The sequence below is a fragment of the Parasteatoda tepidariorum genome, chromosome 5, assembly GCF_982258835.1.
Source record: "Parasteatoda tepidariorum strain Cologne lab strain chromosome 5, Ptep-v5.0, whole genome shotgun sequence".
Lineage (NCBI taxonomy): Eukaryota > Metazoa > Arthropoda > Arachnida > Araneae > Theridiidae > Parasteatoda > Parasteatoda tepidariorum.
Genome location: NC_141759.1, coordinates 120,697,829 through 120,758,776, shown reverse-complemented (window position 1 = coordinate 120,758,776; position 60,948 = coordinate 120,697,829). Strand labels below are relative to the sequence as shown.

General features: G+C 29.7%; 1 protein-coding gene across 1 annotated transcript; it reads left to right on the top strand.

Annotated features, from left to right (window-relative positions):
• The first annotated feature begins 590 nt into the window (after window positions 1-590).
• On the top strand, window positions 591-55,677 carry LOC107456787 (liprin-beta-1). Its single transcript, XM_087165024.1, has 22 exons — window positions 591-1,180; window positions 8,457-8,540; window positions 8,620-8,733; window positions 16,271-16,402; window positions 18,200-18,311; window positions 19,580-19,641; window positions 23,043-23,127; window positions 23,441-23,496; window positions 25,960-26,139; window positions 27,599-27,707; window positions 29,565-29,711; window positions 30,298-30,418; window positions 32,001-32,129; window positions 35,381-35,525; window positions 38,406-38,615; window positions 41,368-41,493; window positions 42,298-42,417; window positions 44,126-44,314; window positions 50,712-50,855; window positions 51,870-53,441; window positions 54,105-54,954; window positions 55,260-55,677. Exons 1-20 carry the CDS (start codon window positions 695-697, stop codon window positions 51,921-51,923), a joined length of 2,805 nt encoding a protein of 934 aa, XP_087021150.1. The 5' UTR covers window positions 591-694; the 3' UTR covers window positions 51,924-53,441; window positions 54,105-54,954; window positions 55,260-55,677.
• The last annotated feature ends 5,271 nt before the right edge of the window (window positions 55,678-60,948 follow it).

The window sequence follows — 60,948 nt, the reverse complement described above, 5'->3', positions numbered from 1 at the left end:
AAAATAAAATAGTCAATTCGTGTCATTTTCTCCAAGAAACAGTCATTGTAAAATACGTATAGAACCCGATTTAAATAAGTTTATTTTAAAATGTATCGTTTTAAGGTAAAATTACTTTATAATAAAGAAAATCTTTAATTTTGAATTCTTAATTTATAAAACAACGTAATAATAGTTCAGTATATGAAAAAATAAAAGTAAATACTGCAAATCAAATACCCTTCCATTGGAAATGCAAACTATTTCACGGACGAACTATACCTTTCTGTCTTATATTAATTTGATGCTTGTGACACACCTCCCCCCCCACCCCTAGATGTGTGACAACACTAGAAAAGTGTGTTTACATAAAATATGCATCCATCGGATCTTCATAATAAAAATTTGTCATTCAACATGTTGTGTCGATGAAACGAAAACATTTGTCACCCACATATTCATTGAATTCGAACAAAGTAAAGAATGGGACATTCATTATGTGAGCAGAGCTCATCATTCAATTAATAAATGCCCCGCGCGCAGTCCGATGACGCAATGAGATGACGATCCCCGACATCCGCTCCTCTTTTTCTCCCTCTCTCTCTCATCTGGGAAGAGGAGAAAAAGAGTTCTCTTTGTGGATTTTCTCACAAGTGCCTCTGCAGCTCTCGACTGAAGTGTTGTGAGGGTTCTATTTTTAGAGGGACCCCAAATAATGCAGCAGAGGTGGGCCCCTCCTCCACCCCCGCCTCGGGACCCTTCCGGCATCCACAGTATCGTGGAGTCGCATCGACATCATCATCCTCCCGATGATGAGGAGGCCATGAGCAGCGACAGTTCCGACCCCAAGAGGCGATCCAGCTACGAGAATATCCAGGCTCATGAGCGGTTCCTGCCCAACAAGCCTCCGCCGCCGGTCATCACCCGTCGAAGTAGAGATTCCTCTTTACACCGTTCGACGCCCAGTCCCTCTCTCCGTCCACCCTGTAGACTCTCTTCACCCCGTGACCCCTGCTGGTCTGACACTTTGTCCGACGATGCCTGCTCGGAACCGGTCAGGAGGAGGCCGGGGAGCCGCGCGTCCTCCCGGATCCACCACAGAGGACCCACTCTGGATTGTCCAGCGTCGACTTGGGGACACCGTAGCTCGCCTTGTTGCGTTCCCTATCACTGGTGCGGAGCTGCTCACTTCATGCATTCGGTAAGACTTTTATTTATTCTAAATGACAATGTAAAGCCCTCCCTACAGAAATATGTATCCATTCTTTATAGTTAATATTTTGTTATAATTATTATGAATGGATAAAAAGCCGTTCATTTTTATCAGATAATGGGTGAAATAGATTCATATTTTATTATAAAAGATGATAGGGAAAATATTTATATTTTTTTCCCTATCATCTTTTATATGGCTTTATTTTAAATAATAGAGTCGATCTGTGGTTAAAGCGTTGAGCTGTGGGAGGGTTCTATCCCTGCAGGCCGCTAAAAGATCGTCTGGTACCAGTGTGTGTGTGTAGTAAATAAAGGCGGAGAGAGTTATATGGACCTCCATTACAGCTTCTGTCCGTTGCGTGAATGCGTCACTTTTTAAATATTGCAGTGGGTAGATTTTTTTTCCTTCTCCCTTTTGCCGAGCAGAGAGGTTATAGGATCTGAATCAAACTATACAAATCACTCTTCAATTCTCTAGTTTCTGTAGCAATCGTGTTCCTTTCCTAGTATGTGTGCGACTCTTGGAAAGTTATTTAGGATGAAGTATTTTCACCTTGTTACTTTAGCACGTGAAAGAAGGTACAGTCCCTGCCCGTTTTATTATCGATGCACTCTTAAGATTCTATTTAAAATCTGAATTATCATGTGATACTCTATACAGCTTCATTGTTTCGACGCGGTTTGCACTTGTTTACGCTCGTGTATCGATGGATTAACACTGTAATACAATACGTTAAAGATAAATACAAATAGGAAGTCTATAAAAGAAATCTCCCGAATAAAAACCCATGACATCTATGTTTAAATATAAAAGTTATAAACGCGTACAAAACATGTCATTATTAAAACACTACAGTGAGTCTATTCTTTTGATCTAATTATTAAACTATACTAATCAAGTGCTAGATATAATAAATATTCTATAATTACATAATATATTTTCTAGTTTATCCTATCGTCAAATTTACCTATATTAAATATCTTGTCTAATTTAACCAATGGATAGCCGAACGTAAACAAGTGCAAACCGGTTTCAGTCACATAAAAATAATAGAGCTGTACAGAGTATCACCTGATCAGTAAGATTATTACATAGAATCTTATAGTTAGTGGGTCTAATAATTTGTCCACTGAACTATATATATATATATATATATATATATATATATATGTATATATATATATATATATATATATATATATATATATATATATATATATATATATATATATATATATATATATATATTATATATATATATATATATATGAATTTTTACTTATTTGTACTTTTTGTGATCTATTTCATTTGTTGTTATTTTTAAAAAAAATTTTTTGAGTGCTCTTCACACTATTGTATTAATTTATTTAGCTTTGGCTTTATTGATACAATATCAGAAAGTACTCTGTTTTGCGGATATAATCGTGTGGGCTGAAGAAAAGATTATATCCTTTTTTTTTCTCCGGTTTTTTAATTAACATTTCATGATTTTTTTTTTTTTTTTTTTTTTTTTTAATTTTTTTTTTATTTATTATTATTTTTAATAAACTGTTGTTTGTTATTTTTTACTTATTATTTCCCCCCCCCCTTTTTCATATGTCTATTATTTTTCTTTGTTTTATTCTTCGTTATGAACTTATATATATATATATATATATATATATATATATATATATATATATATATATATATATATAGTCAAACCCCGCTATAGTGAACACGGTTTATAGTGAACTCCCGGATATAGTGAACGAAATGTTCGGTCCCGTGGCTTGCTATACGCGGATAATGTTATTTTTTGTGGATATAGTGAACCAAAAAAGTTAGGAAGTTGGATGCAATGAACTTTTTTCTGTCTTCAACTGATTTTTTTCGTAATAGTTTTGAAATTTCTACTTCAAAAAACAAAAAAAACAAAAAAAATACATATACCGATTTTCAAAACCATCTATAGAGGGGAATGTAGCGATAAGCATTTTTTTCTTGTTTGCTTCTTTTATCTCACTTTCCCATCCCTAAACAAACAAAGCAGATGTTTCCAACCCAGGCAGACGAGGTGTCAGTCAGATCAATATACATTTTATGTCAGAGGGAATGAGCAATTATTCATTATTGGTCAAAGGGTTGGATACTAGAAAGTGTTGATAAGGCCCTCATTTCAACTCCTTTTTGCTCTCAGTTCAGTTTAAAAAATCCTGTAATCAAGTGTCTCAAATTTAACTATGGCGAGCAGTAAACGTAAAACGTTCTCCATTGATGATAAAATGGGCATAATCAGAAAAATTGAAAATGGATGCAATCAAGCTGATATCTGCAGTTTGTAACAGATGGATAAATAGGCAATGAATAATTTCTGCTCATGAAAAAAATTTAGATGGCAGAAAAAAGTTGAGAAAAGCAGATCACAAGGATGTTGAAGAAACATTACTGAAGTGGTTCTCCAATCGAAGTATCTAAACAAATGTCGATGAATTTGCTAAGCGATTTTATGAGACTACTTTTATGTTCTCGAATGGCAGGTTAGACAGGTTTAAAAAGCAGGATAACAGAAATTCAGGAAAAATTATCTGAGAGTCGGGAAGTTTTTCAATATCTGATGTTGAGGATTGCTCATCAGCTAAAGATTAAAAAAAAAATTTTGTACGCAAGACAAAATAATAATGGAAAATAACACATTTTTTGCTACTACATAATATTTTTCCGTCATTTATTTGAACAATGTGTAATAAAAGGGAGGAGTTTGGGAACCATTAGTTAAATTGCCCGCGTAACGGATATAGTGAACTCCCGGTTATAGTGAGCAGAAATTTCGGTTCCTTGGAGATTCACTATAGCGGGGTTTAACTGTATATATATACGTAGTGGTTATATGTATAAAACTTTTCACAACGCATGCACATATCTCAGTATTTTGTTTCCAATTGCTCTTCAGTATATTCAAAAAAATCTTTTTCTTCTGCCCCTATTTAAATCCTTCAAGTCATTAATGTTGGCATTATTCTTCACAAACCAAGGAATTTATTCTTCTACCAAATTTGAAGAATTATACCCTTCATATAATATTTGTAAGGAAGACTTGTTAACATCGTAAAAAAATAAGTTGCGAAAAAGCTTAAGATTTCTTTAAAAACTGGAACGTCTTTTTCAAATTTAATATGGTTGTAATTAAAATGATCAAAATAATTAACCTTTCCAAAAAAGGTTTTAAAAAATAACCTCCCCCCCCCCAGTAAATTTTTTAAATTTAGTTCAACAAATACAGTGGTTATATGTTCCTCTTATTATTTTGAGTTGAAGTGAAAATCGCGAGTGAAAATCGAAGTAACAAGAAATATATATAAGTAGAGATTTGAATCTTCCAAAGCTGGAAGCTATATTTTATATGAGACAACACGGTCAGTAAATACGTTTTATAAATGAGTTTAAGAAAAGAAAGAATATAAAAAGAAAAGAACGTTTTCATGCACTTTAAGAATAAGATTAAGTTTTTCTTAAGAGTTGGGCTGTTGAGAAGGGGTGCCACTCTACTTTAAGTATCTTAAAATATGCACTGATGTAATAAAAAAAATATATTCATTAAACACGAGGTGGGGGTTTAACACAAAATGGTTTAATATAATGGATTCAAAAATGGAAGTGGCTGATGATGTGATGGCAACAACAGCAGGATTTAACCATGAGGAGACAATTAAAGAAATATGAGTAGAGGGAAAGTTAATCTGTGGATTTACGAGTCAGAAAAAGAAAAAAAAAATGGGACCATTCTTTATTGTTCACGTGACTCCCAACGAGAAAAAAAGAGGAAATAAGTCCTCTCTTTGAAGTCGTCTGACCTCATGAGCTATCGCCTTTCCCTGCTCCAGTGATGAAAAAGAACGTTTTCTTTTACTGGATTAGATTTTACATAGAGAAGAACCATTTTGATGAAGGTCCCTTATACAGTAGGAATGCTAATAAGCGGAATGTATTCTAATTGATAAAGAAAAATGAAAGCTGAATTTGAAAACGATTCTTTTTACTTTCGTGAAAAAAATTAATTTTGTAATATTTTTTCTTTTGCACACACTACAGACGATTTTAGATGAAATTCTAAATAAATGTTTGTCTTCGTTCTACATTTGTTTTAAAGATATTTTAGTTTTTGAAAATGTTCTTCAAACAAATAACATTGTCTGACGATATATTGAATGAGTAACTCTACATTTTCGCATTGCTGTTTAGTAAACATATTTCAATTAAACTCAATTATCTATATCATATTTTCAATTATATATATTTCAATCATTTATAGGCTACGCTTTTTATTGAAGTCCTATTTACTGTCACTCACAGTGTTATTTTAACGCTCTCTTTGTTCGTTCCTATATAGCGCCCTGAATTTTGTTTCATTTTCATTCTATTATTTTTTTTAAATAATTTCCTGAAAATTACTCCAAAAATAGATGTTAGACATTTTTGCACTTTTGAAACTAAGATTCTTCCATTGACAACGAAGCTTCCATTGACAACTGTTCAAACTATTATTATATCCCCGCTCAATAAACGTAAAACATCTTGAGATGAAGAAAGAGTGACAGGACCCTTTATTATCGTAAATCTTTTTTTTTTTTTTTGTGAAATGGAAAGTTAAATTTGTATAAGAAAAAAAATTTTTTGTTGTTGTTGTTGATTTTACTCAATTTTTGTATAAACGAGAATATGTGTTAAAATTAATAGAAATCAAAAAATATATAAATAGTAAATATTTTTTTAAGAAGAAAACATTTGGAGACATTAAGAAGAAATCATATTTTAACATTCGAAAACATTAAGAAAATTTCATATTTGATAAAATGTCCCCTATGACAAAAAAGGAACCAGGTTTGTTTTACAGTTGATGATACTTTGACGTCAAAAACCCAATCCTGAATTTGACTATGAAAATCTCGTGCTTTTAGTAGTTCGACCCCCTTTTGTGGCTCTTCATAGCACAAACTATGGATTTAACTTTTCTGTTTGTTATACTGTTTTCAAAATCCGCTCCAATGACGTCAGGTTTTGGAGACCCATATTAATTTCCACGGAATACCGTTTAATTTTCTCGGGACAAACATTCCATGGAATAATTTTTAAGTTTCATTCATTTTCATGAAATTTCCTTGCACAACAACTACACACAAAGAACGTGTGACATTATTTGCTAGAATCATTGAAGAAAAAACGAGGGAGGGAAAAAGAGCAACGAAAAAAAAAAAATAGATAGCACCTCTTTAACAATTTCATGAATTGAATGTCCAGTTTGTTGTAAGGCTGTTAAACGCGAATTGAATATAATTAAATATTTATTCGAATTTAATGAAACACTTTTTTAAAAACCGATTCATATACTAAGTTTAATTTGAAGTTAGCAGAAACGAGCTTTGATAATATTTTTTTTAAATGCATACGTAATACAATTGGTTATACACTGTACTTAATAAGCATTGTTATGTAAGTATGTATCCATTAGCAATTCAATTGCCTCTGAGGAGTGTCATTTTGTGATAGGATAAAAATTTTAACAAAATATCTGTAGTGTTTTATTTTAAAATATTTAATTTTATTAAAAAAACATACAAATTAGAAAACTATTGACTGTGTCTTATTTTATCATAATACAATTAGACATGAATTTTTAAAAAAAGTGGAGAGCTTCTTATACGAAATGCAAAAAACTCTTAATTTAATCCTCTACCTAATTTCTTTTTACTAAAAAAATCTAATTTCAAAGAAATAAATATTTAATAACATTAAATTCGGGGTCAACGCCCCTTTTACGTTAAATTAAATTAATATAACTGTTAAGAGGGATGATTTTTCGGCTGCTTTTTCCCCCCGTTCCATAATTGTTAAAATGATGCTTTCTTTTCCGGATTTTCTTTTCGGTTCTTCTTTTAAATGCCTTTTTTTTTTCATTTATCATTTGGTACAACGTTGAACAGCTCTGAAATATACTTTAGATGAAGGGAGTATTTTCATCTTTAACTAGATACAGTGAGACCACCCGTTCCACACTAAAAGGGTCGTTCATAGAGATTGATTTCAAAATTGATATTTTTCGCAAACGATTTTAATTTTAGTCAAATGTCATTTCCTTGGGGTGCAGAAATGCCACATTTGTTGGCTTCATGAAAAGACGGATCGATGAATAAAATGTCTCTTAAAAAGGATCCCCAACTGATGTAATTATGTGTCAAAACAATTTCACCAATTGTAAAGAGCTAGTTTAAATAAATAAACAATTATGTTGTTTTGTTTAAGTTTGCATTTATATTTTATATCATAAAAATGAGTTAGCTTTAAAGAGAGGTTTGTTTCTTTGAGATGCTTGTTTTTTCTAAAATAACTTTTTTTATATCTTCAGGGGTCTGTCCAGGCAGAATTTACTACCGTTTAGCGGTACCTTCACAAATTCAATTTTAGGTAAAACGGTAGTTTCACAAATTCAACTTTAGCAAAAACGGTAGTTTCACAAAATGCTTTTTCTTAAAACTTTATTTTTGTATCCCTTAAGAGACAATAAATCTATATTTTTACCATGTTTTTGTATTGATTTTTTAATATAATTTTTAATTTTTCACAAATTATGTCTAAATTTTCACAAAATAGGTACCTTTCAGAAAAACCTAGACAGACCCCTGATCTTTTAACTCTAAAAGTAAATCAATGATCGTCTTTATCTTTAGTGCACTCTTCACTGCAACATGAAGAAATAAAAAAGAGCTCTCTCACAAATATTTTGAATACTTCTACTTATTTGTTTTGATTTTTTTCTTTCGTGTTTCCTTAATTTGACCCTTTTCCGCATTTGATGCAGATGTTTGCTCGGTCTGCGGGAGAGGTTCCTACGGTCTAAAGATTTTTCTTCAACACAAAGTCTATGGAAAAAGTTCCTCTAGAAAGGGGTCGCTATTCAGAGGTGGTCTCTTCTGGAGGTTTCACCGTATTTATATAAAGTATATATGTCACGTGTCTCATTGTTTTCTCAACTAATGCCATGGTCATGAGTTCTCAATGTAACAGTTAATACCTCTAGTGAAATATAAAGAATTGAAGGAGTTTTCTTTTTCTAAAAAATGGTGGATGATAGAGACAACTGGATTGCATGTTGTGAATCAGCCTGTTTCAAACGCCAAACTGCATAGTTTCATTCTTTAGTTTCCCACTATTATGTTGATATATGAATGAATATTTGTTATTATGAATAATTGTTGATGACATGAAAAAAACTTATTTATTTCAGGGTAATGAAGTAGGTTTTGAGTGTGATGATTTGGAGCAGAGGATTTCCCAACTTGAAATCGAGAAGCAACAGCTCACACTTCAGGTACATTTCTTTATCATCCTGAAAATGCAATCTGTCATGTATATAAATGTTAGTATACATCTAGTGGATCTATTTGTAGGTGAATGTGTTGTCGGATCAGGTCGAGGCTCAAAACGAGAAAGTCGAGGAACTGGAGTACTCACTCTCAAAGAGTAAAGAACAACTGGACCACTCTGAGACACTATTAAGAAAAGTGAGTTCTTTTGATTCAACATTTTATAAGATAGCAACTTGTGGACACCTTCCTGTTAGAGGAACTGACTGCTACTTTTCAATATCCATTCGTTGAATGCATGTTTTCTTATGATTATGACAGAGGTGATTGTGCTCCGAAAAAAGTCCGGATTTCTCGCTAACCGTGATTGGGAAATTTTCCGAAATCCAAGGTTCAGAAGTTTCCAGAAATCATTGATCACATTTATGCATAAAAATTCTTGTATATTTTATTTAAAAATATTAGAACTAGGAATTTATACTTGGCACTCATTTGTAAATGTTGTATTCTAGTAGAATGTGATTAGAGATAAAAGTGAATTTATACAAAATTATTCATTTAAATGATGCTGCATATGATTTATTTAGAATTTCATGTTTTGAAAATATCAATGATTCAAATTTAAAAAGACATGAATTTTTTGAAGTGCGTCATTTAGGATTTTACTCAAGAAAGTTTCAGGATTTTTGAGTTGGGCTCACAATCACCCCTGTTATTATCATAATTGTTGTCAAAAACTGTATTCAAAATCCCGGGAATTTTTTTCTCCTTAATTTAGTGTTTTGGCGTACTACTCGGTGAGGCGTTGCATGCTTGTCGTTCATGTCAATTTTTAAAAACTCCAAGTTTAGAACGATTTTCTGTTCCTGGTTGCACGGAAGTCTATCTTCTTGTTAATGTGAAGCAATGTTTATTTATTTTTATGTTTTTTTTTCTTGTTATGTTTTGAATGTGTCTCCCATTAGCTCCCACATTTTTCTTTAATTTTAATCCCCCCCCCCTACGACATGTCTTGGTCTTGGCCAGTTTACCGTAAACTGTAAGGTTTTTTTTCCCTTCCGATTTTAGTCCAACCTTGATAATTATTCTTTTTTAACCCTTCATTGTTGTTCTTGATTACCCAATATGCTAAACTAACCTTTTGAACTAGTGTAGCTGATGATGATTAGAGCAGACATGACAATGCTTCTTTTTGGGAGTATTTTAGTGGTGGTAAAGTTTTAAGTATCTCATATTTGTTTCTTGGTACAGCAAGTTTGATTGAGAACGACTTTTCTTATCTCTAACTCTGTACAGCAGTGGACTGATCGTTAAGACAGGGTTCCCAGCAGATCACTGAAGTCAAGTATACTTGGATCAGTCTGCGTAGGGACCGAGGGTGTGCGGTATGGGTTCTGGTTAAACTGGTCTACAGTAAAGTGCTCGACTTCGCGCACAGGTTGTCGGGCTACCGAAGTGGGGGTGCCATCCCCTCCGCAGAGGATCAAAATTGTGATGGCATGTCTTCGGATCATCCTCAGGGATGTTTCCCAGAACATCGCCAATAGCCCACTGTACAGCTCTAGTGCGACGTAAATGAATTACTGCTACTACTATCTCTAACTCTAAACAAAAAAATGTATATGTATATATATATATTTATATTATTAGTTCCGATAATTATTTTATTGTATTTTCAGAATTAATCTAAATTCTGCAAAGTCTTATTATTTTCTATTACTTTGTAAAATATTTTGAGCAAGTGAGATTGATTATTTCATTTTTACTCTCCTAAAGTCACGTGATGACCTCTTTAAACCGCCCACTCGGTCAAAAGAGTGAAGAAGTGTCGAAAGCCGCATTGTTCAGAAGAAAAAAATGAAAAGTGTTTAAAACGGATCTGCTGAGGAACAACAATCATTTAGGGCATTAATTGTCTTGAAAAGAAGTTGAGCGTCGTTGATGGATAAATGGATGCTGTATTGCCCTTCACTTTATCATTGCTATTCTTAACAAAAAAGTTATACATTTATCAGAAATGAAAAACAAAATACACCAACCTTCATTATTTTATTATTATAACCGTCGTTGAACGGCAGACCCAATTTTGGGTTTACGACTACTTATGTTCAACTCCGTAGCCTTGTCATTTTGATCCCAATCCAGAAGACAAGGGAACTACCGGATCAGTACCTCCAGAGGTATGATTTGTTATGGGAACAAGGAGGACTGTGAGACTCAACAGATTTAACGTGCACCAGTCTCCAATGACTACACGGGAGGTCTTCGGTCGGCCCAAAATTGGGTCGGCTGGTCAACGACGGAGCGTTCGCCTTCCAATGAGGTGAATCAGGTTCAATCCCGGCGATGACTGATCGATACGAATTCCTCATCCGGCTTGCACCGACCACAGTGCTGACTAGAAATATCTTCAGTGGTAGACGGATCATGGGTCAGAATCCCTTGCCATCAGGCTAACCGTGGGAGGTTCTCGTGGTCCTCCCCTCCATGTAATGCAAATGCGGGTTAGTTCCATCAAAAAGTCCTCCACGAAGGGAAATTTCTCCCAATACTTGATCCAGGAGTTCCCTTGTCTTCTGGATTGGGTTCATAATGACGAAGCTGCGGAGTTGAACATGAGTAGCCGTAAATCCATAAAATTGGGTCGGCTGTTAAACGACGGTTATAATATAAAAAATAAAATAGGTTCTGGAGATGGAAAAATTCAGAAAATGTAAGTATTGTGAGTCGATCATAGGTTTTCATCTGGAGTGGATTTCAGCCTTGCCTTGCCATGCCTGGGGGAGGGATTTCATGCCTTAATATTTCTAGTTAAATATAACTCTTTAATTTCTTTCGGAAAAAAGTTTGAGAACCATTAGTCTCATAAGTTTTTTACAACCGTAATAAGGGCCGCCATCATTTTCATTTCACGCTTATAAATAAGCTAAGTCCTGATTCATTTTTTGAAAAAATTATTTTTATGACATTCATTTAGTATTTTCTGTATAAATTCAGATTTATACATTTCAAAAGAAAAAAAAATTAAAATTATGAGGTGGAAAATCTTTGCACTATCTAAAAATTTAATCAGATGAAATACACAATTTTTTATTTCATTTTTTGCCATTAGTTTTAATACTACGTTTTTATTAAGTTGCTTTCGTGTTTGTAAGTTTGGAATCTTGCATTCGAATGTTGGAATGCTCAAATTTGAACTTCAGTCGTTTCCTAACCGATATCATGATTTTATCATCGTTTTATCAACAACAAAAAAACTTATCATCTATCGAAATTTCGACTAGTTACATTGAATGAATTTGAAGTTAAAATAGTTTCTTGGGCACAGCAAATTTTTTTTATATGGTCAAATCGAAATTTAGACCACTTTCCGATGAGCTCGATAACGCAAATTTCAACTGGAGCTCCTTCCAAATTCTGACCCTTTTCTGACTAGCTATAGATAACGCGCATTTCAACTGGATCCCTGTTACCAAGATCAAGTTATTATTAAGGCTGATACAAATGAATTCAAAATATTTTAAATTGAAACGTATTTTGTACCACCTACTTTTCCTCATATCATTTTATTTTCGATAGAAGTATTCCTGGAGGGCAAAAATCGATCGAATCCGTGAATCGATCGAAATCTTGTGTCGAAATTTTGGTACACAAATGTGCAAATTAATTTTGATAGAAATCTAAATTGCGTTTTTTTTTATTGGTGTATTTTAATGCAAAGTGATGCTATCTACCCTATTGCAAGCTTAAAAATTATTTATTTCTGTTAAAGAAAATGTTATTGTCACAATTACCGCTGTTTCAGAAAATTTCCCTCACCCGCTTCTCATATCGTCAATATTTATTCGCTAAGCGAAAAAAAAATTAGAAATTTCACTAACTTATAAAGTAATCTTTTATGAACATTCTAATATTGTTATACAAATTAATTTTTGAGTTATTTTACGTATAATTTATTTATTTAATTATTTATTCATTTATTTGTCTCTCTAAGGATTCAAATTTAAAAAACAACTAGCTGTACAATTATGAGAGTTTTTTTTTTCTTTTTTTTCTTTTTTTTTTTTCCTTCTTCTTTTTGCAGCTATTATCTGATAATATCATGTCCTATTTTGTTCAAAATCCGAAACGGTTTTTGTTATTAAATTGTAAATTTGCATTCCTCCCCCTTTCCTCTACGGTATTTCGATGAACTACAGGAAAGCCGTGCATTTTTTTTATCTCCTTTCGCAGCCACGTATTTTTAGTCTGACGATAAAAAGGATTCTTTTTAAATGAATTAGTTTTCGGAGTTAAATCACAAGTTGTTTTTCCGGAGAAATGTATCAGTATAATCCTAATTTTTTCTTTGTTAAAAAAAAAAAAGAAAGATCTTATACATTTTTTCCAACTTTTTTGTTGTTGTCACTGAGTGGAACAATACACTTTTCGCTCATTTCTAATGTTGATTTATTTTAATAAAATAAAAATAATTTAAATCTTGAAAACTTATTTTATCTTACAATTTATAATTGCTGTTTTGCCTCACGTAACGAAAAATGTTAGCTGAAGAATTAATATTGTTTTGAAGCATTGTTATACTTTCTAAAAATTCGCCTCGCTTTTTTTTTTTTTAAATGTTTTTATGTTTTGAATAATTATATTTAGCACTCACGTATCCTTATAACTGAAAACCAAAAAAAAAAAAAAAAAAAAAAAAAAAAAAAGCATTTGAACTAGTGGAGTTAAGTTTCAAAATTTTGGTGTGTTTTATTCAATCCTAAAAGGTTAACAAATAATACTTATTTATTTATTTATTTATTATTTTTTTTACCTAATCTAAACCGAGTGTTCCCCTTTGTTAGAATTATTTTAATTAAGAGGCTTAGTGTTAGCGTTTATATAAACTGATATTAAGAGTTCTTTCCCTGCGTTTTCTTTTTCCTCCTCCCCTGACTCTCCTCCCTGTGACTATCATTTTATTCTCCTTTCTTTAATTCATTTGCAAGAGATTATATTTCAATTCAAAACTTTGCCATTGGAATTTTTAAACATTTTTATATGTTATTGTGTTATTTAATTAATAATTGTTTAATTATTAATAATTTAACTAATAATTACTTGTGTTTAGGACTGGGCGATATTAGAAATTATATATCGTGATATATCGTCAGTTTTGCATCGCGATATAGCGATGTATCGCGATATAGTATTTTTGAATTTCATTTACTTTAAGGCACAGAAAGTCAGATTTCTATCAAGACTTCATACGCATATTGATTTAAATCAATTTATAAATTTGAAAATATATATGTTTTGCTAAAGAAAGATATTAAATAAATTGACTAAGATGTACAAATCTTACTTAAAATATTTATTGAAAAAATGTGTGTAGATACAGAATGAAATATTTGCACTTCTTTATCGTTTATAAGGTATAAGCAGTCTTAATTTAAGTTAACCCCTAAAACACCCTTAATGAAAAAAAATATTGTTATTAAACAAAAGCTGATTTTAAAATTTCAAAATATATTTTAATTAAAATAAAAGTTAGATTGACTAAACGCCGAAGTTTAAAATTAAAAATGTTCGAATTTTAAACTAAAAAGTAAACATAAGATTTGTAGTAATTTCTCAAAATTTTCGTTCTCTGAAAGATTTCTCAGTTTAAAAATAAAAAGGGAATTTTATAAAGATATCTAGCTGAAATTATTGAAAGAAAATTTAAAAAATTAAAAAAAAAGCTTGTTAAGAAATTCATTATACACTTAAAACAAAGTGTTAAAAATATATATATTTTCTTTTAAAAGAAACTTTTTTTAACAAATCAATATTTGCTTGTACTATTATGCGTAAATAATTACAGAATTATTAAGTTCGATGGTAATGTTCAAATTCTTAATGAAGAAGTAAACACAAGTTTTGTTATATTTTCTAAAAATGATCACGCAAATAACAAAAGATTTCTTAGTTTAAAAATAAAAAAATAAATAAAAGTGAAATTTATCAATATATTTACCTAACAGCATAGGAACAAAATTTAAAAAATAAGTTCGTTAAAAAATTATTTGTATGCTTAAAACAAAGAGCTAAATAAATTTTAGAAAAAAAAATGCTTCTTAAACACTATTTTTATTATTATTTCATATAAATAATTAAATTAAATTAAATAATGACCGAATTATGAACGAAAAACAAAGTAAGGCAAAGTTTCTTAATTAAATTCTTAAAAATAAAAACAAAAGAATTGTGATATTCGGTAATATATTTAGCTAATTAACTAATAATATAAAACGAAAATTAAAAAAAAATAATGATTTTACTCTCTAATAAAACGAAGTAGTAATTGATAAAAAAAAAAAAAAAGAAATGAATAAAATTCGCAAAGTTTTCAAATTCTTTTGAACAAATAAAGTTTATTGACTTATGTCCAAAAAATAAGTTTTCTTTTAACTTTATTTCTAAAAATAAAAACAACTCAAGATTTATAAATTTAAAATCAGTAATAGAAGCCCATTAAATTATTAGAAATTTTATCCGAAAGGTTTTTAATAAATTCAAAGAAAGTAAAAAAACAACCTAACAAATTTATTTACTTTGTAATTTAATTCCTTATGGGTGCCTTAAATTAGATTTCCGATAATTTTCACATTTAAAAATATAAAAAAAGTTTTGTCAGAAAATAAATAAAAAACTTACCTAATTAATGAAGAAACTTTTCTTTATAAATTCTTTTCAATAATAGATTGCGTTCAGAACAAGGTTACGACGGCGATCACGAAGTTAATCCCATTGAAAATAATCTACAAGAAACGATTTCAAATCGCGAAGTTGCGAAAACGAACATGTGATATAACGATATAAGGTCTCAAAAGTGATTCTGATTCTACCGCTCATCAGTCAAGGCCGTCTCAACATAACGAAACAATATCGTCTTCCACAGCGCGAGTTGGCATCGGAACGTAAGAGAAAGTCCTTGCGTGTATCGCTATATCGCTATATCGTTATATCGTCTTCTTCACTCGACGGCTTAAATCAGATTTCTGATACATCGCTTGGAATGTAAGTCGCTGTATCGGTTTGCCGATATAGGCGTTAAATCGATATGTCGCGATATATCGATTTATAGCCCAGTCCTACTTGTGTTATTTAATAATTGTGTAAAAATTAAATAAATCATTCAAATTTTCAGAAATTTTAGATTTGAATTTTTTATTGTCCTTATCGATTTTAATATTTATTCTTTATTCTGAATTTATAGAGTTTTAAATTTTATTTTTTATTGGTTGTATATAATTAAAACAAAGAATAATAATTAAAATAAATGAAAAATGATTCAAAATAAAGTTTTTTTCATGTGTATCGACTGAGGACTAAAAACTCCTATTCAGTATCATGTGACTAACTTGAATATCTGTCTGACTGATTGGAAAATTATATTCATTTATCTGTAGCTTCATCTAGATTTATGTATTTATATCAAAATTTTTTCATACATTCTTTTTTGTATTAAAAATATTTTTTAAAGTTTAAAAAATTTCCTTATAGATAATTATTTTAGATAATTTAATTATTTCTATAGCCTTGAAAATATTCTAAAAAAATGTAGGGCGTTAAACTTCGTTATCAGGGTACCCTTCCCGTAAACGGACAATTTTCATAACCGGAAAATTTTTTCAGTCCCAAGAATGTCCGTTTGACCGATGTTTCACTGTATTTTGCTTTCCAAAATTATCAATTACTTTCATGATTGCAGGAGATGTCGACGAGATCAACCATTGAAAATAGTAAACTTGATTTGATGGCTCAAATATCTGCACTAAGAATACGGTTGGCGAGTGTAGAGAATGAGAAAAGAGAAACAGAAGAGAGGAATTGTAAATTAGAAGTAATTCATTTTCTTTTATGTCTTTTTGACCACTGGAATAAAATAATTTAAAAACCTTTTCTATCAGTCTGCATGAAGAAGTAATAAATTGTATGCAACTTATTAAGATCAAGTTTGTATATTCTCGGCTAATTTTCCAGCAGTTCTTCTCTTCTGGAAAGACTATGTAACGACCACTTTTGAATTTCACACAAGAATTTTATCCATAGACTTTGTGTTGAAGAAAACCTTTAGGAGAGACCATTGGCTGTGCCGAATGCGAATAAGGTCAAATAAGGAAACACAAAAAATGTCAAAACAAAAATTTAACGAGACAAACAAGTAGATTATAATGTATTCAAAATAATTTTATGAGGCTCTTATTTAGAGAGCTCTTTTTCAGTTTACAACATTATGTTGCAGTCAAGAGTTCACTAAAGAGGATGCTATCGATGATTTACTTTTAAAGTTGGAAGTTAAATTATGGAATAAAAAGTTATTTCAGAAAAAAAAAAAACATCTCAGAAAAACAATCTCTAACAAACAAAATCTTCTCATCCTTTGAAGCTTACAAATTTTTATGATATAAAATTAAATGCAAACATGAAAAAACATAATTGTTTATTTATTTAAAATAGCTTTATCATTCATAATTGGTGAATTTGTTTTTATACTTAATTTTATCAGAAGGATCAGTTTCATAGATGCTAAATTTTATTCTTTGATCCATTTTTGCATGGTGCAAACAGAAGTGGCATTTGACCATCAAGAAAATGACACTGACTTAAACTAAAATAGTTTGCGAAAAATCATGTGCCTTTAATAATAATTTTGAAGTCAATGAAGGTATCCTCTAAGAACGATCAACCTCTAGCAACAACCGTTTTACTGTGGAATGGAGGGTGGTCGCTCCTGAGAGGTTTGACTCTATTATGTTCATTTTATATGAAGTCATTTTTCTAACATTAATCTTGAGTAATTGAAATTTGTAAGTGATTTTTTGGATTGGGGACTTAAATTGCACCTTGTAGTCGATGTCCTAGTTTCAGAACCCTAGCGCCAGTGGTTCTGGTGTTATAAGATATTCAACAAAGACTGACAAAATACTGAATAAAAAGAAAAGTAGAAAAATACGAAACTCTGATTTATATACTTGTAAAAAATTTAATTTATATTGTTCTGACTATTTTATCTTTAGGAAAAAATTTTAAAATTCATTTTTATTCTTAACATACATAATGTAGTAGAAGAGCTTAATAACATAAATCTTGTGACATGAGGCTAATGCTTTTCAGTAATTTTTAAATATAAAATCTTTAAAACGCAAAAATATGCACTAAAGTAACCATTATTTATGAAAAAAAGGTGAAGTTATTAAGAACATTAGAGCAAAAGATCTAAAAAATTTAATGAGTCGAGTTTGTTTTAGAGATAATGTGAATGCCTTATATGGAGAATTATAGTTAATGGAATCATATTATTCAGATCTTCTACTGTATTATTATTACATTCGCAAGAAACACAAATTTGCATGATTGTTGACTTATCTCTAACTTTTCAATCCATTTTTTGAAAAAGTAGTGCTTTTAAAATCGCTAATCATTGCATTCAATTACTTTCTTTTTTCCTCTTTTTTTTAAAAAAAAAAGTTTGATGGAGATTAAATTTCAAAAACGTGTTTTGAAAAACAATTCTGTCTACCAAAAAAAAATTTTTTTTTAATGAAACAAAGTAGCAACCTCTATTAAAAAAATATTTTAGATTGATTTTGCTTTGTTCAAAAATATTATTAGGTATTTAAAAATGTTTTATTTTTAGAATGAGCTTATTTTGACATGTGCTTGTTTGGCTGAAAAGGAAACTGAACTGTCAACTTTTAAGGCAAGACTTGCACGCAGTGGAGCCACGACACCCCTTCTGGATAATAATAGTTAGTATTTAGGAATTCTTTCAATCTCTTCCACTATCTGCATCTTCACTATGTGAGCCAAAAGTATCCGGACACCCGCTTGTTAGAGTGGTGGAAACATAATGGTGTGAGGGTGTTTTCCGTAGTTTGGCCTGTGTCCATTTCGTTCTTGTGGTTGGAAACATGGACTCTGAGATGTGTATGTGGACAATGCTACACTTACAACTCTCTATGGCAATATTTCGGGCCCATTTATCTTCCAGCATTCACACAGCAAAACTTGCACAGACGTGTTTTTTATTTTCTTATAATCGTCGTTGAACAGCTGACCCAATTTTTGGGTTTACGACTACTCATGTTCAATTGTGCAGCCTTGTCATTTTAAACCCAATCCAGAAGACAAGGGAACTCCTTAATCAAGTATTGGAAGAAATTTTCCTTCGTGGAAGACTTTTTGAAGGAACTAACCTGCATTTGCATTGCATGGAGAGGAAGACCATGAGAACCTCTCAGGATTAGACCCCGGCGGCAAGGGGACTCTAACCCACGATCTACCACTGAGGATATTTTACGTCAGCACTGTGGTTGATGCAAGCCGGATGCGGAATTCGTATCGACCGGGATTCGAACCCGTTTTGTCTCGCAGGAAGGCGAACGTTCTATCCCCTGAGTCATTGCGGCTCACAGACGTGGTTTGAGGAGATGGGTGTTACTAAACTGGACTGGCCTTCTCAGATCCCCTAGCTATATCCCATAGAACACCTTTGGGACGAATTAGAGCGCTGATTACGTATAGTTTGTCTGAAATATGAACTCCTCCAGACATTCGTCTGGACCTGCGGCGGTGACTATGGTAACAAGGTATGACTGTTTCAAGTAGGGGTATGGGGTCCCTGTTTTGGATAGGTTTCGGGCCAGGTCGGCAAGAGAAAGGGAATCTCTTCAGTCTATTGTGTTAGTCCTGGAGTGAAGCTACCCTCCTTAAAATGTGGCTTTTTTGTTTTCATAGCACTAGACTTCCTCAGAATTTGTGGCGGGAGGAGTTTTTATCTTAGACAAACTATAGCCAGCCAGATCGATCATCCTCCTTGCAGCTGTCATGGAAGGTAATTCCTTCACACGTTAAATCTTCCCAGAAGGCTGTCATCGATGTAAAAAGGAAGCCAACACCATATTAATATGTGCCTACGGATGACCTGAGTCCAAACCTCTGGGTGTCTGGATTCTTCTGGCCATAGTGTATATCTGTGGTGAGGTTTAAATTTATTCATTTTTTTTTTTTTTTGCAGATAGTGAGTTTGAAAAATTGAGAGGAGCCCTCTCATCTGTGATGGCCTTAAATGATGAAAAAGTAATCTCACTCACATATCTCTAGAATGAGTGCTCACACAAGATATCACATTTTTATTAAGTATTGTTAGTGAAAAAAAAAAGTCAAAGCAACAGTTGATAGTTTAGGGTTATTAAAAATAGAATATTCTACATAAGAACAACATATTTTCTTTGTGATACTATTGGGTCAGGGTAATGCTTTTGGTGATGGATTTCTCAGAATAATCATGCAATTTAATGCTTTTTTTGAAAGCTGGGGGTTTTCTTAAGGTCAAGGTTTAGGTCAGCAATCACCCATTCTTGGGATTTAGTCACAATTGTGCTAAACAGTCTGGACAAAAGAATCTGTGTGTGTCCGCAAAGTTCCCTCTTTTCTTAAGACCTGGTGCATTTACAAAATGACTGCATTTTATAATTCTGCATACCAACCAATTCTTATAAATTTGATACAAATTGGATCGATGACATTTTGAACTTGGATCGATTGTTCAAATTCTTAATGGATGCATATTTAAAATATCCTAAGACTATAACTGGTTAAGTTACTTCTTTTTTTTTAATCCCAATTATACATTTTTATCTGCAGAGAATCATTTAAATGTTTTGTATGAATATTTTTAATGCCTATTTTTATAAGTGTATCTTTTTTTTTTAATCTGTATGTAATGAATAATTATTTTATAAAGTAATTTTAAGGTTTAAAATAAACCCCATTTTATCTCTATAAAATATGGCAGCATTTCTTTTTTTTCAAAGTGTACTCTTAAACCTCATTATTTTGAGTTTGATTGATCCTCTATGTGCACTATTTTGATTAACTTTCATAAGATTGAAACAATTGAGACTTTCTTTATTTCATATTAATTTCCTAGAGTCAAATATCTCACCGTTACTCAAGCCATGTGTATCACTGACATTGATAAATTGTAATGTTAAAAAAACATCAATAACATTTGCTTGCATTGTAAAATTGTTATAATAATACATTTAACTAAACTGGACTGTACAACTAAAGTATACAGAAAATTCTTATCAGGGATGCTATGAGTATGTATTTTTGGGAGGGGGAAAATTTTGCTGAATGAAATTAGTAATTTGATTGGATCATAAATAAGTGTTTGCAATTATCCCTACTAAAAATAATTAAGAGTGGATCTAAAGAATTTTAATTTTTAAATGACATAACCAACTTTTCTTATTTCTCCTGAAAGATTATATTTTTATATTTAAAATAGTAGCACGATTTTTACTTTAATATTCTTTTAATTAATTTGATTTAAAATATTTTTGTTCATCATCAAATCTAATTAATTCAAAGATATATAAACTGTCGATGATTTTTGGCGCTGATAAAATGAAAGAACTAACAGTTATTGTTGTAATTTTTTTTCCGTGCCACTAGAACAAACTTCCTAAAAATGTACAAATGCTCGTATTGGCAACTAAGAAATAAGCATGATTTTAACAGATCATCAATATATTATCGTTAAATAAGCATGAAGCAAATAAAATTTTTGTCTAATCTATAAAATTAAAGTCTAATCTATAATAAAACCAAGTTTACTAATAGCTAAGGAACTAGATTTATTATAACCAAGGTTAAGTGAGTGTTATGTATTAAAATCAATAGAACTTTTAACAATTCCCTTTTTTTACTGTTTGGAAAACGAACAGTGTGATATTTAATTCAGCTAACATGGACGAATATTGAATATAAATTTATTGAAATTTTTAGAGTACATTTATTTATGGAATTCGAAACGGGTAAAGTAAGAAGTCTTAATCTTGAACAAAGTATATACTAGAAAGTAATTCATTTGCTTGAATAAAAAAATTTAATTATTTTGTTGCTAACATTTTAACAACACATTAATTTTATCCACCTATTCATTATATTTAACAATTTTAATCATTACTATTCTAATTCATAAATATAATCATTAATAAACCATTTGCCGAATTAATATAGAGAAAAAAATATATAAAATCGCTGCTAAGATGAAGACATAATTTTTCGCTATCCCACGAACCGAATAACAAATAATTTTGTGATCGACAAGTCTGGTGAATACCAAATAGAGATGGAATATTTTAGAAATCGAGACCCCTCATTAAATGAATCCCAATTTTCTTTTAAATAAAAGGAAAATATTTGACATCGTTGTGTTCGAACGATGTAATAAAATGCTCATTTTATGTTAAGATTATTCGAAATTATATAACAAAGTAAGATAAGTTACCCAATAACAGTACATGGATGCAAAAAAAAAAAAAATTCCACTAATTGAATTACGTGGAATAAAAAAGAAATCTTTCATTTTTAACATAAAATAACTGATTCCAAGACATTTTAATATCATATAATGTTCAATCATATTTTGATTTCACATTCATTTCTCTAGTTTAGTATATCATATTATTAAATGCAAAAATATAAATAGAATGAAATGGATGGTCTACATGATTCGAATGATTGATTACCGTACAATAAGAAATATACTGCTTTTTAGACCCACTGGGACAAGAAAGCGGGGAAAGCCGCGATTGAGATGCGCTGACTTGGTGGAGTCTGATTTTCTTTAAATTAATGAAAAGAATTGGAGATCAAAAATAAATCAGAAGTCGACATAAAGAAATCTTCGAAGGAAGGCATTGGCTCACATTGGGTCCTCTCGAAATATGCAAAATCTCATATTGTTCTATCTAATAGGTTATGACAGTGAGAAGCATGCCTGCTCAAAATGTTCCAAAATAGTGTAGACGGCAGCAGTAAATTTTTTTTATGTTAAAAAATAATCACAAAATACCCCAAGATTCATCTTTTACACAATCTTTTAATCATAAAAATTTTTATGTTACTAAAAGGAGAATTAAATAGTATTCGAATCAACCACATTTGAATATATTACTGATCAAACTATATGTACCTATTTATAAAAGAAGGACGAAGTGGTTTTTGAAAGAGCTAGGTGTCTTATTGCTCAAATTCTGATGAAACTAGCTGGTTTGTGTAGGATTGACTGAAGAATGGGCTTTTCAATGGCGAGATAAAAATTGTTAAAGAAGAATGATGTAATGGCTATGGGAAATGATATCTATGCACATTTTTTTTCCCATCGCTATTCAAAAAAGTTTAACAAAGCTGTGATATTGATTCATTTGATTTGTGTTTTCTAAAAATAAAAGGAGGGAAAATGAAATTTCATAAATAGGCCGAAAGAGGAAATCTGGCAAACATCTTTGAGAGGTTACAGTGAATTTTCATGACCTTAAAGATTCTTGATTGCTATGGTTGTTCCACCCAATTACATTGATTCAAAATGAACACCGTTCAATGTGTTTCCAACTAAATATATTAGTTTGTCCTGTAACTTTTTTGAGTGTACTAGGGTAGATCAAAGTATTTATTCATTTTTGCAGGAAAGAGAGATACAGGAAATGAAAACTTCTTTCAATCGATACAGGAAACTTCAAGAATTAGTTTTATCCAATTCTTCCCACGAAAGTATGTTTCATTACTTCTTTTTTGTTTTATTTTTTCTTAACATCAGTAAAGATGTAAAACAATATGGTAAATTATTTATATAGTGTAAATAAATTCAAACGCTTGCATTTCTCTAACTTTTAGCTTGAAATGTTTGAATAATTCACAGTGTGTCCAGTTTTATTACAAAAGAATAGTTGAATTCAGTAAGCTGTAAAGTAACGCAACATAATGATGACCCATGTTGAAATGTTAGATATCAAGTCTTTATTCAGCATTCAAATAGAGTTAACATTTCTGTTTCATCATCTAATAAAATATTTTTATCTTCCAGAGAATGATTCCTCCCACAGATCTGTTGAAGATAGCTTCCTCTCTACCATTTTGTCTGTGAGTACTCTAAAATTTTATTTTTAGGTTTTATGAAGGGGATACATAGAGAGATTTAAAATATTGCAACCCTCTAATGACACTTTTGAAAGCCATTAGAGGGAGTGCCATAATATGAAAGGTTATGTCGCAGTATCTCGAGATAATGCACTCAATGAGGTGATTCAGGCTAGAATTTTTACGATGGCTGGCCTAGAGAATTCTGCTTGGGACTCTCACCGATCGTCGATGATAGTAGATCATGGGGTAGAATCTCTTTGGTCAGAATAACTGTGGGAGGTTTTGGTGCTTTTTCTTTTAATGTAAGGCAAAAGCAAGTTACTTTCATCAAATAGTCGTCTACAAAAGTTTTTTTTCCAATGCTTGATCTGGGAAATCATTTGTCTTTTGAGCTGAGTTCAAAATTACAAAGCTATGGAGTTGAACATTGACAATTCTGAACACAAAATAAGATTGGCCGTTCAGTTCCAGTTATAAAATAAAACTTGAATAGGTAATAAACAAAATTATTCCGGACCATTCTATTTTAATCCATATTGCACTCTTATAATCAACGCTATTGTAGAGATGTCAAAGCTTTAGTATCATACCTATATGTTTGTGATGGTGCATGCAATGTGTGTATCTAGTCGGCCATCTGAAAATTTGAGCATCTCCTTTACCAAATTGTATAATCTGTAGTTATATGTTTGTAAATGTGTGTTTTTTTTTAAATTTTATTCTTTTAGTTTTTTCTCTTTTAATTTTGCCCCTAATTTTTTGAATCATTGTTATATTTTAATTTTAGATTGTATTAAATTTAATCTTCAAGGGATTTAATTAATCAATTTAGATATATTCTCTAATGATTTTATCTGGAGTCTGTTTAATCTTTCTTTGACAATTTTATCTGAAAACTAAACGAAATTGTGTTGTGTTTAACTTTTTAAAACTAATATTTAGTCTAACAATCTTATTTTATAACCGGCGTTGAACAGCCACCTTAATTTAGGGTTTACATCTACTAATGTTCAACTCCGCAGCCTTGTAACCCACTCCAGAAGACAAGGGAACTCCTTGATCAAGTCTTGGGAGGAATTTCCTTTGTGGAGGACTTTTTAATGCAACTACCCTGCATTTGCATTACATGAACAGAAAAATCAAGAAAACCTCCCACAGTTAGCTCCACAGAAAGAGGAATCTAACCCATGATCCATCTATCACTGAGGATATTTTATGTCAGCACTGTGGTAGGTGCGAGCTGAGTCGGAATTTGTATCGACCACCCATTGCTGGGATTCGATCCAGGTTCACCTCAATGGAAGGTGAATGCGCTATCACCTGAACCACCACAGCTCAGAAAATAATTTAAATGTGATTTTAGCTACCATGTGTATATTCTAATGGCCCAATTTGCGATGTGCCTATGATAAACTTACCACATGCCACAAGATCTTCTGACCACACTGAACTGTATAGCCATGTTATAATTTTAACAGGGAACAAAGAGACGCTACATTATTTTTAATATACTATTTTATTATTTCTTAATTATTTCGGTAACTATAAGTATTGCTCGTGTCTACTGTAAGATCTGCATGTGCATGCTGCAAATTTAGTTGTAAATTAAAAAGTTAAACATGTTAAGATAAATTAATGAAAACAACCAAGCTGGATTTAAATCAAACGTATTTATAGAAAAGAAATTACTACTGGACTAATAATTATTACACAAATTACAGATTATATCATGAATTAATTTAGTTAAACTTTAACACCAATGGAAAATTTCTAGAAGACACTCAATTACATATAATTAGGTAGATTTTAAAATATCTGTATTTTAATTGCAAATAGTGGTTTTAATAATGTGGTACAAGTGCAATATGACGTTTCAAATATCGTAAATTTGGACTATAAATATATCTTTTAAAACTTATTGCTTAGGTTCTAAACTGATTAGGAATTTTCCATTTAGATTTAAAAAATACATGTGCATAAAATCTCTAATTATGAAATTGAAAAACAAACAAACAAGAAATAAAAAAGGGAGAAATTACCTCAGTCATTATTTTGCAGATCTTTCAACCTAAAACACCAGATAAAAATACTTAGAAAATTGCAACTCACTCCTTTTTGAATCAGCTGCATCCTCTGACTGTCATTCATTGGTTTGTGTTAGAATTTGTCAATAACAATCCATCCGTTCATTAGGGAAATATTTGTAAGGGAATTAAACATATTAAAAGGGAATTAAGTTACATATTGTGACCAGCCTGCAACAAGCCAAATTAACAAAACATATCATAAATCATTTGATGTTCAATTACAAGTTGCAATCAGTTTTGGAAGGCCTTAATTTTTTTATTTTAGTTTTCAACTCTCTGATCACAAATTTTTTTAGATGTAAAACCAACCTGTATTATTTTTTATCAGTGTTTGCTTCCTATCAATGATAATTTACAGTCTCGTTTGCATTTTCAGAGTTCCTTCTACGATTTCAGTTTGAGTGAAAAACCCCCTCCTGTTCCAAGGCAGAATGAGAATCATCGTTTGTCTCCTCTCTTCACCCCCATTCGGGGAGGATCACCCTTTGGGGGAGGAGAGGTGGCATGTCGGTACAGCGGCAGTTCAGAGAATGTCAATCCATCCGCACCACAAAAAGTAATTTTTTTCTTATTCTCATCAGCCCAACACTTTTAAGATTATTTCAGTGAGCTCATATAACACTCACGGGGGGAGAATTTCCTTTTTTAGAAAACTTTTATATACATGTATATATATATATATATATATATATGTAACATAAAAAGCTTCAATTAATCTTTTTATGTTAGTTTCTTTTATAAAACTTCATCCTAATTAATTATTCTCACACTTTTAAAAGCCGCATCCTGTTCTTAAATCTATTTTTGGCTCAAGTGTGCATTAATTAAGAGCAGGACATTTTTCCCTTTGCTCTGTGTGGGAAACATTCGATTTATCTCATAAACCAATAGCAACTACTAAGATTTCCCACTTTCCCTAAATTAAGACATTTTAAGGACCTAACATATAACCAAGGAGCGCAACTTTTCATGTGCACTTTTAATCATTCTCATGACTGCTCTTGTCTAATAATTAATAAATAAATTTTGTACCCTCCTTCCCGACCTATGACCTGTTTTAATCCTTCCACTCGGCAACGACGTTATATATATACACAGTGAAACCTCCTGTAACAGACAGTCCTACTAAACGGATGCCTCTGGATATATTTTTAATTCTTCGTAAATCTTTTAATGAATTTCATTGTATACCCTCTCCACAAAGCAGACAGTGATGTGACCAGATGCAGATAGTCATTTATGTCCTGAAAGGTTATTTTCTATTTCTTCAAACCAGACGTCATTTTTTTGAAATCTAAAAAAAAACATTTCTGCTTTAATTTCTAAGGAAAAAATATTCAACTTTCCACCAGTTTTATGGCAAGTAAATTTTTTGCTTTATCCACGACTAAAAATATCGTTAAGTTATTTCACTATTAAAGTATGAACCTATCTCCTGTCAGCTTCCTTTTCACTGGCATTTTGTTTAATATTTAAAATAACAACTAGAAAACTTATAAAGAGATTTTGACATTACATAGAAATTTTTAATGCCACCAGTTGTGATATTAATTTCTTTTGCTTGTATTGCAAAATGTAATTTTTTTCTTACCCAAATTAATTTGCCTATTTATCTGGATAAACATTTAAAATTAGAAGAAAATGTATGCATAAAAAAGTAATCTGTTATTATTTACTGTCTGAACATTTTTAAGAACATTAATTAGCAAATATTAATTTCAGCACACTCCTCATTTTATTACGGTAAATAAAGGTCTGCAAGTATGTAACATTAAAAAATATGACCTTCAGGCACTTCAATGCTTATGGCTTTTGCTGGGACTGGACATTTGAAGTCAAAAATTGGTGATAAGAGCTTAAAAATTCCCAAACAGCTGTTTGACACTTTTTTATTATTACAAAAGTACCTACATCTAATAAATCTAGAATTCCCACTTATGTGTGTTCTTTTTTATTTTATACACTGTGTTTAATATGCCCAGTTTTAAGGTTGTATTTGAAATTTTTTTTTTCAGACTCCACCTTTAAAAAGATTTTATTCGACACTTCCTCGACCCCATCAGTCGGATATTCTGAAGCAGTTTGTCAAACCTGTACCCGAAATTTCGACACCCCGTATAACAGGCATGAATTCTTTTTTATTAAAATTCTATCTGCAATGAGGACGCTGTGTAAATGATGTCACATTTGGTAGGGGGGGGGGAGAGGGTGAAATTGGGATAGTTTGTTTCAAGAGAGAAGAAAGGGGCTATAAGAAGTGTCATGTCACACAATTTTGCTAAAATAAAAATATTTAAGGTTACCAAGTTAAATATATTTTATTTTTTTCTAAATTTTTTCATCAAAATCAGTTAATAAGTAATCATAGTTAAAATTAAAAATGTCATTAAAGCACATAATGCGTAATTGGAATTTATGACCTATAATATAGTGCTTTCCTTCTGAACTTGAAGCATATGTTTATGTAATAAACTCGACATGTAATACGAGGATTATGATGACATTTTGTGACAAGAGAAAGGAAATGATTCAAAATTTTTTAAAAAAGTGTGACATCATTTGTAGACTGTCCCAACTTTTTTCATTCATTTGTAGATTCAAAAGAGTTAAGCCATTATCCAGACCTTTTTTTTCTTTGAAACAATGAAAATTTTGTAATACGAGAGAGACTACTTGTTTGGGTAGGTTATTACAAAATGTTCATTTATCTTGAATCGCAAAGAAATATCTTCTATGACAAAATGCTTATCCTCAATTAACATTTATCAGCTTTATTATAAATAAATATGCGTTTTGCCACAAATTATGGGCCAAAATCAGAACACTAATTACTGTATTAGGATTGACTCAATTGGGCATTTTTTCTTTTAACCACTTTTTTGCACTTTACATGAAAAGTTATAAATTGTGCTTTGCTTTAGAAGCTGATTCAGGTTCTTTGAAAAGCTCTTAAAATATGTATGTTGCTATTTTGTTTCATGTTTTCATCAAAGTTTAAATAATTTCCTCTTAAAAAATGATAAAAAGGGGGGGGGGAATTGATTAAAACAAACTGTTGCCGTAGCAACAGAACATATTGATTATTCAATAAAAGGTTATTAAGTAATTGATTAGTAAGTAATTTTTATTCTCAAATATTTATTGAAACACTCTGTAGGAACGGTTTATTCTGATGAGAAAATGAATTAATAAAAATTTTAATTGTCAATTGAATTCCTTTTGTTTAAAATATAATGTAATGGTTATCTCAAAATCCTTAAATAAATCAACCCAATCAAATAACCTTTTTTTAAAAAAATAATAATAAATAAATAAATACTCATTATATGAATTTGAGATTTTTAGAATATGAAATGCATTGTGGGGAATAGTAGTTATCAACCATGTGAACTTTCATCTGTGAAAAGGTACCCTACCGTAGAATCGAGTTAACGTGTCTTAAAAACTAATGAATTCGAATTATATTTTTTTAGTGGTAGATACACGAAAGCACTCCCAAACCAGAATATTATCTGTGATAGAGTTCGATGAATGGATACCACTAGTTGATTCGTTCCTGTTTTGTGAGAAGCCGGGAGAGCTGTATTAAGTTCACGGTCGTAGTTGCTCCTTTGTTACCTTTAGCAGTCGAGTGTATGTGTTGTAAGTTGTGTGTAATCGAGACTTTGAAACGACAACGTGAGAAGGACAATATCTCAAGTAGCAAGTCTACTGTTCAATGTAGACCAGCCAACAAAGTGTGTATGTTCAAATTGGAGTGGGAGTTTCTGACAAGGTATGTGTTCTTCCGGGTTACAAATGTGGGGAGAGAATGTTTGAGATATTGACCATGTCAACCTTCACCTATGAGAACGTACCCCACCCTAGAATCAAGTTAACATGTCTTATATATTAGTGAATTGGAATTACATTTTTGTAGTGGTAGATACACTACATGCATTGTTTTCAAAAAATTTTTATGAGTGTTTTGTCTCATTTCAGTTGGTACTTCCCATTCTGTTCACAATTTGCACCATTCGAACTTTGATGCACCTCGCACCTTTCGTCCTAAACCGTCTGGTGTATCCTTTGGTAAAGGACTTCTCAGAATGCGACTAGGAAAACGCTGTTCCAGTGCACCTGAATTAGGTGATTCTCTTTTGCACTTTTCTTAAAATATATGTTAGCCTCCTCGCTCTGTAAAACCTAAGATAAAAAATGCAAAGATAGATCTTACAGAATGCCAGCCAAAATTTACAGTTCAAATTTAAATTAATTTTAATGCCAGCTATTTGTAAGTTTTAATGATGTAAAAATTAGAAATAAATGGGTTGAATGGTTACTGAGATAACAGAAATTCAAATGCTTTATTAATGTTTTATAATTAAAACAGTTTTTTTCTGTTTTTAAAACTTTTATTTCTTTAAAGCTTTTTTTTTAAATATCTGTAAGAAATTTAAAATAAAAGTAGTTTAAAAAATAATTACTTTTATTTTTATCCATTACTGATACACTTAGTACCAATTGCATTTACTAACAATGCAAAATCTCCATTCATTCTTAACTCGTTCTTCATTGCCTGACCTATGTTATGACTGGATTTACTTGCAAAATAAACCTAACTAAACACTCATCTTTTCATTTGCAAACTTCACAATCTATTAGTATTTTTTTAAGTGTTTCTTTGATGTTGTGTTTGAATTTATACCTGAAATTAATAATGTATATTTTGAAGCTCCTGAAATATCAGAGACATCTCCTGTGTCACCCCCTCAAAATAGAAGTTGCAGAAGAACATCTTCACCTATTCATCCACCTAAAGAGAAGCACAAAGGATTGCGGAAGATATTTGGAAAGTATGATATTCTTTTCTTTCTTCACAATGGAAAAATTACAACTTAACTATTCGTGAAAGAAGTTCTCTTATTTTATACACCAAATGAAATTAGCTTTTCACTAAAAAATGCTGAGGTTCCAACTATTATGTTTTATCTTATTTAGTTTAGATTTCATATGCAGGAGGATAAAAAGGCAATATAGGCTAGTTCTAATTTCACCACATTGATTCCAAATTAACAATTTAATTTTATAGTGGAAAAAAGAGTTTCAGTGCTGTATAATTTTTAATTTAATACTTTTATCTTGGTGTTTTTTTTTTTTTTTTGTTTTGTTTTTTTTAAATTTGTAAATTTTTGCATAATTTTATTAATATTTTATACCTATATAGAATTAAGTTGTATACACAACTTAAAATCATGCTGATTTGAATTTTGCAAATGCTAACTGTATATATTTCTGTGCTATTGTTCTTTTTGATCACTGATATCTAGTTTGCAAAGTTCGAGCCTCTGAAAATTTCAATTGTTGCAGATAGTAAAATGTGTTCATTGCCTTTTAATCTAAGTGATTCTATTGTGATTTATATATTTCAATTAACGGATCATACCAACAAAATAAAAATGGGGTTCTATTGTATTGGGGTTCTATATATATATGTGTGTGTGTGTCTTATAACAGTGCCACAGGGGCATCTTTTATGGTTCAACCAGGTCTAGAATATTGATGAGATTGCATTTTTTTTTTTTTGCATTTTATTTATTATTCATGTTTTTTGTCATTTCTTATGTATGATATTTTTCTTTTTTTTTGTAGCATTTTTTGTGAATTTTAGAGGATATTTTTCATTTTAAGAAATTTTTGTTTGTGAATAAATTTTTTCCTTTATAACTTAGTGAGCATTTTGCATTGAATTTTGTTATTTTAACTATCCTCCCTTAGCAAATGTTGAACTGCGTTTTTCAAGATATAAAGAATCACACTTTTTGACTTTTCGACAATAAGTTATCTTTCAATTTTAAGAACATCAAAAAACATTTGATTATGCAATGCTATTGTGGTGTTCTTGCAAATTATGACTAAAAATTAATAAACTATTATTTATCTTTATCAGGTATTTATTCATGAATTACATATTTATTTTAATTATTAGTTTATTATTACTAAACTTATAAATAAAATCATGATTTATATTTTTTTTCATAAAATAATAAAATTCTATAAAACATATTTTCAAAATTTTTAAGGGCAATATATTTTATTTTAAGCTCATAGTTGATAGTTTTAAAGGCCTTTTTTTCAATTTTAAGGGCATTTTTAGACAATTTTTCAGTCAATAACATCCTAGCTCTGATAATATTATAAAAAAACATTAGCTAACGAGTCTTTGAAGTCTTGTAAAGGTTTAAATTAAGAAAGGCGAATTTCTAAATTTTGTTTGGAATGAAAAAAGGGAGTTTTATCCAATTTGTTGACATGTGTCTGATGCTCAGAAATAATTAACATTTCATAATTAAACTGCCTGTAAGGGGATTTTCATTCATTACCAAGTTTTTGTTCATTTGTTTCTGTAAAATACTAATTTCTTTTTTTTCTTTTCAGGGTGCGACGCAGTGGATCCGAGAACTTGAACTCCTCGGCAGCTGAATTGAAAAGGGGTGGAATTCGTGCAACTGCTGGTCCGAGACTCGGCTGGTCGGAAAAGTCGATGTTTGGAAACAATAGTTTTAAGTAAGTATGAACAAAATAATGCACTGTGATAATTCAATGGAAAGAACGCTGACCATTTGTCTGCTATGGAGGGGAGACAATGGTTTCAAGGTTTTTACTATTTCGAGTTGTGGTGTTTGGTCAAGACAGGTTTTTTTCAGATTGTTAAGAGAAAGGGAATCAGGGGAAAGCGAAGCTCCCCCACTTGAAATTTGCTGTTTCTTGTTTCTCTTGTCTTAGACTTTGTGGTGAGGGGAGTTTTTTTATCGACAAACTATAGTTAATTTACAAAAGAATGATTAAGGGTTTTCCGCCACAATTTTTTTCAAAAATTAAATAACATATATGATTTTCAATGCAGAGGTAACTTAAAAAAAATTAATGTGCAGTGTGAATTTGATAGTTCTTTTGTATTATTTAATTTCTCTTGGGTAACTTAATGTTGCATATCTATAAAAATTAGTAAACTCAAACAGGGGTTTTAAAACCTGTATTGTAGTGCTAATCAAAAACTGTATTGTAGTTCTGAAAAAATTTTTTTTACTGGAATGTATGTAGAATTCAAAAGTATCAAAGATAATTTTAAATCAATAATGATCGGCTCATCTGAAGTTATCAGACTTTTTTTTAAACTTAATTTTCTTTATTTTAACCTCTAAAGTTTTTCTCTCCTTTTATCGAAAGGCAATTGTAAATATTTTGCATTTGCATATTTAGTTTTTTCTTACGTGCATTGATTTGCTTTAAACAATTAAAAAAAATTCCATACTGAGTTACTGTTTCATGCTTTAACTACTTCTAAAAATAGCTAAACAGGAATAAAATATCCTAACTTAAATTTTAAAAAAAAGCCCCTCATGTAGATGGTTAATTTTGCTTTGACTAGGTTTAGTTGCACAGTTTCTTTCAAACCTAGTACAATAGCAAAGTTATCTTTCAAATTTGTTAGTATTATGTACAAACTATTCTAAATCTTATTTTTTAATAGAAAACTAAATATTATTTAGTAAAAAATAGTAATTTGTGCATTAAAATTCCTTAAATGCATTCCATTTCCCTAGAAAGTACTAGAACGTTATACCACATGTCCTGGACTCATCTCACCCCTGATAAAAATATACAAAATTGAATCTCTCTGTATGGATGTTGTTTTCTGCAATTGGGAGGGCTGCAGGCTCTTGACTGCCTATACTTCCGGGTGTTGAGACTCTCTTGAATAGTATTTCTTGTACACGTGTATTTACCTGATTTAATACTTATGTTCAAAAGAAGAATCATCATTTGAAAACATGTCACGTCAAGACTTTAGAATTGTCATATGAAAGAAGAATCGTTATAAAGCGCTTCTTACTTTGTTAATAATATACTAATTTCTAAATTTAAACCAAAGTGATTATTTGTAAAAGGAATTTAATCTCCCAGATCGTACAAAATTCCTACACTAATGTATGACGGTGCTTAGCTTGCACCAAGAACAAACAGTAAAAAGAGACCAAATCAGAACTGCCAAAAAAGCGAGTTCTTTCTAAATCTAGCAACCATGTTACCTTTTTTAACTCTACATTTCTTAATAACTAAAACAAATATCACTTTAAACTCAACAGAATTACTAATATCATTAATATTTTATAAAACACAACAAATTTCAAATCAGAAGTTATCTAATTTATTTCTTTTATTGAAAAAGAAATAATCTGTTTGAAAATATCCCTTCGTAGAAGAAGCTGTAGTAACCAGCTGTATACTTTCGAATCGGAAGTAGAGCAGGTCAAGAGATTGTTGTTGTTTAAATTTATCTAGAAAACACCATCCATTTTGAGTGCACCAACTATTTTACCTAACATTGTCAACTCATTGTCTCCAGCTTGAACTCATCCCTGAGGTCAAGCACTTCTTGAACTACTGTTTCAGTTGTAGTTGTAATTACATAGTAGTACTTACAGTTCATGCATGGTGCATACCGTTTTAAAAAGTCCTTAAAGATACTTATTTTCGATTTTCATTTTTTAAATGCTCTTAAAGGTGGTTTTTTTCATGGGGGGTATTTTAGAAAGTGCTAAATTTTTCCTTTTTCAAAAATGAGGTTTTTTTTCTTTACCATGTCGATTTTCGCTGTTTATTATGCAAAAGGGTGGTTTTCGCATTCAACGTTTTCACAATTCATTCAACCACAATCCGTTTCAGCCTACCGCCGCTCTTTAACGTATCATAACGCCAATCATTTTACATAAAATACTTGCGAGTCAGCATGTGCTGGGTTCGGTGAGATTATTGCACTCTCATGTGCAACTGTGCTGCATTTTGCAAGAGATCTTCTCTATCTCGGGGTTCATTTTCCACCCTCTGAAATCGAACCAAAAAATCTCTCGATCTTTTTATGGTTTCTAATATAATCAAGAAGAGAGTTCATTGTCAGAAACTAGTTATTTTATGATGATCATGTAAGGTCTTTGAAAATTATTTTGCATTTTGTTTATGTATATAGTGCTCAAAAATATTTTTAGTGCTTAAAAAGTACTCAAAAGTTGCTTATTTTTTGTTGAAGGATTTGGCTATGCACCCTGTAAGGGTCAACTTTGCCTCCTAGAATTACAGATAATAAATTTTATGAAAACAAATCTGCCACACGGCAAAGGATGTGTACCATAGAGTAACGTTAATATAGTAAAGAATACCACCTAAGGAATATTTTTGCTTGAGTTTATTTTGAGAAGTATTTTTAAAAAAAATTTAATCTTAGTATTTTCATAACAAGAGTGCCACACAATGGACAAATGATATTAATCCCAGTTGAGAAATCAAGATAAATTTAATTTTTATGAAAGACTTTTTTTTTACATTAAACTTAATCTTACTTCTTTTAAATGACAGGAAATCCTTAAAAAATTTTGTTATTTAGGAGAGAGACTACATTAGCTCTTATTAAAAGTTTAGAAAATTTTTAAATCCCTTAAAATGCTTATGTTTACTGTTAGGATTATTAGGTTATATTATTAGGAGGATTACTCCTAATAATTTAAAAATTCATCTCTATGTGTCCTAAATCATAATTTTCTTTTCTGCGCCTTAGTTTGAACACATTCAGTAATTTTGAATTTGCCCTCTTTTTACTGAAGTCAATATTTCAGTTTTTGATATTGACATTATGCAGAATTTAGTTTCGCACGTTGAAATTAATTATCACAAAAAGCTTCTATATATATATTTACTATATCTTCTAGACTAATGTACTGCTATATGTAAAGTAACTGCTTTCATCTCATTTAATGCAGAAAAACAAGTTTTGTGGAATGGGACAACAACATGATATGTGATTGGCTGATTAGCATTGGACTGAGTATGTATATCCAAGATTGTAAAAAATGGGGTAAAAATGGAGAACAATTATTAAAAGCCACCACCACAGAATTTGAAAAAGTAAATTTATTTATTTTATCATTTATATTAGTTTGATCTTTTGTTGTATAATTTTTGTTTTCATCAAAATGTTTTTTTTTTTCTTCTTTCATTTGTTGGACCAACATATTTATTATTCAAATGAAAATGAAAATCTAATTAAATGAATTCTGCACTATTTAATATTCCACATTGTTAGTGATACATTTGAAACAAGATTTTTATGTATAAAAATGAATTTGTATAAAATTAAAATTTCCATTTGGACTAATTTAAATTCACCTATTTCGCAATATGGTACAATTTCTTTTCGGAATTTACCTAGCTTAAATGTGGAAGGTGCAATTCTACAAAGGGTTTAGTTTGAACAAACAAAAATGATATTGAACTTGAACAAATTTAATATTATACTCCTGTTTCTATTGTTTGAAAAGATTCTGTTGATTTTTTTTTTCTAGCTTTAAATTTTACACTGTTCAAGAAAATGCAAAATAAAAGTTTACTTGCGTAAAAAAGTTTCAAAAATGTCTAATTTGTGTTATTAGTTGGAAATGGGTAAAAAAAAATGCCAAAAGTAAAAATATCATTTTAAAAAAAAAGATAAAATATTCCGAAGTAAAAATATCCTATTTCCAACCACTCTTCTAACTCCTGTAAAATTTCAGTTATTTCTGTGCAAATATTCTAAAAACAGTTTACGGCGTTAAACTTTCTTGTTGGTACAGTTGAGCCCTGGTTCAACGAACCCCTATTTACCGAATTTTGCGATATAGTATATTTTATGAAGTTAATGAAGTAGATTTATAGGAAACAATGAATAGTGAGTCTGACAGAGAAGTCGATGATAATGAATCTCCAATGAACACTTTGGAAACAGTTAAAACTTGTTACTGCAGTAGGATGTAAATTAAGGAGTATTTTCTTCTCTTCATGGCATCTAAAAAATACTTTTTAATTTTAAAAAATAAAGCAAATTAGCAAACCTTACTCATGAGATGCTTTAAACTTTCAGATTAATCAGCACGTAATTATTCACTGTATTTTAAGTTCCTGTATAAAAAGTGTAAGATATTTATTAATTTTGTGTATTTGCTTATTAGAGATGTTGAAATCCCACCAGAAATTTCTCACAAAGTATTCTAAGCTATCATAATTGTTATTTTATCCCATGTGAGATACGTGGTTGGGATTACTTGATTTTTCCCTTTTTAAATCCCTATGTAAAAATACAATTCACATCATTTTCAGTAAGATTTGATGCTGTTCTCTCTCCAGTATAATGTTAAAAAAAATAGCATATGTGAATTGTTTTGCTTGGGTGTTAATCTTATGCCTGCCACCATGTTGTAACATACACATATATATATATATATATATATATAGATATAGATATAGATATACAAAAGGGGGGGGGGAAACGAAGAAAATTAAGAAAAACAGATAAAAATAAGTTTTATTTACTGTGCATACGCTGCAAGTAAATAGAACTCATAAAATAAGTTCAAAATGTAAAGAAAACATGAAAAAAATTACACAACAGTGAAGAAAGGGAAAAAGAAAAATAATAATAAAAAAATTCTGAAAAAAGGAAAGAAAAAAAATCTGAAGAATGAAAGATATAATCTTTTCATAAACTCACACGATTATATCCGCAAAAAGGAGAGCTTTCTAATATTGTATCAATATTAGAACTTATATATATATATATATATATATATATATATGTCTATATATCTGTTTGTGTATTGGGCCCCATTCGTAAATACATTAAAACTGACATTTTTTTAAAGAATCACTGAGGAACTCTTGACCAATATATTGATATCATATTTTCAACGTTCTAAGTTGATGGATTCAAAATCCAAAACCATTAAAAAGGTATAATTGTTCGGATAAAGTATGTTTTAATGCATCATTTCCTGAGCCAGGATAAAGGAATTTTGCAGCAAGGAAAGGCAATGAGTGTTGGCTGTCCTTAACTTCATTTTTACATTTTTTTTACTCTATCAGCAGTACTAATTCTGCCAATTATTATAAAGTGAGGGTTTTTATTGAAAAATTCTGCAATACAGTTTTAGGGTGTGCAGAAACTCAAACCAAAGTAAAGAATCCCTGCATCCATTTTACTCTCTTCTTTGACACTTTTAAAAATAATCACTGTAGTAATCCATTATAATGACAATTCAATGAGATTGTATTTATAATTGACCTTGAATTGAGATCATAATTGACCTTGTAAGCAAATATGCGTATTTCTTGTTAAAGTTGCGATAAAAAGATAGACATTCACCTCCTTTTTATTTTTATTTTAAACAATCAATTTGATTTAGAATACATATCTAAAGTAGACAGCTTTTACCTGCAGATTGTAGACTGAATTTTTTAAGCCCTGTACTGTATAGAACACATTAATACCTACATGAAGAACAAGATTTTGCCAGAAGAAAATGAAATCAACTGCAATACCTTTTGACCTCCTGTTGACCGTGAATGTTGATTCGAATAGTCAGTTTTCAAATAATGATAAATCGTTTGAAGTCTACGGCAAAATTTCTAAAAGTAGTAGTTTTTTTTTGTAAGAGCAGGTTGTCATCCACAAATTCTTATAAAAATAAGAGGTTAAAACTGTAAAAAAGAAACTGTTTATTTTTTACTTTTCTGTATTTATACTGGAAACAAATAAACCTTTTTCATATAATATTTCTTACTTAAACAGAAGAAACATTTATTTTTCTCAAAAACTTTTGTTTTAATAGTGGGAGGTTATTAATTTTTAACTCGTTTTAACTGTGAATCTTTTGTATTAACATTTTGTCATGCTTGTGTATTGCGCTGTACTCGTTACAGCAATCTTTTATTGCATAGATTTATGCGAAACACTCTATATTTTGTCTCTTCCAGGAACTGAATATAAAGAATCCTCTTCACCGTAAAAAACTTTTGCTGGCCCTGAAGGGATCGAAAGAGATGGCGGGAGAGGAAGTGGAACCAGCAGAAAAGATAGATTATCAGTGGGTGGTGAGATGGTTGGACGACATCGGACTCCCTCAATATAAAGACGCATTCTTTGAAGCTCGAATGGATGGACGGATGCTGCATCATCTCACACTGGTGACTATTCACAATTAGAAAGATTCATTCAAAATGAAAATAGAGATTTGCTACGTTTTGTTTCAGAAATTATTTGTTCTCTTTAAGTTTCAAATATGTTACTTATCAGTTTTAGGAACCATGAAACAAACAGATAGAAAAAATACCAGGTTCTGGTTTATCCATATGGCCAACCAGAAAAATAGGCTTATATGGGGATCATTGATGATAATAAAACTTATTTAATAAGTAAATCTTGCCATCATTGCCGTTAATTATAAAAGATATCATGAATATTATTGTGAGTGTTGATAGATTTTATTTCGGTATTGAAAATATTAACCAATGTAAAAATAACATGAATTAGTTCAATTTTTTCTTACTCTATATGCGATATTAAAATTCAGCACTTATGGAGACCAATGTTTGTGTCAGTGACAACTGATGTACTTTGATCTACTTTTCTGAGTACCAGCTCATTAGCCTTTAACCAATAATACCTGAAAATTGATTAAAAGTTTGCCAGCAGATGGCTCTGCTTATGAATGAAAAAACAATAGGCAATGTTTTCAAAGTAATAAACTATAAAAAAAAATTTCAAAATAAGCATCATTGGTCAGTAATAACAAGGTGCAGTTTGGGAATAAAGTTAGCAAATACCCACTTAAATTTTTCAGTTGGAATGATCAGAAAATAATTTTTATGATTAGCAAAGACTTCTGTCCCGGAATTTAGTAAAAAAGTTTGAAATCTTTTAAAATCTTCTAGTTTCCTAAGCAGAATACAGCAATCCTTAAATTTTTTTATCCTTAGGTTTTTCAATCGATTTTTTATTGGTATGTTTGATCCCCAATCGAGAAACAATACACTACATGTAGGGGTGCACAACCTTTGACCCGTTGTAGCACCTGAACCTGAAGCAAAAATAAAAAACTATTATATTTTTTAAAAAAAACAATCAAAAATTTTGAATTGCACATTTTAAGTTTTTGAACACGCTAAATCTTAATCATTGCAGTCTTTTGATCTCTATTTTCAGTGGTTATCACTAAGAATTTCCAAAGTTTTGAAAATATCAAAAATGTTGACATTGCGACAATCCGGAATGGTGTTCTTGTCTCATATTATGTCGAAGCTAAGTCTATGTGCGCCACTGAATATCTAATAGAACATTCCAAATCCGTTCCAATGGTGTCAAATGTGCACTTATTCTTTTAATTTTATCAAAAGAAACTGCATTTCACCTCATTGTATAAGCATGCATTGTGAAACATTGTTGATAATAATTTAAAAGTGTGGATTAAAATTTTAATCAAAAAATCAATTTCAATTCTATGCCTTTAAAGTGGTGGGTCAAACACTACAAATGTTATGATGAAACAATTCATGTTATTTTTAGTGTGTATTTATTCTTGTAAAATAAAACTGAAAAATGTTTTGCATTGATTTGCATTTGGAGGTAATAAACCACCACAATCTACAAATGTCATTTTTGAATTATGTAATATTATATTCAATATTTATTTGATTTGCTTATTTTATAAAAATGTGTAAAAAACTCAGATAAACTTTGTGTAAAACTTTTTGTGATACTTGTAGTTTCTTTATAAATAACCTTAAAAATCAAATACTTTGTTAATAGCCTATTCTTTTAGCCTATTAACAAATACTTTGTTAATAGGCTAATAGAAAATGCTTGCAATATGAGGAATAATTGTTAAAATCTTAACTAAAATTTATGAAAATGTAAGAAGTTACTAAATTTTCCATTAAATTATAAAAATGAGAATAAACAATTGATATTTCATAAAAGATGCTAGGAAATAAAATGCTGATCTTTCATGAAAATCTCATTAGTTTTAAAAGAGTTTCAAAACACCTCATTAGTCCATTTTATTAAGCAATCATAAGAAACGTGTGGTTCCTTGTGCATCTTCTCGTGAAGCATAATCCATACAGCTCTAGCTGTTGGTAATTGCAATAATGGATTATGCTATTTTAGTTTTTTATAGCTCTTTTTTTTAAACAATATTAAGCGCTTTGACCTCTGTCCACATTACAAATAAGTTGTTCGTATTAATACTCAAAATAATTATTTCTGGATATTAATTTGAATCCTATTTGCTTCCTATTAGGTCAATTCAATTAGATAATACTGTAACTGTATTATCTAATTGATTACTTGCAATCAATTAGATAATACAGTTACAGTATTCTAAAGCTTAAATATTAATAAGAAAGCGTATTCACTTGATTATATTGTTTGTCTAAAATCTGTCAGTTAAAATTTGCTGTGAATGAACTTACTTATTGTGTTCCGTCAGATTTTATGTTTGGGCTTAATAAACTTGTTCTTTTAATGAAATTACTCTACACATCATAGAACAATTGCCCAATATAAATTTTTTAAATCACCTATAAAGTTTGGTCAAGTAACATAATGACACATAAAATGTTCAGTTAGGATTTTCTGCAGTTTTTGCATCACTTCATATAGAGTTGTATTATGCATGCATTATTTATTTCTTTAAGAAAAGAAGAAAAAAATTAAATTTTTTTTGAACATTTTATTTTTCTTATTTGTTTTAAAGTCTGTATTAATCAAAGTCATCCTCCGTTTTTCCGTGCTCTATATACTTCGACCTAATCAGCAAATCTCATTCTATTTAATTTTAATAAATTTTATTATATCAATATCCTTGTAAATTTTGAAAAAGTTATTTTCTGTTTTGTATTTGTTGTTCTTTTATAAGAAGTAAAATAATTTTTGTAGGATGATCTGTCTCATTTGAAAGTCACAAATCTTCTTCATCACATCAGCATCAAAACAGGAATTCAAGTGTTGAGAGAAAATAATTTCGATCCTCTCTGCCTCAGGAGGAGATCACTTCCTGACGATGTAAGAACAATTCTTTAGCAAAATTGCGAGATTTTTTAATTCTTTTTTGAAAATGGTGTGACTGCTAAATGCTTATGCATGGTGCGAGGCGTTTTTAAAAAGTGCTTAAAGGTGTTTATTTTTTGTTTTTCGTTTTTTAAAAGCTCTTAGATATGCTTTTTTTATGGGGTGTTTTTAAAAAGTGTTTCATTTTCCCGTTTTCGAAAAAGAGATTTTTTTTAGCATGTAAATTTTTGCCACATATTATACGAAACCGTACTTTTCACATTGTTCTATTCAACGCTTTCACAATTTATTCAAACTTAATGGATTTTGGCATTTCGTCGATCCATAGCATACGAAAGCACCCATCATTTTACATGTTCAATGAAATACTTGCAGGTATGTGCGTATACTGAACTGAGGTTTGTGATATTCTTGCTCTCTCATGTGCCTTTTCATTTGCAAGATATTCTCAATTTCAAGCTGCATTTTCCACCTTCTGAAGTTAAACCGAAAAATCTCTCGATCTTTTCGTGGTAGCTAATATAACCAAGAAAAAGAGTTCTATATGTCAGAAACTAATTATTTTATCATGATCATGTAAAGTCTTAAAAATTATTTCGCATTTTGTTAATGTATAGGGTGCTTAAAAATATTTTTTGAGTGCTTAAAAAGTACTTAATAGGTGCTTAATTTTTGATGAAAGATTTGGCTACGTACCCTATTATATGAGTGAACTTTTTTTAATCATCAATAGAAATGATTTTGCAAAAATTGTTATTTGATGCAAATAGATGATAGTTGTTTCACCCCCCCCCCTAGTGTCCTCCCAATGATGTGAGCCGCTGGACCAATCACAGAGTGATGGAGTGGTTGAGGAATGTTGATCTATCAGAATACGCACCTAATTTACGCGGAAGTGGTGTACATGGAGGTCTTATGGTGAGTATTCTCTTCTGTATCTTAATTTATATTCCCCCATTGCCTATTTAAAAAGGCTTTCATTCAAACAATAAATTTCACTTTCTATTTTATTCCCTGTAAAGTTTATTAGTTTAAGATTCAAAGTTGAATTAATATTTGCAAATTTAAAAGGCTTTTCACTCCAAAAAGTGGATAATGCATTCTATTTTATTTTTAACAAAGTTTATTAGTTTCTGATTCAAAGTTTATTAGTATCTAAGTGTATTTTAATCTTCTGTTCTATAAGAAAGTATTTCTTACATGTAAATACATCTGACCTGAAAAAAATAATCTGTATAAAGAAATTGCTTAAGAAACAAAAAAGAAATGTGATTTTTTGTTATGAGATATGTATTGTAAATAATCAGAGGCAAAATAGCGATATAATTATAAATTTAATAATGTTTAAGAATCAGAATTTCTTTAAAAAGAAATTTACCTTAGTTTTTAAATTTAAAGTGAAAATTAAGCATGTCATCCAATCCTGGAAACAAATCATAATTTTAGCTAGTAGCTTTTACAACCCAATCAATGTAGTTTGAATAAGTTTTGTAGGAATCATTCGAATAAGTATTGTAAGAATCAGTTTGAATCAAAATACTTTTTAGAGCTTAAATATTTTAAAACCAATTTTTTATTGTAAAATACTACTGAAAATAGAGTTTTTTATCTTAATGTCTAATCCAATATTACTGCTGTTGAATGAAAATGGAAAATTAAAGCAACTCAGTTAAAAAGTCTAAAAATCAAATTATTTTAAGTGAAAAGAAGTATTGTAAAAAAAATTTCTTCGAGATACGGTACATTTCTAGGGATAAAATTGTTCACAATTATCACAGAAAAAAGAATTTTAATTTTTCAGCTTCATCGATTAGCTATATAGTTTTATTCTTCTAAAAAAGATAATATATCCAATTTTTTTTTCTTCTCATTATTCCATTAAATGTCATTTTAAATTTTCTTTCCACAGAAATATTTCAACTCATAGTGTTTTCAATACAAAATAGATTCATTTGGTTAAAAACTCGTATCTTAATCTTGTTATCTTTTAAGGTGATATTTTACAAAATAATTGATTTTATTTCTATTTAAAAAAATAAGTAAAGTAAGTAATGAACTATAATTTGCTATGATCATTAGATTTTTTTTTATTTTTTCTAGTTTGAATGAATGTTGTTTAAAAAAATATGTATTACTTCAAAAAAAAATAAAATAGAAAATAATTGTTAGCCTTCTTTCAATAGAAATGGATGCTTGCATGAAGGTTCTTGGTATTGCTTTCTTGTTCTGGAAGGTTCTTGTTTTATTTATTTATTTTTTTTTTTTTACATTGTCTTTGATATTCTTTTCCGCACTTGTTAAGTATGTTAACTTGTTTCATTGCTAATGTTTATTTTTTGAAGGTATTAATAAAGGAGTAAAATTAGCAACAAACAATACATTAGGGCTATAAATTTGCTACATAATGGAACAATAATGGTTTCAAACAAGCTTAGCAAAATAAAAAAAAATTTTCATTCTGAGCACATCTAAAACTGTTTTAAGTTGCTGTTTGTTACATCAAGAAAACAAAGTAATATCTTTTTTATATCTTCTCTATTTCCCCCCTTTTTTTCACAAATATTAGACACATTTCCTTTTCTTTGAAAACCAAATATTTATTTTTAATAATGTTTGTTCCACGCAGATGTACGAACATCGCTTCAATGCCGATTTGATGGCAACCCTTTTGAACATTCCACCCAGTAAAACTCTGCTGCGACGACACCTCACTACTCAGTTCAAATTGGTGGTGGGCCCTGACACGATACAGAAAAAGAGAGAATCGGAGACCCGACCCGATTTTGTGCCGCTCTCTCCGAGTGCCAAATTCAAGGTGAGTACATTCATCTCTAAATTCGTCCATATTGAGGATGGTTACTTTGTATAACAAAATATCTCCTCCATCGCAAATAATTTGGTGAAATTAAAATTTCGAAAAATGCTGCTGAAATGGAATTCAGTAGTCTGTTTATAAAATTTAAGCTATTGAAATAAAAGTTGTATATATGTGTTCATCAAATCAATCTTTCACCACTTAACAGAATGTGATGTAGAATTTTTTTATTATTATTATTCTCTCTCTTACAGAAAGAAATTCTTTTTTGTTTTCTGTGTTCTTTTCTTGTTTTCTCAGTGTAATTATCTCTTATAGAAGTTACATGTACTTACACTATGTATTATTAATTATTTTGTTTTTAATTTCTTCTTTATTTGAACGTATCTGATTTCAGATATACATTCATATTGCTTGGGCTATATTAATACAATATCAGAAAGCACTGTTTTAGCGAATTTAATTGCATGAATTAAAGACGAGATTGTATTTTTCAAATGTTGATTTTTCTAATTTTTATTCGTTATTTTTAGTTTTTATAATTTTTCTTGAATTTATGTTCTTTTTATTTTTTGTGTTCTTTTCTTGTTTTCTTTGTATATCTAGTTTTATATATATATATATATATATATATATATATATATATATATATATATATATATATATATACCTGCCAACTTGTAATCTCTCCAAAGATGATTTATCCCAGTGTTAGTAAGATTAAAATTGAGTTGCATTGTTAGGCGACCTTTCTTTGCATTTGGCGTAAGCTTTAACTCACCAGAGTGAGATTATTATTTATTATACATTCATATATATATATGTGCGTGCGTGCATAGAATTTATTTAAATGTAGATGTGGTCAAAATCATTTTGAATTACATTTATAAATACAAGGAATAAATACAAGCATACATTTTACTACCTCTTTAAATGTAAATATAAAATTTTACACAAAATGCGTATAAATTGGTAGGTAAGTGTATATATATATATATATATATATATATATATATATATATATATATATATATATATATATATATATATATATATATATATATATCATGAAACTTGTGTAAAGTTCATTACTGAAATCATGGAAATTTAATTTTCAAGGAACCACCAACACCATATCAAGCTTATGGTTTATAACCAGCCATAAGCTTCACTTCCTAGATCCTTAAAATTGAATACTTATTAGGGGTTAGTCTGAAGGACCCCCCTTCAATCAGTGACATCAATTATCGAACTCCCATCCTTACCAAAATTCCTCACAGGAGGGGAAAGAAGGCAGGAAGTACATTTCAAAGGAGCTAGTTTAAAAGTGTAGATACAAAATTAGCTATTTTTAACTGAAAGATATTCTTTCTCAAGTTTTTTTTTTAAATTTGAGTATTTTATTTTAACATATTTCAAATCTTACAATATTAATTATCAAGGAATAAAATATTATTTTCATTTAAATATTTTAATTTGTTTTAAATGTTTAATCTTTATGTGTTTAATTTTAATGTTGAATCTTTTAATATTTTTCTTCTTTTTTCAAATATTTTTTGTGGGTCAATTGCTTAGCATGACAATGATAGAAATTTATTTTTATAATTTAGAATCAAAGTTTTTTTTTAATATTTTTTTCATGTAATATTTTTTTTTTTTTTTTTAATATTTTTCTCATATAATCAAAGTTTTTTTTTCAGGTATTAAATAAATAAAATAGAATGTGTTTTCTACATTATATAATTTATATTATATTGAGAATTGTTAAATAAATATGTTTAAATGGGCCAAAACTCGACAGATTTATATTTTTAGGAGCCTCCTTTATGTGGGAATAGCTGATAAGTTATGGTCCCAATCATTTAATCAGGAGATAAATTAAAAATTTGAATCTCTAAATCTTATTTCCCAAAGTTGGAATTTACTCTAAAATAAGTTTGTGATGTAAGTTTTTTTTAAAGTTTTTCTCGTTGTAAAGCACACATTTTAGAAAATATTAAAATGTGTAATTTTAAGGGTCAAATACTAAGATTGCGGTGATGCTGATGAAGATGCTGAACATATTTTTCTTCACTGTAGTCTCTATGCGAGTGCCCGAATGAATTTAAAGACTGATTTGAGACGTCTTTCAATTTGTTGGCCACCTGTCTTATCAGAACTGGTCAAAAGTATTGAAAGTCTTGCGGCCTTGCGGAATTTTGTTTTTAATGTAAATTTGTAAATATTCCTCCTTTTGTTTTCTACTTACAACTGTAAGCCTCATGCTATACTTTGTGGTGCATGAGGAGTTTTAAGTCGTTTAAATAAATAAAAATAAAAATAAAATACTAAGATTGAAATTATTAAAATGATATTTTTGCCATATAAGATAATATCGTTTAATGGTAAATGAAAAATATGAAAAATAAGGAAAAACCATTATTATCATTTATTTCTTTGTTATCATTATTCATTTGTTATCATTATTTTATCATTAATCATTATTATTATTTATTTTAATCATTTATTTCTTTGTTTATTTTATTTGTTTATTTATTTTTTTGCAAAATGTTTTCTTTGAATGACTGAATTTTATTAATGGATGCAGGGAATTTTTGATTTATTTAATTTGTTCTAAAAGCGTGATAAAACATGTAAAAATAGTGCTAAAATTGTTAAAAATGGTTTCAAATTCATTGTACATGTCATGTTTGTGTGCTGTTTTAAAACTTAAATTATTATCTTCCACTGTTTTTTAGTAGAATATCTTTATTTACGTTAGGAATATTGCATTTTAGTACAGAGTATTTTTCTATTTTAAGATCAAATGTTATTCGAGTAAAACGTTCTATACATCTCTTGCTTTTATAGATTTTTTCCTGGGCTGAGAAATTAGAATTTTTAAATAAAAAAATAAAAATTGAAAACATATTAAAAAATAATAGCCATAATGCTGTTGTAAAGTCAGTTCTACTTTTTCAAAGGTTTATAGAAAAATACTTCGGAAGAGATTTAGAAACAATTTTCTTTATGAAAATTCGAAATTATCACTATCCAAATCTAACTCAATCAATGACTAACACTTATCAATTACATTAAGTTTTACTTTAATGGTTTCATTTTAATTACAATGATTCTTCATAACTTTTTTTTTACTGAACATTGAATTGAGTCATGTGGGTTTAACAAAATTTAATTGTTCAAACAAAAGTTTATGGTATTTACTTATAGTGCTTTCTTTTTTTTTTTAAAGTTTTTAAAAATCAAATTCAAAGTTTAATTCAAAATGTAATAATGAAAGCATCTATTTTTTAATTATTAATTATTTTTAATTGTAAACTTCCCATATATATATATATCAGGGTTGGCAAGGTTTAGGACAGAATGGATTAATCCACGGTTTAAACCCTGGTTTAAACCGTCCTGTCCAAAACCCCTTTGTCCAAAACTGTCTTAAACTGTCCAAAACCCTTTTACTCAAATTATGTCACAATTTTATCTGAACAATATTTAAGAGGCAAAATAAACATAGAACTAATAACATATTGATAATTAAATATACCAGAGAATATTTGTTTTTAAAAGTATAATGTTTTATTAATATTGTTTGACTTCTCAATTTAAACAAAGAAAGATTAATCAGTAATCAAGTTCAATTGGTCCTCTCATTCAATAGTACATAACTAAAGTTTGGCCTTGCCATACAGGTTAAAATATTAGGGACTAAGTGCTTGGTTCGTCATAAACAGGTTTATTTATCTATAGTACTATTCAAGAATACTTTTATTTCATTCATGTTCAATTCTTTTAGCATAGTGGTGATACATCACCAGTGTCAGTAACTGAAACTGATGTTATGCTCTTCAAAACTGTTAATACATTTTTCAGTTATTTTGTATTTTCAAATTAAACTAATATATTTATATTTAAAAAAAAAAATTTTTTTTTGAAATAGATGTCTTTTTTATCATCCTGTGATGCAGAAATTATAGCATTTTTTTAAAAAAATATTGTGAAAAATAAAAGGATAATTTTTGAACAAATTTAGTATTTTTTTTAAGAAAAATTATTATTTTTTAATATTGCCATATTTATCCTTATGCAAAAATATTATTTATCAGTATTAAAAGCATATTTATATTTAAAGGATTAGTTATTCACTTTTGTTGTTCAATGAATTGTGGAGCTTCAAAAATTATAAACCTTTTCCTATTATATTATATTATTTTCTTTTAATAAGTTATAGTAAATTGTTTAAAAAATATCAAATATTTATTTATACATGTAATTATTATGTGTACAATGGTTACACCTATAGAATTTTTACCTTTTACCAAAGTTCAAGGTTTTGGACACTTTAAGACAGTTTTACCCACTTTAGGACAGTTTTCCCCAGTTTAAGACAGTAAAATCCACGTGTCCTGTCCAAAACCCCAACCCTGATATATATATATATATATATATATATATATATATATATATATATATATATATATATATATATATGTATATCGAGAGAGAAACATTTCTGCCTTTTATTATTATTTTTTTATTTACGAATATTTGTTAATTTTGTTCACAAAACATAGTGCATGAAGCATATCATTGCCTCACACTAAATTCATAGCCATATTCCGAGTACAAATTTACTTTGAGAATAATGACAAATTATTTATATATGCATTAAGTGCATTCATTGGAAGTTATTTGTTTTTTATAAAAATATACCTCCCAACATCTCTCGATTTATCAGGAAATTTTCAATACTGATTGAGAATGGTAGTAAATTTTACAGTTTAACATTAAACTTGATGTTATAAAACTCCTTTTTATCTCCTTTTTTTTACATAAAATGTGTTGTATGTAAAAAAAGGAGAAAGGGGGAGAGAGAAGATTATCACCTTCGGCAGCAAAAAACATTAAACATAAATGTTTGAGCAATCACATCTATAACAGTTTTCAGTTAAGTCTGAATTTCAGAGCCGAAACGAAAAATTAATAATTGCAAGATTTTCCGTTGTCTAATATATATATTTAATTGTCATTTTATTTGTAATTCCTATTTTATATATTTCATTTACCTATTGCAATTCAAATTAAAATCTAATTTGTAATTAGTTAAAGAGTTAGCAAAAATGTTTGTTTCATTTCAACATAGTTTCAATTCATTTTAAAATTAAATGGTTGAAAACATATGATTTGCATTTGGATATAAAATACACATTAAGTGCATTCATTGGATTCTTGAAGTAGCTCTAAAGAATTTAAGTATAGCTTTCTCAGAAGCGATTTTTATAACCTTTTGTAATCACGAAATCAATTCTTGTAGTCTTGTATACCATTTAAAGTTATAAGTAATTTCTAGTTACATCATAATAAATATTCAAATACATATTCCAAATTGAATGGTCAGTTGAGTTCATCAAAATTTTAAAAAAACATCTCATCATTACTTCGTGTTTCAGTTTTGTATTTCAATATTAAAAGCAGTTTTTTGTTCTTGTGCTTTTTATTTTACAGATTTTTCACCTGATGCTTATGTTCTTTATCCTTTTTTTCTAAAGGAACTTGATGCTAAAGCAATTTTTTTCTTTTTAACATATATTTAGAAAGGTTTAATGATGTTTACTTAAAAATTAGAACTATTACATTTCAGGATTAATCTATTCTTCCCTTTATTTTACGCGTAAACTTCGCTTTGTATTTTAAATCAAATTGAGCTGAAATTCTCAGCTTATATTTTTACTCTTTTTCGTTACATTTTGGTAAGCACTTATTAGACATCTTAAATGCACAGTCAAAATGATACAGTCCAAATTGCTGTAGACTATTAATTGCATTCATGATTCATCATATTCATTATTTAAATAAATAATAACAATCTGGGAATAATAAAATGTAAAACTCATTGAAATTTTTTCTATTTAATATCACTTTTAGTCAATATTTATTTTTCAAATTTTTTTTTTCAATTTAATACAGTATGACTTTACAACAAAAATATTTAACATAATTTATTTGCTAAAAATATTGAGAGTGATTTTATGAAAGGCTTTATTTTGGAGAATATACGGCTTAGTTTTACTATTGTAGCTGCCAAACTTCGCTGGTACTACAAGTACTCTAATTATCCCCTCTGCTCCATTTCTCAAGTTTTGTCCAGGTGCATTAAATGTGGAAGAGTTCAAAGGTTGTTTAACATCTCACTGTTTTCCCCTTTTGCTCAATATATGTTCCTTCCTTATAACTTTTGGACACACTCAGAATACTATGATATGTGTTTTGAAATCAGGAGAATTTATGCATCCACTACAATATGCCAGTAACTAAGTTTGTTTCTGCAACCTTTGAATTTGTCTGTATTCCATGAAGACACTTTTGTGTAGCTGTTCTAAAGAAATGTCTTTTTTATTTTTAGAATGTGAAGAGGGGTGGTCCATTCTCTCTGGGGAGGAAAAGGAATAAAGTGGAGTATGTGTGTCCTCTGAACTTTGATATGGGATCATCACTCTTGATGCTCAATGACAACAGAACAGAAGAAGAAAAGTTTCTCATGAAAGAGGTGAGATTTCAGTGGTGTCCTATGTGTCTCTTGAATATTGAAATCATTTTATTTTATTTTAACCGGAGTTGAACAGCCCACCCAATTTTTTGGGGTTTATGACTACTCATGTTTAACTCCATAGCCTTGTCATTTTTTGAATCCAATCCGGAAGACTGGAGAACTCCCGGATAAAGTATGGGCAAAAATTTGCCTTTAAGGAGGACTTTTTGATGGAGCTAACCCGCAATTGTGTTACCTGGTGAGGAAAACCACAAAAACTTCCCATTCACTAAAATTAAAAGTTAAAATTTCTTTTCCAAATTCTAGAATCTATTGCTCCTCAAAATTTAGTCAATTGAGGCAGCATAAGATTTGGTTTATTTTTCCACATTAACAATAAAGGCAGCAGACATTTCTAAAATTTTGTTCTTAAGTTTTAACAAAATACATTATTTTTTTACATGTTTGTTTTTTAATTAAACTATTTGTGGGAATTTTTTTTAACAAATTTTGGTTTATCATGGAAGCATGAGATCAGATTCAAATGATTTTGTCTTTAATGAGTGTAGACTTTTCTGCATTACCACTAAAAGATTTGAGATGAAACTGTTATTTAGTTCTTTTTATTTTACTATACATATATGAAACGGATATGTTCAGGTAGAGGTAGGAAAGTCATTTACTAAACAGCAATACTATGATAGCAGTAATGCAATAATATTTTCTTCTACTTAAGACACCTTTTTTCCCTAGAGCAAAAACTCTAAAATCAATCACATTTTCTATAATAAATTTACATTTTTGAAAAATAATTTAGAGTTTTTTGAAAGCTGTAAACTATTCACTTAACAAAAGAAGTTAACATTTTGGATAAATATCCCATTTATAGAATTTTTTACTGTAGGAAATTTCACTGAAGTGTTTTAAGTAATTAGCTTATGAAATTTTTTTTTTAAAAAACATTAATGTAATGTGATTCGTGTAGTGAAATGTTCATAATAATCATCTTGAATTATGTTTTTACTTTTTCAGATGGTCTTAAAGAATGAAACTGTTTTGGAAAATATGCCTGCTTCTAATGTGTGATGAAATCATCCATCAAAAGATTCACTTCATATTTTAAATATTTTCTTAATGGCATTTTTATTTCATTTCACTGTATCATTTTTATTCTGACATGACAGTGATCTTTTCCATTTCCTAACAAATTTTTCGTTTTTTAAAATGCTTATCTATCTTAAAGAGTTTTAAAACTTTCTTACTGACAGCTTATAACTAATATAGAGTGTAAAAATTTTGTAAATAGATTTTAAAAAAATCGCATCATTCATCGTTTTTAGCAGTTTGATTTCACTATTTGGTTGATGTACAAAGCAGAGAAAACTTCCTGAAATCTTGCTTGTTGTTATTGTTAAATATTCATCTTAAAGACATTGTTTTCCCCTTTTGCAAGGCTGCCAACTGCTATGCATTTTGCAGAACATTTATGAGAGTTGTAGACTATCTAAATCTCAGAATGTTTGGTTATTTTGCCACCATTTTAAAATTCTTACCACGAATCAATTGGAAGAAAGTGGCTTTTTATGCAAACTTTTGAATCTTTCACGTGTGGGGAAAAAATGACTTGAATCAAATTGACTACAAAAATCATTCATTAAAACATAAATTTTGCTACTACTAGAAGAAATTTTCCACAAAGCAGAGAAAAGTGGCATCTCTGGTTCTCGTCGTACAACAGTCCAAATATAACTTCTTTAAAATGTGTGTTGCTTTTTTAAACCCTCCAAAACTAAGATTTTAGAAGGGACGAAGATAATTTAATTTGTTCAAGTGTGCCTGTTCGATTGAAAAAAAAAATTTTTTTCGAAATTTTAAATAGTCTTTGATAACAAAAGTATTTTTATAGTATATTTAAAATATTGTCCACCTGAGAATCTGTGTGTACTCATTTATTGAAACATCATAAAATGCAGAAAAAACTGTCTGCCTTTCTTAATGTATATAATAATATAACTTTCAGAATAGTTATTTTTGCTTAAATATAATATTTAATTTTTACTTGTTAATAATGTTAAATGTGTGTAGTCTGGTAGAGTGTTATCCATTATTTTAATTTTTTTATCCCCTACAAAAAAAAGAAGAAAAAAACTCAGAATTAAAGATGTTTGTATTTAAAACATTTCAATTACTTTTTTAGAAGGGCTCACAAAGGGGGACTGTTATGAGAATATATATGGGAAAACAAAGATATGCAATGTCTTGTATATATATTTTTATTTTTCAATTAAGTATGAAACATAAAGTTCTCAAAATCTGTGAAAATAGTTTTTTAAAAAAAATTCTACTTATCTTCTTTTTTTCTGAGACTTTTAAGTTAGAAATGGAATAAATTATGTGAAATAAGAAGTATATTTTGGATGGAAAATACATTTTTATAACTTTTATGTGTTGAAGTTAGGTTGATGAAGTGAAGATTACTCTTATTAATAGATCTAGATAGATTGTAGCTGTAGATACAATTTACTTAAAACACCATTTAGAAAAAACAAAATTTCATGTTAGTAGAAAACTCATTCAGAGATAAATACCCCCCACACACACTCCGTTCCCACACACACAATGGGTTCTTCAAATAAAACAGGGTTGCCACAGGCGACTAAGATGCAACTATTTTTGGCATGAGGCGACTATGGCAACCTTTTTTGCCTGAAAAGGCTGAAAAAGCAACTAATTTCAGGAAGAGGAGACTATTGGGAGACTTTTCTGTACTCCTATTGATGTTTTTTTTAGCATAAATTGGGGTCAAAATCTGGGTTCAAATTGGTTTCTTAAAAAATAAAAAATGTCGAAAATTTTGATTTGCAAATTTGAGTTTTCACTTTTTAATTTGTTGAATCTGCAGATTCCTTTGTAAGTTTATATCGTTTCTCGGCCGTCTTTTTAATGGTTGTTGCTTCGAAATTCCGCATGTAATAATAATAATTTTTAATATGATATTACGATGTGTGAATTTCGAATTTGAATAATCATTTATCACACTATATATGTGTATATATATATATATATATATATATATATATATTTCCTAGATAAATTATTGATAAAAGGGAAAATTGTGCTAGAACATTAACGTTTATATAGAAATTATAATATTTGCTACCCTCTTGACTCAATGGATCGGATCATGGTATCTGACAATTAAGTCATTAACAAAATTTTAGTCATATTTTGCTAGGCAACTATTTTCATGCTTTAGGCTACTAAAAGCAACTATTTTGTACATTTTTTTCCGTGGCAACCCTGATAAAATGATTAATCATAAGTATATTTTTATGTGTCGAAAGGATATGTAAAGAGTTTTTTTTTCTCACATAATGCTACAAGACAAATGAAAGAAGGCTCAGTAGCCCTGTTGCATGGACGGGGGGGGGGGGACAATTCAAAATGCGAGGTGCATAAATGAAATTCATTGCAAAATAACTGTATCTATAATGTTGTAGGTGAGATTTTTATTTTGGACACAGTTAAAAATACATGTTTAAGAGAGAACGGACACAAATATTTTTTAAAAAATGTACACGGATTCCGACAAATCTCTTTCGTGAAAAATTGATTTTTCTTTTTTAAAGAATATATTAATGGATCCAAATAAATTTGAAATGCGATGTTGTTCATTTGTCTAAATAATGTAGCAAAATTTTTTAAATAATTTTTTTTTGTTGAAAAGATAGTAGTAGTAGTCAGTTTTTTTTAAAGAGAGGTTGTTAAGGCTTCTATAAATTTGCAATAACTGTTAATAAATTCACGTTGTATGAATCAAGATTTTTTTTAGAAACCACTTTATAGTATAGTGTTTTGAAAATGAATGATGAATTGTTACATACATAATATACTCAGGATTTTTTCTCCCTTCTAGGATGAATGCTTTCGTGTTTAGCAAAATAAGTATGAAAATCCTCATTTAGTTGTTAAAATTCGGTTGAACGTTGAATAGGTGTTCCCATTATCTTAAACACGACCGTTCGACTGTGTTCAGAATAGAAAAAAAACTCACCTACGATGTCCAAGTATATAAGAAAACTTTGTTTATAACTGTGTATTTATTATTGTGATTACTGTTTATACACACAAACTAAAACAGACATTCAGAAAAAGTTCGAGTGAGTCGCCCTAAGGTTGGGATGGAGTCATAGAATATATTAGTGTTCTTTTTTTCCATGATGTGTTTTAATTTGGGGGGGGGGGATGAGAAGTATGAGAAGGATCTAAATGATACCACGAAACTCACTCAGAACTATTCTACCTGCTTGTTACTGGTCACAGTATTATACTGTTTAGTTATCACAAGATGAGCTCTCACTGAGGTGGTCGCTCGTTTTACAGAGGAAGTGCCAGTTTTTACTCTTTCGAATTAGTAGTGAGAAGACAATTAAAGTGTCATCTCACTACCAGAGATCAGATTTCTCAATGGCAGAGTTCTCAGATTTTTTTATTTTATTTGTTTATGTTTTGCTGTAACTTGTCATCATAATCCATTGCTTTAGCGACTGCCAACAACAACTTTAGTGTAGGAAGCTGATCTCCTGATAATACCCAACAGTAGTTATGACGTCGATGATTTTATAAATAAAAGAATTTAATGACTTTGTACGTAGAAAATAATGTGTGACCAGTGAGTCTACAGCATTTTGTACAATCTATAACATTATGTTGCAACCTATACAAGCTGTTATAAATTTCTGATTTTTATTCTGCAAAAATTGTTGCACTGTAAAGATTCTATTTTAAACCAAAAACTGTATTCAAGATATTTTAATAAACTGAAAGTTATATGTTTTAATTTATTTGTTGTATACCAAACACAAGCATTACACTTTTCTAAAAAATTATAAACTCTACTCAATTTTTTAATGGCTTGTGGGATCCGTTGAAAGTGCTTTTATTTATTTATTTTTTGTTAACATTTAAATCGTCAAACTTCCAACAATATGTTTTATAGTCATGCACCTGAAGTGAATGCAATAGAAGGATCTCTTAAAAAGAAAAAAAGAGCTTCATTTTATTGTTTAAAAATTTTACCGTTTAATATTTAAGAATTATTTTGTTAGATTATCTTGGTACTATTTTTGTACACTCCATTGCCAAATTATTAGACGCACTATAGGATTCTATGTAAAAAATCTTAGTTATCAGGTGTAACTATACAGCTTTATTGTTTTTACGCTACTGAAACCGGTTTGCACTTCTTTACGTTTGTCTATCAATGGGTTAACATTGTAATGCTATACGTTAAAAATAAAAACAAATAGGAAGTCTATAAAAAATCTCTTGAATTGAAATCCACTAAATGTATGTCTAAATATAAAAGTATTGCCCATAAACTCGTGCAAAAGTGCGTCTAAACTCAAAAAGAAGTTATCGATGAGGAACGAGAAAAAAGAACAACCACACTCGTCGATTACAATTCCCTTGATACAAGAGCAATTATTTTCTTATTGTTCAAGTTATACGAGAATTCTCAGAATGATTGGTTGGGTTCTAAGATTCCTTGAGAATTGCAAACACCTCGAAAAAGATAGAAAGAAAAGTGAATTATCGCAGATTGAACTCAGAAATCAAATTATTGTGAATTTTTCAAAATGAAACATTTACTGACAAGTTATATTAAGGGTTTGAAGTCATTAAATGTCTTCAAAGATTATTAAGGAGATGTATAGACTAAAAACAAAGTTAACGAAAAGAAATAATACCACGAACATCCGAGTTCCTATTTTGCTTCCTGGAAAGCATTTTTTAGTTGATATGCTAATCAAAGCATATCAACGTATTTAAAATATTTACATGTTTTACGGCAAATTTTAATTTCGAATCTAAGGGAAAATTATGGGTCGTCGAGCAATTCGTCCCATTATTAAAGGCTGTATTAGATGCAAGCGATATAATAAGCGAAGCATAAAAATAGTTCCAGTTGGTTTACCTCAAGATAGAGTTAAGGAGGCTTTCGAAGTGGTTGGGATCGACCTAGCTGGACCTCTTCTTCATTTGAAGGAAGGTGTTAGATTGTTTGTCTATACATATACCGTTTATCGAGCGATACATCTCGAACTGTCACTTTCTATTTGAGTTTACGTAGATTTATTGCTCGCCGGGAGAAGATCACACATCATATATTGCGACAATGGGAGTCATTTTAGAGGAGTTTGCTTCAATGATTGTATTGGAAGTCTATCGAAATTGAAACATCTATTTACAAAATCGAATGGACATTTATTCCACCAACTTCTCCTTGGTGGGGAGGCTTTTGGAAAATAATAGTGAAAATAGTTTTTAAAAAAATCTTCGTCGAGTTTTAAGAAAAACCCGCCTAATCATATGAAGAAGTGTTCTATGCGATTACGAGTCAGTTATCAATTCTAGACCTCTAACGTATCTCACGGAGGATCTGGATGATTTAATGCCTCTCACTCATTCAATATTCTTACAAGATATTTCGACGGTGGGAGTACCAGATCAAGTAGATCTAAAAAAGGCGTTACAGTTGCCAGCTGAGGAAAAGATTCCGCCACGAATACTTGGCTTCAACCCCGCAAAAAGAATGATTATTATGAGCTTAGATTAGGAGACAAGGCCGTAGTCCAGGATATTTTTTCGGGAAGGGGATATGGTAAGAAGTAAGGACAGTTTCAGACATGCAAAGTAGGGGGAAAACATTGTAAAAAACATTGTTTATTCTGTTGTTTGCAAAAGTTAAACTAGTAATTAAAAAATATTACATAATAATTATTTTTCAATTAATATTACATTATAATTATAATCAATTTGTTTACAAAGGCGTGCGACGGGGATTTGAAGAAAATTTTTCGATTACTTTTTTAGGACAAACCAGAATATCCCGAAATATGCTTAATAAAGTTAACCCCGTTAGCCTTTTTTCTTTAGTAGCATTTCTTGTTGCTGTTTTTACGCGTTTAAGAGTAGAAAAAGTTTTTTCTGCTGTTGCTGTAGTGATTGGCAACGTAGCCAATATTGATAACATGCAATAAATGTTTGATAAAAAGATACTGTCACATTATTCCATTGCTGAAAGTGATGTATCTGGTCTACTAAGAGCCACAAGGTCAAGTGAAGATGATACACTAGCGAAGGTGGTGTACTGGGAAAATGCTTGATTCGACAGTTATTGTTTTTCTTTTTACTGAGAGGCTCAAAGAAAGACTAAAAAGTTTGAATCCCAGAATTTCGGGGGGGGGGGGGATTTGTCCCGACGGTCCCCTCCCCCTGACTACGGGCGTGTTAGGAGACGTGTATTGATTGAAGACGAATCTAAGAAAAAGTGATCGTTTGCTAAAGTTATTGCTTTTTATCTTGGGTAAAGATAAGAAAGTACGTGTAGCAAGGCTTAAAACAGCAAATGGAGAATTTTTGAGGCCAGAGTGCAGCGGATTTATCCTTTAGAAATTCGGTCAGCCCCTATTGAGGAGGATAAAGTTATAACTATAAAGGAAGATGACGTTCAAGTGTCCCCATGTGCACAACAAAAAACACAAGAAGTAGTCGAAATGTGAGAATACCACCCAGATATTTGGACTCTAAATTTAGATTTGAAGGGATAAAATTATCGACTATGTCAACCTTCATCTATCAGAAGGTACCTTTAGATGGTATCAAGTTAACATATCTTATATACTATTGATTTGTAATTTAATATTTGTTGTGGTATTTATGCCACAGATTCTCTGTTCGGTTGTTTCGATTATTTCAAATAAATAATCAAAAGGTAGGAATGTTGTGAAAATCTATAAAAAGACATAACGATTATGGGTGATGTCGTTAGTTAAAAGTGTATATAATTATGTAATATTATCATTAACTTAATATTATCGAATGTATATGAATAATTTGGAGTGGCAACGTAAAAAGATAGTTGTTCTAAAGATTTTGAATAAAATGGTTGTTTTGATAGAACGCAGTTATTTATTTTAGAATTTTAAGTTATTTTTATAACTTTAATAAAAATCGGGTAGATTTATTAAAAGCAGGGAACAAGCTCAACTAATGTAATGATTTTAAACCATTTTATATCAACGATGCTAAATTAACGTAATTCGCGATCGCAACGCTCAAGTACTCCCTCTAGCGGGAGCCTGTAAATATCAGACATTAATTTATCACGTTTTCATTTAGTTCCATCAAAATCACTGGCCATGACGGACGCCATTTTCTCAGCAGCATGTAAAAATCAAAATTTCCCTAAGCAATAGCTGAAGAACTTGAAAAAACTAACCAGAACATGTCAAACATTGAAGCAGAACACGCCAAGCATTTGAAGAACAATTTCTCCATAATTTTTACCTTTCTATTACCAACAACATAACTTACAATTTCATGATCACTTGCTGTTACAGATGTGTATATTACGGTAAAATAATTTTTTCTGTCTTCAATTCATTACAAATTAAAATGAAGTCAACATTGCTTTCGTCATTCCAATAAATAAATGTGAATTCAGAACGGCAAGAACTGCAATAGTTATAGAATATTCTTCTTTGTTATAGAACAGTATATAATTCTGTATCTATATAATTCGGAAAACAACAATAAAGAATGAACCAAATTACTTGAAATAGTGTCATTTGTGCTGATGATTAATAAAATTTTTTATCGTTTTCTTGGTAAGTATTTTTTAGTTTTGAAAGAATAGATAATTTCAACTAGAATTCAGCTGTTCTGTTTTTAAGCTACACATTCAAATTCATATCGAGATCTTACAATTATAAAATTTTGATGTGTGGTATGTTATCTAAAAGTAATAAAGGGATAATTTATGTACATATTATTTGAAAATAAAAGTTTCAAACGAAGAACATTTCATTTGTAATTCTGCGGATTTATAAAGAAGGTAAGTGTTATGATTTTTATAATAAAAAATTAGCTTGTAAAATTTTTTTATTTTATTTGATGATAGTTCTCTACAGAATGGTTTTTTAGGTCTGATTAAGAACTATATGAATAATAAGAAAAGATACAATATGAAAGTTTTTATTTCAATGTAAAGAATTCTTAAAATCGTTTTTTATCCTAAGAATTCTTTATTTTTCCGTTTTATAGTTTATAATTTTTTGATAAAAATTGTTGTCAAAATACTTTTTTTGAAAACATAAATGGTATATATAACATTATGTGTTTATCTATACTTCTTGCATATTCTAATGTTTCAAGTAATATGATTCAGAAAAGTATGAATAAAAATTCGGTACTAATGTATTAACGCCACAGCAGCTACAGATTTGGCGGTTTTTAAGTGCCGCCAATCTACACCTAAAAGTTTTGTGACAAATCATAAAATCCTAAAATGAAACACTTTATTTAAAATCAAACTGGTTTATCGGATTTCGGTGGACAATGGGCAAAATATTTCGCTCCTGAAAAAATAAAATTGCATCTTGTTCTATTTTTGGCAAATCCCAAAGACACATTTTCGTAGCACTAAAAAATGGTAACAAAAATCGAAGAACAAATCATTTTGGAATTCTTCTGATTTATAAAGCAGGTAAGTGTTAATTTTTATAAAATAAGAAATTTTACTTTTAAGTAGTTTTTTTCTTATTTGATGATAGTTTTCTATAGAATGGTTTTCTGCGTCCGATTATGAATCAAAAAAGAAAAAACATGAAAGTTGTTTATTTTAATGTAAGGAATTTTTAGAATTGGTTTTTTCTTTTTTGCTTTGTATCGTAAGCATTCTTTATTTTACGTTTTTTAGTTTCTAAATAATGATTTTTATTGAAACTTGAAATTTTTTGATAAAAATTGTTGTCAAAAAACGTTTTTTACTAAATTAAATTTCATAAAGTTATGAGGCTAATGTATACTTTTTGTTCATTTTAATTTTTGAAGTAATATGATTCTTAAAACTATGGAATGTAAAGTTTAAATAGGCCTTTCATGTGTATCATTAAATTTAATAAAACTATTTCTCAGGCATTAGGTATTAACTCTTATAAGAATAAACATATTTTTTTCTGTTTATGCGCAAATATTTTTCCGATGTGTTTTGGTTGTTCCTTCTCTAAAAAAAAGAGATACCATTTTGCTTTCGTTTGCATAAGAA

Coding starts and splice junctions, on each gene's coding strand:
- LOC107456787 (XM_087165024.1), top strand. CDS start 695: ATGCAGCAGAGGTGGGCCCCTCCTCCACCCCCGCCTCGGGACCCTTCC. Junction 18,312..19,579: donor ACCCCTTCTGGATAATAATA/GTTAGTATTTAG, acceptor TTTTTTTTGCAG/ATAGTGAGTTTGAAAAATTG. Junction 26,140..27,598: donor ATCCATCCGCACCACAAAAA/GTAATTTTTTTC, acceptor TTTTTTTTTCAG/ACTCCACCTTTAAAAAGATT.